The sequence below is a fragment of the Colius striatus genome, chromosome 3 (genome assembly GCF_028858725.1).
Source record: "Colius striatus isolate bColStr4 chromosome 3, bColStr4.1.hap1, whole genome shotgun sequence".
Classification (NCBI taxonomy): domain Eukaryota; kingdom Metazoa; phylum Chordata; class Aves; order Coliiformes; family Coliidae; genus Colius; species Colius striatus.
In genome coordinates, this window is record NC_084761.1 from 52,387,155 (window position 1) to 52,458,758 (window position 71,604).

General features: G+C 43.7%; 1 protein-coding gene across 1 annotated transcript; it reads left to right on the plus strand.

Annotated features, from left to right (window-relative positions):
• Positions 1-3,964: 3,964 nt before the first annotated feature.
• Positions 3,965-36,432, plus strand: FHDC1 (FH2 domain containing 1). The gene is made up of 11 exons (XM_010200910.2): positions 3,965-4,463; positions 11,234-11,295; positions 11,867-11,969; positions 20,205-20,290; positions 20,377-20,477; positions 23,159-23,229; positions 23,332-23,439; positions 24,367-24,437; positions 26,861-26,978; positions 29,192-29,356; positions 32,468-36,432. Exons 1-11 carry the CDS (start codon positions 3,972-3,974, stop codon positions 34,505-34,507), a joined length of 3,417 nt encoding a protein of 1,138 aa, XP_010199212.2. The 5' UTR covers positions 3,965-3,971; the 3' UTR covers positions 34,508-36,432.
• The last annotated feature ends 35,172 nt before the right edge of the window (positions 36,433-71,604 follow it).

Sequence of the window (71,604 nt, forward strand, 5' to 3'; positions counted from 1 at the left end):
ACAACCGCTCCGCATGGAAAACGAGACGGTAAGGCTGAGGGTTGTTCCCCATCCCTGCAGCAGGGTGAGCACAGCGGCTTGGTCTCAAACAAAAAAACCTAGCTGGAATCGACACCCCCCCTCCCGCTGACAAAACCCGTAAGGTCCCTGCCTGGTGCAAGTTGGAGCCCTCCACCCACCTCACATATGAGGTTCCCTGCCCTGCCCTACCTGCCTGGCAGAGAGGTTGTGCCGAGTAAGGGGTTCTGTTGGATGCACTAAGTGGTTAAGTGCTACGTTGCTGTGAGAGCTTGAGCTGTGTCGTCTTTGTAACCCACACGTTTTGGCAAGATTGGGGGCTGATTATATGAAGCAGTGTTTGCAGTTCCTTTATCTGCAGTTAGCAACTGGTTGCTCCATTTACCTTTTTGTATAGCTGTTATTGAGACCTAGACATCCAAATACCGTGGCTGGGCTTTGGTGTCAAAATCAGCGTTCTCGTGAGAATTTGGAGGATGCCTGGTGCAGAAACGTGGGCAGCAGAGAACATAAGGTGTGAGTTAAAGGGAGTAATATCTTGCAGTATGAATTACGAGATGCCCTTCAGCGCATTGTGCATTTCACCTGTTAATTTGTGTATGCAGATCTAATGTATGTCCGCCTCAGTGCAACTGACTTTTTCACAAGAAACGATTGGCTTTTGAGTGTTAAGTCTTCTTACCTGGGAAGAAAGTTGTCCCCACCCTCTACCTTTGATATAGGTTTCCAAGTTAGATTAGATTGTCTAAAACAATGAATGAGACAAAGAAGTGAAATATTTCTTTTATGCCAAATATGGACACAATTAAAATGTGTGGTAAAGGTGTTACTTTATAGCTCTTCCACTTCTTGGGCTGTTTTGGATAACAAACATGCAGTAATGAAGTATAATTGAGACATTTTAAACGTTTGTTCTTGGGCACCTTTCTCTTTGTGCTTTCCCTTTAATCCTTTGAAAAGTACGGAGAGAATCCTTAGGAGTTAAAATTTCGCTTGGGTTTTATTCCCAGTCCTGGTGTGTTTTGGTAATCTGCAGTTCACAGTTGGAATGGCAGCGTTGTTCCTCTCCTCCTCCTGCTGTACTTCCTGCTGTACTTCCTCAGAGACACCTGCTGCTACCAACAAGCAGTCCAGAGCCTGTCCCAGCTGCCACATTCTCTTCTCTCCCACACACGGTAATGGCAGGACACTGGGAACATCCTCCAGCCACGGTCTTCTGAGAGCCAGCAAGAGAAGGGAATTTTGATGGTTTCCTGGTGTCTGGTAACTTTAGACCACTGTCTTCTTACAAGCAAGTGACCTGTGTCACCTGCATCATGCTTATCTGTTAGAAGACAAAGCTGAATGCCAGCCTTTATGCTCTACCTTTCCTTCATGCTGTCCTTCCAAAAGCTGGCTCTTCCCCTTTCCTGATTCTGGGTGACAGTTACCTCATCTGAAGCAGTACAGGGCTCGTTGGCTTGCAAATCTATCTGTCGTTTACATCCAGGTTGGGATATTTTCTTCCCCTAGCATTCTCCATTCTTTTTGCTAGGAGTCTTGTCTAACTCAGAAGCGCTCAGGTCATTTTCCACTCTTGTGTGTTAGCACTGGGACTCTGATGATTCATCGCCTACAACTTTGTTTCATTAGGATTTGATCCCATTTTTCTTAAAGCATCTAGATTTATTGGAAGTTTCAAAATGAGGTTCTTGCATATCACCCAGAGGCATGGTCGGTTGGTCTGTCTGTCTGTCTTTTTTTTAACTCTGTGGGAACCTAAGTTAGAAAATAACAACTGTTGGGTGCTGCTTTATGATGGTGGAAGGCTAGCTAATGCATTTTTCATTTTTAAATAAGTGGTAGGGAGGAAAAGATTTTTTCCTAGTTGAGTATTTCTTTTAATTAATGTAACACTTAATTGCTTTGAGCAGTTAATTTCTTTCCACCACCTTACACCTGTTCTTTTATGCCTCTCTGCTTCTGTGATCATGAACTTGGGAGGAGAGGCATGAACATACAGAGGTCTGTAATACCAACTGGATATTAACGCTGACTTGAATTTGAAACCGTCTGTCCCAATCCACTTTCTTTGTAGCTCTTCCCCTCTTTTACCCTGCCATTAAAGTGTTTTCCATCATCTGTGAGACTTAAACCTCCTACAGGCTTTTATGTATGTTTTCCGTTCTTGCAAATACCTTGAGAATGTGAGGTATAAAGTTAGAAAGTCTGAAGTGGGAAAGAGGAGTTTGTCGCTACCTGTTCAAGCTTTTGAGAGGAATGGTACAGTGGACCTTTGTTGTTCTTGTTTCCGTTGACTTCAGTGAAACTGTGAGTGGCAGAGTCCTTGCAGATCAAGAGAGGATTTGCCCTGAGGCTTGTTTCTGTGACTTGGGTCTGTTTGTTCAAGTGTGCTCTGATGATGGATCTCTGGCAGAAATAGTGAAGGTTTTTCATGGCTATTATACAATGTCAAATTGATCTGCCTTGCTATTAGGTCTATGTGAACCCCGCTGAAGAGGCATACGACTAAATTGGTGCCAGATTTCTGATTTGATATTGTTCTTGTGCCAGTGCGTTACTTCAGCTTTTTCTGTTGAGCTTTCCTGCGACTGATTTTTGCTCAGGGTCTTTCTGTCTTCCATCTAAATTTGTGTTGTGTGATATCTTTGATTTTTTTGATTTTTTTTTTGTAAATGCCCAGTTTTATATTATGTTTAGTAACTTAGAAATCTCCATGAAACCACGCGATTCTTTGTTGGTCTGTATTTGAAACACCTTAATTTCTTTTCTCTGAGACTTGTGAAGTAAATATGTTGTAGTAGATTTGGCTTGTCAAACTTGTGCTTCTTGCAGAAGTTCTTCCTTGAAGACTTACTGTCAGTAACAGCACCTTCATTTAGTCGGTGACAGTATAAGAAAAAATGCTTAAAATTCATGTGTTTCCTCTTAAGCTGCTTCATGAGGTAATCTAGAGGTAAAAGTTTTCTTAAGTATTTAAAGCTTTGCAAATGTACAGTGCTTAGGATGTACAGGCTACTGTTCCTGTCAGCTCCTCTGTCCTTTCTCTTCAATAATTGAACTGGCTAAGTTAACCTGGGTACTGAAGTAAATTTTAAAGATCAGCTTAATCAAACTGCAGTCTTTCTTCTCTTAGTGCATTTTGGGAGGTAGCGTAACCAGACCAGTAATGGTAAAACGCAAATACTATCAAGTTTATGGTCAGTGAACATAGGGAGTTTAGGGACTGCACGCAGGTTTTCCCTTATCAATAACTGTGTGAGAAAATTCAAAAGTAAAAAAGGCAGTACATTAAGCTAGATTGTTAAGTCACCAACCTATTGTTTGTTATTTTAACATAGCTTGGATTTAAGCCGTGAGTTAAAAGGTTTCAAATGGGATTTGTTGGTCCAGTTAATCCAGTACCATATCTAGTACTTATATTTTCTAACTCTTTATAATCACCTTAAAAAAACCCTGAAATTAGGAGTGGAATAATATTTGTTTGTTCTAATAATTTGAGGTAAATATATTCTCTTAGAAAATTGCACTGAAGTGAGATTAATAGGTGGTTTCAGGGTCTACTGTGGGCCGTATAAAAGGTATTCTTATTTTTATATGTGTTCTTCAAATACACGAGACTATTTGAAGTTTTGGTGGAGATAGATTTTATACAATTGTCCTGGGAAACATTTCTGATTCACTACATTTCCCTTCTGGATTAAAATCTTGATAGCTGCTACACTGTAATTGAGTTTCTTTTCTGTGTGAGGCCCAATATCCAGTCTCTCCAATCAGAGTCTCCCTATTGTCCTTTGTTGTAGGTTGCGGAGATGGTACAGTCTCCTCGCGTGTTGCTGCTGCTGACAGACTAGAGTTGAAGGGAGCACGATACGAGTGGCTGCTGCACCCACCATTCAATGTTTCAAACCGACCCAAGGAAGTAACACTCTCCTCTTTGGAGAGGCCGTAAAATGCATGTTATGAATTGTCTCTCCTTGGTCAATGATAAAGAAAATGGGGCTATTCCAGTTGCAATGGGATTAATGAATGAGGATACGACGACAGCATCTCAACTTCCTCAACCTGCAACATCTCCGCCCCCACCACCATGTCCCCTCACAGGGGCACCCCCAGCCCCTCCACTGCCCCCGGGGATTCCGCCCCCACCACCTCCACCACCGCTTCCTCCTCCGCTGCCTGGGCCAAACCTACCTCTGCCTCCGCAGCTGGTAAACGGGCATGACAACCATGGCAAAAAAAAACGGATGCGGAGCTTTTTCTGGAAAACTATCCCTGAAGAACAAGTCCGCGGTAAAAACAATATCTGGACGATTGCTGCAAGACCGCAGTATCAGATTGATACAAAGACAATCGAGGAACTTTTTGGGCAGCAGGAAGAAACCAAGCCCCAGGACCTCCGAAATCGATCTTTAAAGTCTTCATTCAAAGAGAATAAAGAGGAGGTAAGAATTGAAGTAAAACCTCTCTTTTATATAATGCTGTAGGAATCAGTGTGAGTTCTGACTTGCCTTTGTCGCCTTCTCGGTCACATTTCATCCTTTTGGCAAATTTGTCTTGATTTGAAAGAGAAGAGAGGATAAACTCTTTGTTAGTGGCACCCATGTTTTTTTCTTAAAGAGCTAACAGTGGTTTATTATTTTAATTTGATAAGTGATGTGATTTGATCACCTGTTAAATATAAACATGCTGAAGGCATCTGTATTTACTCGTATGGGACAGCCCTTCAGTTTTCAGTGGGAAACATAGGTGTGCTGTAACTTTTCAGCTCTTTCACCGTGTTTGTTGTGCAAACAAATGTTCTACGTGTCTATATGCACCAAGCAGGAGGGAAAAGAATCCTATTGCAAGGGTTAATGCTGCTTTTGATGTCCTAGAGATGTCAGGAACTACCAGTATGACGGTGAGGAAATAAAACATAGTATAGTGATTAAGGAAATTTGTTGTTTAATTGAGATCATTTTAAAGTTTCCAGTTTCATAAGTTGCTTTCCTGCTAGTGGAAGCTTTGTTTCATCTACTCTGCTTTTCCTGGAGCTAAAATAACCTTCCAAGAAGGTCCAAAGCTTGTTACTGGTTTCTGTTCTGGTATTGAGAAGGCATATACCTAGTAATATATCAAGTACTTTCAGGTTCAAACACTCTCTAGTGAACTGATAAGTAGCTTTTCTAGTTCTTAAATCCTGATTTACTGACAGCCTGAAGAGAATTGTCTCAAGTGATCTTTCTGTGCAGTAATTGGAGGGTTGAGATGCAAATTTAATCACTGCTGTTCGGTTAGCTTGTAGACGAAATAGGGAGGGCACAGGGTTAAGAAGTGTAACAATGTGTCAGCTTTTAGCGAGAATTTAGGGACTTGAAGCTGGTGGTGTCTTGCAGGATTCAGGAGATGTCAAAATAAAATCAGCAGGGACAAGTTGAGAAACCCATGTCCTGAGAGCGTGTGTATTGTACATAGGCTAAAATAAGGGATTTAAGACAGGCACATGTGTGGCAGACTCGGACACCCTGACATTTGGAAGGAGTAATTGTCAGAGGCCATTGTCAGAGGTAGTCATCAACCTGTGTGTGCTGTTTTCAGGCTGTGTTCATCTTTGAATCAGGATTGCAGTGAATGGACTTCCTGTACTTCATACAGATGTACACAGCTTCAGCCCTGTGTGTTTCCTCAGAAGCTCCCTTTTTCAGGACTTCAGTGTCGTGAAGATGTAGTTACAGTAAAATGATAAGTTTCATAAACTAAATGTGACCCTTAGTATACAGTAGCCAGAACAGAGAAAAAAAACCCAGCCTGCTCCAGAACTCTCATGTTTTCATGTACAGCTTGAAACTCGAGGTGTCCTGGGGAGGTTAAGAGCAGTGTTAGAGGTTACAATTACAGACTTTCAAAGCAAAGGTTTCTCTAAAATACAGTGCCTTGGAAACGAAGACCTGCCTTGCTTCAAGTTAGGCGTCTTGTGCATCTGACTGGAGGGTGACACAGTGGTCCAGTGCACCTCTACATCTTGATGCAAGTCCTCTTGGTTCAGGCCTCCCACGGTGCCTTTGCACATGTCAGGTAGTGTGGCAACCGGGCTTGCCTCTGAGTTGTGCCACTTAAGTGACAAAATGTTCAACTCCGTTGCTAGGCTCTGTTGAGCGTGCCGCAGTAGCATGTCAGACAGTCGTGAGCAATTTCTCTGCGTTAATTGACTTTGCAGTACTAGCTGCTTAGCACGGAGGGAAGGGGATAATCCTTAAGAGCTGTGTGTTATCAGGAGTGCGGAAGCACAGACACGCAACAGCTCACATGCTTAATGTTACTACAGGCATCATTCAGCAAGAGTATGGAGGCTTGAGCCATAGCAATGTTTGTGATTTCCGTCATCGGTGCTGTCAGCTGCTGCTCGCATACTTTAATGTGTGATGGTTATCCTCAGTAGTACTTCCTAAGGAGACTGAAAGAAGCGGGAGGTAGCCTGAGGTATGCAGCATCCCTATGACCTTGTGGACAGCATGTTAACGTGAGGCTGAGGAAGCTGTAGTTCTGTTCCTGGATGTGTCACTGGCTTGGCAGAGGGAGGCGGGTCAAGACATTTGGTGTTTCAGTACCTCTGTTCTTTTTGTATAACTAAAATTGATTTTACAAAGTGCTTTATGGACTAGCAGTGAAAAATATTATTTTGAGTTTAAGTAGTGAAATTAGTTGGCATGGTATGTCAACAATGAATTTGCAAGAGAACTTCACGTGCATAAATTCAGGTATCACTTAGATCGAAATCTGAAAAAAACCACCAGGTGTCCAGAGTGCTGTACAAAAGTGCATAGCTGGAGGGACTCCTCTTTTGGCTTCCTGCAGTTCTTGGTGCAACATAGCTTCAGTGGAAGCAATGAAGAATGACTCTGCCAGTGCTGAGGGCACTCTGGCAGAGAGTGTGGTGAAGAGATTTCATACCTTGTCCAGAGATCACTGTTGATGATGAAATCATGAGCAGTTTTGGAAAAAGCTCTCTCTTAATGTAGGAGCCTATGACACTTCATATCCTTTTAATTCCTCAGTCACCAATTATTTGGACAAGGAATTTAGGTGCCCAACTCAGATTATTGAACTCCAGTTCTGGAGGCTTAGCACTAAACATCTAAGCATCTAAACATCTGAGCACTAAACATCATAACAGAAGTCTCTTTTGAGGTTTGAGTCAAACTCCTACAGCAAGTGCTTTCCTTTTTTGTAAACAATCCCTCACCAAACCCTTAGGAGATTAATTAACATGTTTCCTTGACTAAAGGCTTAATTTGCCTCATGGTTTCATATAATTTGAGCCTCTGAAAAAATAGAGGGTGTAGAGTTAAGTTTACACACCAATTCACTTTCCCCATCTTTTAGTGGTGTTATAGTGTGGCAAAACACAGACTCATCCGAGCTGTAGCTGGCCGGGCAACAGCAGGCTGAACAGCTTGTTGCCAGTCAAGGGAGATTGTCTTGTTTCTCCTTTGAACTGTCCCTCTGCTCCTGTCCCTCACCTCCCCCCATCTGTGCTCTGGCAGACATTGGACCCTCTGTAAACAGATTTAAGTAAGTAGCTCAGCAGAGTGCTGTTAGGGGTTTTCTTTTTGTTTGTTTGTTTTTGACTGGAGCAGCTTTCTGCTATTTTAAGAGAGTTTTGATGTCTTGCAAAAAAGGTGAACTGCAGAAGGAGCAAACAGGATGTCTCTTTCCCCCTCTCCTGTTTTGCTTCTGCTGGCCCCGGTGCTCAGTCCACCTTCTTGGGAGCTGATTCAGCCTGTTGATCTATCAGAGGACTAATACAGCAAAAACCCCAATGAGATGAGTATCATTGCCTGCCTAAGGGAAAGAGCAGGCTAGGAATGTGACGAGGGAGGGTGCCATGGAGTGGGACAACCCTGTAATAAGCAGCTAGGTTCACTCTGCCGTGCTGTGGAAGTGCACCTTTCCTCAGCCACTCCAGGCAGTGCATGTGGCTCTGAGAATAGAGGCTGAAATATTAAACTTGGCAGTGATGGTTAGTGTCTTGCAAAGTGAAGTGGAATCTTAAGCAGGCAGCTGTTTATATCCTTCCTAACCTCCCACACCAAGCCTGCACCACCAGGCTGTTCCACACTTGCTGCAGTTTGTAAACTGTATCCCACCGTGTGAAACCCCATTGTTCTTACCCAAAGAATATGATGTTTTGCTTTTACTAATCTGTCATAAATCCACTTTGTCATGTTCCTGTTCCTCATGGACAATCTCATGGCAAGAAACTCGCGTTGCATTTCTGCATTCGCTGCAAAGTCAGCGTTGATGTGGGGCTTTTTGTGTCTCCCTCTGAATATTTTGTGTTGATTGGAAATTTGCATCAGTGTTCAGGAATAGATTTCCTCTCCCCATTATCTCAACTTCACCACAGTACTCAAGCTAATTTTCCCCGTCCCGTAGTACATCTGAAACAGAGAATATTTCAGTGGTGAGTTACCATTTGTCAAAGTGATGCTGTTATTGTGCCACAGGATCTGTGCCTGCTGCAGGTTTCAGAAATATCCTGGTGATGAGTGAATCGGCTGTTCTTTCTTCAAAGATTGCAGTGTTTATGAAGGAGAGGTGACAAATGTGTGAGGCAGTAACACTTGCATTGGGTGTTGAAGGGCAGGTGTTGAGATGGTGCAAAGTACCTCAGAGAACTGTAGTATTTCCAGAGCAGGATAAACCGAAGTTTAATAGTTTTCTCTTCAGAAGAGCTAGAGATGAGAATGGAGAAAGCTCTCCTGAATTTAAATAAAGTAAATAATGAGAAACCATATGGACATTTTCTTTGTTACAGAGAATCCCAGTGAGGCTAAAGAAGTCTGTTCTCAATTCTTAATTACAGCCCAGTGTAACTTTGGAGTCGAAAAGTCCAAGAATATTACTGATGGAGGACACTTTAAACTCTTTTTAGGTGGTGAACATGCTGTGCTGGCACCAGTGCTGGAGGTGTATATGAATTAGAAGATAGGAGCAGACTGAGAGAATTTATATAAAAAAGCTGGGGTAATGTTTAAAAGGTAAAAAGCTCTAGCTGGATAGGAAGTCATATGCAGACAGCTTTCTGCAAGGACAAAAATCAAATGAAAGCTCAGTGGGGAAGAAGAGTAGACATTACAAATAGATATCAAGGCTGAGACTGTAAATTTAATATGCATCTGAATGTGAGATGTTTAAACACTTCAGATAGTCTTGAAGTGGACGCTAAGAAAAGAGTGACCAAAACCTGACCCGTGTGTTTTGATTGTGTGCTTGAGTGAGAAATGAGAGAAAAATTAGGGTACAGTCATACGCAGAGCAAGAAGTATGTATACGATTCTTGTATTTAAGAACAGCTATGACATTCTTATGTTGTGCTGATAAGGCAAATAAAGGTCTTTATGTACCAATCTATTGTTTTTTTTGAAGGTGGTTTTTAAAAAAAACCTCTCTAGCTTGTTCTGAGGTCGTACTGTAAAACTGAGTTGTGCCTTGGAAACGAAAAGTTTACCCAGATGATGATCAGTCTTACTGTAACATTTACTGCCTGTGATGGAAAATAATGTGTGCAGAAGGTTAACTGTGAGTACGCTTTTAAAAAACCCCGACAGACCAAAAACCAAATCACGATGGCAAAGCTTTTTGGCTTAAGCTAGTCCAGAGAAACCAGAGAATTAGGAGTGACCAGAGCAATTGGAGGCTAGAGTTGCAGTTCCAGAGGTCAGTGAGAGGTCCCTGCAGTAAAACATTTGAAAAAGATTAGATGCTGCAGGGGGGGAGGTAGTTGAACCTGTCCTATGTTAAGGGGTTTTCCCCTAATGATCTCTTGGGGCCTGTCAACTCCTCAGATAACAGGAGAATAAACCACAATCTGTCCTCTTATCTATGCGTATGCTAAAACTGAAGGGCTTTGGGCTATCAGTCACCTCATTAAAACTAACAGGCTGATATTTCCTGTTTTCTAGTCTTTGCTGGTTTCAGAAGAAATTCCAAAGTTTCAGAAAACTTTTAAATTTTATTTGTTCTTTTTCAGCAGATGAGGAGGCTGTCGTATGGCTGTATTAATAGGTCATTAATCATACCTGTGTTTTCACTGTCACCAGCTGACTGCAGGCTAATAGTATAGTTATTTCATAGTTATAATATTTCATAGTTATAATATTTCATAGTTATAATATTTCATAGTTATGAAATTCATAACTATGCCAGCATTGCATCTCTATATATATTTCTAATTTGTGCAGTGTCACAGAGGTCAAGACACCTTTCCAGTTGTCAAAACCTCAAATATCATGTGAGTCCAACAGCAGTCTTGAACATCTGTCTGTAATTAATTGTTTCATTTTAGTAGCTGGGTGTCACTGTTAATGTGAAGTAATTCTCTCATCCCTGTAAATCTCATGACTTTTGTAGCTGTTATCACTGAAATAGCTGTGGTAAAATTTTAACTTTAAGGACATGATTTACTAAAACAGGGAAACATCCAAGGATTGAACTCAGATGCCATTACAGAAGGAAAAACTAGCATTAAAAAAGAATTCATTGTAAAATAAAACTGTTAAAAAGTTGGGGTTTTTTTTCTGCTTAACCTCCAGAATTGTACACATAAGGTGATATATCAAAACAACTTAAAATCTAAAGCTGGAGAGACTATTATTTTATTATGTGTTTCTGTTTGCTTCCAGATAAAGCATACAGATTTGAGCATTATCTGTCTCAAGTTTTGGTTCAAGATTCACATACTTACCTTCTTGTGGACCAATGTGGCTGTTAGTTTGTGTGAATGAAATGAGTACTGCATCCTGACTTCTGCTTAGAAAACCCATCTTTACTGTTGTTACAAAACCTCTAAAATACATCAATTTTGAAGTGCAGTGCCACATATTACATGATAAGCAGCATTTTGTAGTTGCAATGTTATGAAATAAGCAGGAAGAATTATTTTACTTTGTAGTGAAGTCGAGCTTGCCTTGATTCTATAAATCTTGCTATGGGGTTTTTTTCTGCTTCTCTTGGAAACAGGTGTTGTGGATGTGTTGTGTGTTTCCCTGGTAAAAACTCGTTTGGCCATATGTGATGGTGGTCAATAGGAAATGATGCTGTATATTCATTTGGCTTGTGATTTGGTGGCAAGTGTAAATAATTATATGTAGCAATTGAAGAAATTATGCCTGCATTATGTGCTATTTTCTTAGGTATTGGTAGATTAATCTCTTTTGTTCTTTTTTCTCAGGTTGCCATTTTGGATGCAAAAAGAAGTATGAACATTGGGATAATTCTCAAACAGTTCAAAAAGTAAGCTTTAATTTGTCCATGCAGCCTAGTGCAAGCTATAGATGTATGAAATTCTTTGTAGTCCTCATCAAATGTATATTGTGCTCTGTTCCTGGTGGAGTTTATGGTTTGACACAGGTCTGTAAGAAGTAACTACATTTCGTAATTTGGTTTTCGTTTAACTCTGAGTGCTGTTATGACTTAGCACCAAACATTTAGTTCATTACTGTTAAACATTTGAAGCGAGGTTTTTTTTCCAAGTATAGTTAAGGGAAGTCCTTATATCTCCTGTAATACTGCATGAGAGCTACTGATCTTCTTCTTTATGAAGAATTGATAGGAAAGGGTGAGGTGAGGAATTTGGTTTTGGCTTTTTTTTTTTCAGAGCAAGATGCTTCAGTGCTATCTTTATTCAGTGATAGCCCTTCACTAAAGGCATCACTGAAAGTGGTATCAGAACAATGCTGCTGTGAACACTTACACATAACCTCATTCTAATTCCTTTGAGTAGCCCAGGCATATTTCTTTTAAATGTGTGTAACTATTCAACCTGCAAGTGTTAGAAATGTGTATGCTCAATTGTTTTTTCAAGGCCTGCTGAATCCATCATTGAAGATATTTGTCATGGAAGAAGTGAGCCCTATGGTTCTCAACTGCTGCGTGAATTTCTTAAATTATTACCAGAAGCAGAGGAGGTAAATAATGCTTTTACGTGGAACTTACTTTTTTGTAAAGTTCTGCTGCCTGGGATTCCAACATAAAGGTCCGTAAAAGAGGAATCCCAAAGCCTTCCTGAGGCCACGGGATAGGAAGACACTGAGTGTGAAGATTTTAACCTTCATTTGGCATATGGCATTAAGGTTACTGTGTAGTCATTTACTTCCCATCAAGTAGCTTCCCCTACCTTTAAGGTACTTCTTAATGAAAGTTGTAATCAGGTATTTTTGTTTCTGTTATGTCCCATTTGTCCCATAAACATTTTATCAAGACCTGAAACCCTCCTGTGTGCAGATAACTGCTCTGGAGAGGGATAGAAAACTCAGAATCCAAATATATCCTAATGCAAACAAATGAAGTTTCTCCTCTTTGGCACCTGCCTCATGCTTTCCCATTGCAATGCCTGCAAGTTGAATATTGGTAGCCCTGTGCTGCCGTCTCCTCCTTTCTAGTTTGCTGGCTGCTTGGTGCATCTGGGATCTGCCTGCTCCCGGGCCATTGGGTTCCAACAGGGCAGAAAGGTTGCATCACTGTGAAGCACCTGTTGAGTTTGCTAACTTGGTTTAGTGCTCCAAAGTAGACATGTTAGAAGGCACATTTAGCAGCAGCACCTTCTGTGGTGTTCCTGTGCTCATTATTTGATGAACATGCAAGTGCCACTGTCTCCCCTCCCAGTCCCAACCTTCAAGTGCATTCACAAGATTAAAGAGGTGAAACTTCATCGACTGATTTTGGGAGCCCTGTTTAATGATGCACAGTTCCTTGTCTGCTCATGTGTTTGCTCTGACCCATTTGTATGTACTTGAGAGAAATGTATACCACAAACTTGACAAAATTAGCATTAGAATTGCTTGAGTGCTTCACATCAAAGTGGTGGCTGCAGCCTGGGAAATAGCTAGTTAAAGTCCACATACAGCTCAACCTCAACTAACATGCTTTACCACTTCAAGGTCATACTGTCAAGGTACTTTGTTTCCTCTGTGCAGCAGCAGCAAATCTTAGATCCAGTCAATCAGCAAAACACATTGTATTATTTTTATGTCAAATATATAACCCTAAATTGCACTACTTTTGCAGGGAGTCTTGTAAAAACTGTGTTACATTGTTATATTTTATTCTTATATTTGAGGGACTATTAATAAGTTGAAATGTAATTAGTCTGGAAAAAGAAGGGATGGTAGTTCAGAGAGCTCAAAACTATTCCCCTTGTCTGTTTGAATTTCAGTACATATTCCTGTATCTAAACAGAATTTATCTCCTTCCTCTGGAGGAGTCAGAGGGAAACAGTGAAGTACTAACTTAAAAGAAAGTGGCTCCTAATTACTTTATATATATTCAGTAAATTAGACTGGGAAAAAACGGTATTTTTTCTTCTTTTTCTGGTTTAGATTTTCATTGTTACTTTGTAACAAGTAGAAAACCTTTCAAATAGTGTACGCCTCTGTGGTATCAATATTGTAATTCATGTAGAATTGTAGGTTGTTGAGTTTTTGTCTGCAGTACTCAGCTAGATGCTTTAGATACCCAGTAGATGCTGCTTATAGTGAAAAAGTATATTTATTTCCTAGTAGATTATTTAACAGCAGACTGGACCCAGCCAGAGCACTTAAGAAATGTTTTTAAGGTGCTTGAGAAATCAGTAGAAGGGATTTATGTAGTGCAAAGGAAGATTAGAAGTTAAGGCGCATTAGACATTAGATCTGTTGCTGTTCCCAAGGGAAGGCTTCCACACTTCATACAGTCTTATTGCTTACTATCATTCTTCCCATAATTGTTTATTTTCTTGGGAGTTTTCCCTGGGAGAGCTGGGGTAGGGAGACAAGACAAGGAGAAAATCCTGAGTATGAGGAACTGGTGGTCATGCTGGTATGGGAAAGTGTTTCAGTGCCTTCATGTCCTCACGCTTTAAATGTCCAAAGAATAACTGGGCCCAGTAACTCATTTACTACCGTGGCTTCTAAAATTTTAGTGTAGTCAATTAAAAACATTTGTTTTATTTGGGACCTTCAGGGCTTTTGTTCCTCACCTTTTTTAGCATTTTCCCCCCCTAAATGTATGTTCATTGTTCTCCTTGCATGTCCCCTACTTTTTTTTTTTTTAAGTTTAGTTTCTGTCTCCTGTCTGAATACCTACCTTCTAGAATAGTGATTCACCATTTGCTAAGAGGAAGCTGTCAGAACTATATGGCCCCTCTCCACACACAAATAATCCAAAATCACTAGAGATATCAGATGAAGTGATGTAACTTGTTCTGCTGTTCCCTATTCTATGTAATAGTCCCTAATTTATTTTTATTCTGGTTATTATCATTCGAGATAGCTTTGGCCAGGTGTCATCACACTGGACTGTCCCTGCAGAATGTTGCACCCGTCCTCAGCAAGGGCTCCCTGGGATTACCCTTAGATACTTCCCATTCTCCTAAAGACCTGCTTTGTTGTAGAGGTTGAGAATTACTGAGCAGACACTTAAGCAGTCAGGTGCTAAAAGGTTAGTTGTTACTCTGTTACCAGGGCTAACTGGCTTGATGTTGTCCATGGACTTTCGCAGTTCCTCTTTGGATATTCTTCTTTTCAGCAGCTCTGGCATTTGCAGTCATATGTCCCAGTAGCACAGTTGTCTTGCAGGCTGGAATGAGAGCCAACTATCCCCTGCCAGGCATGTGCTCCACCTGAATAACTGTGTTTGGAGCCATCTTCTACTTTTGCTTCTATGCAGTGTCATAAATGCTTAACCTGTAAAAGAAAAAGGGCAAGAGAGGAACATCATTCCTGCTCATAGCTGGGCAGGAATGGGCATAGAAAGGGCAACTCTGCACTGTCACATTTCTTGATTATTTTTTTTTTATCAACAACGTAGTGTGAAGAAACACTGGCTTTATGCTTCAGTCTATCTGATCTAGAAATATTGTGATACACCGTCGTGTTACCTGAGTGTTCCCTTGATCACCAGTTTGATGTGACACATTTTAAACCATTTCAGTCTGAATTATCTCAGGCACCCCATGGACATTCCATCATCTTTGAGATGGAACAGCTTCTTGAAAACATAGGCTGAGTACTCAGGCTAACAAATACGTTAAACATCTGCTGTATTTTATTCTTTCTTTTTTCAGTGTTGTAGTGTGACAGCACGGTTTACATGCAGAAATAAGTGTCAGTAGTAGTAATTCTCTAGCTGTTTCCTATGAAAAAATCTCAAAGGCTATGAAAGACGTTGGGAGTTTTGTGTATAAGTGACAAATACTCTTTCCTGGATGTTACTGTCAAACTGAATAAGATCATCATTGAAATACTGGCACTGCTGTGAAGTCTCTTGTCAAACTCAAAAAGTTCGGATATTTTCAGATGTTTGATTTGAAAGAACTTGACAAGTTCTTGGAGCTGGCAAACTGGAGCTTTCTGCAAAGTTCCACTCAAGTCTTTTTTGTTCAGGGCTGTGGGTGTGGCACCAGCCCAACCATCAGACCAGGAAAAGGTATAAAAATTCTCAGTAGGTTAACACTTGAGATAAGATCACTGTTTTTGTGTAAGCCTCATTAGAAGTTCTGTTGTTTCTACCTTACTGTGGTTAGCAGTTCTTTAGGAGTAAGAAATGCCTATTTGGAATCTCCTCTGCTTCTTCCCTTTTGCAGCTCATGTTTGGGTTTTTTTTTTTTCCAGAGAGCCTTTGTCTTGACTGAAGCAGTAGCGTTCTCTACTGTATCTCTTCTAAACTAGCTGTTTAATGATATCCTGATAAATAGCCTGACAGCTGTCATTTACTGGCATCCTGACCAAAGCAGCTTTTAGCTGCTTTTATGTGCACATCATTATAGTCTTCAGCAGGCCCAGACTGGTACAAGTTGAGAGAGTCCAGTGTTTTAACAAGCTAGAATAGCCAGAATTTGTACTTTAAATATATACAGAAGAGAGCATATCGTACTGCTGATCAGCTCACCCACACACATGCACACCCAGGTTATCAACGCAATGTCTTAACTTCCTTTATAATGTCTCAAGCCTGGCCTTTGCTCATACATTCTGTTTTAAAACCCCAGTCATCTGTCACTTGCTTTACTGGAATTGTTTCTATCTGTCAGCTCTACCCTTTTCAAACCGTGACTGTCGTTAACTGCCCCCTCCTTTCCTCTGCTAGTGCTGTGTATGGATGACCATCCTTCACAGCTTTCATCTCCTGCTTCCTTTTTGGCTCCTTATGGTAGCTGCAGGTTTTTGTCCTTTTTATCATTTACTGATAGATATTTGCCACTGCCCAAGCAGTGCCCCGTGGTGCCTTCCCAGCTAATAACACATTAGCTTCTTTCCCATGTGCTTTTGTGATGTCTTTTGGGCTTTTGGTACTTTTTTTAACTCTCTTGCTTTAGTGCCCTGAATGTTTGCAATGGTATGGAAATAATAATTATAAAGCTAACCAAACGAACCTAAATAAACAACAACAAAAAACCCTGCACAACTCAAAAAACCCAGAAAAAATATTTACTCTTCTGGACTTATTGCACTTGGCTTTATTTATTTATTTGTAACATAGGGAATATTTAGTTTATTTGATCAGAATGCAGGGAAGTATTTTGTTACAAGCATATATGAGAATGCGTGGTGTGTTGATTTATACTCTTTTTTTTTTTTCAAAGATCTTGCATGGGAGTGCAACGTGCCTGTTTTATACCATCTAGTAAAATCTCACTAATTGTGCCTATTAGTAGCTCAAAAATGACTGAAAATGTGAGTGGCAGGAATGCAGTAGCTTTCATGTGCTTGCAATAGGCAGATCTACTCCAATTGTTCACAAATTGAGTCAAAGATCAGGCTTCCTCTTGTTTCATAACTGTTCTTAAAATGGAGCAAATTACATATGTGAGAACCTTCTGTATCTAAAATCTGATTTAGTGTGCATGGGCGTACATGGGCAGTGCAAATGCATATTCCATATACAAATATAATGAAAAATTAAATTAGCAGCTCTGTGCCCAATTTGAGTAACACATAACTGAGCATACAAGGTAATTGTGCTCTCTTGCATTTACACGTTACACTGCTGTATCTTGGTATGTAGCTGCATATGGTTGTGGAAGGGTTTTGCTATGACTGAAGAGCATAACAAACAGTTCTTGTCAAGGCCAGAACTGGTAGTGTTATTGATTGAGATTTTAAAGTAAACTATATATTTTAGCTCTTTTGTGTTCTCAGACTAATTATAAACCTATCTACTATATCTGTTAACATAATTAATAGCAAACGTTGGCAATCCCCTTAGTTTCTTTGCAGTGCCTGGCTGCATTTGGTATTTGAATTTGACCCCCAGTTCTACAAGCCATCGTATAATCTTGATTCTCTTTGGGAAAACTTGGACAACATGGCTACAGAGAGAAGAGGCTTTTGAGCAACCTCCCTTGGAATGTGTAGAGCAGTCATCTCAAATGTGTTTCAGTAATTTTAGCTTTGGGCATCAGAAGCTGTTCTTTTAGTTATAAGTAGTGTCAGTTAAATAAAATGTACTATTTTTTTCTGCTTCATGATGAGATAACTGATCTTTTTCTATTATGAAATTTATAGTAAAGGAGGAACACACAATAAATTGTTGTCCTATTTTTACCTTAGCTGTGCTTTCAGGCTACTTGCTGTTTTAAGGCCACGTTAAACGAGGATTTAGTCTCCCATGTCAAAAATCTATACCCGTCTGGAAAACCAGGCTATGCTGTACTGGATTCAGGGATTCAAGGACCTTAACTCTCTACTGTTTCTGGTTGTTCTGGTTTTTTGGGTTTTTTTTCCAAATGGATCACTATCTTCCACCTTGCTTCAGTTTTGGGCTTGTTGGGTGAGCTGTTTTGCTGCTTCTTATAAAGGTAGTTTTGGACATCTAAAACAAAGACAGTGGGGGTTAAGATGGCTGATGTGGGCTGTAAAGGTAGCACATCCTTCCTTGGTTTAACGCTGTTCACACAGGCAGTCTTTTGGGTTGCCTACTGACCAAGACTATTTTTATTGTGACATTCACACTGCAACTTACCCATCTGAAGGCAGCTTTGTCAATGTCTTCTCTTGTGTGTGTGTAGGAAAGTTAGTCCTCTGGATGAAATCTAGGATTTAGTACTCCCTTGTACCACTCCAGGCATTTTTCCTTATATAATAGGGTAGGAAAAAGATAATTTCATCAAGAATTTCATCAAAAGTGTGTTTAAACATAGTACAGGTCGCATGAATAAGTTAATATTCCTGTGAGAATCTCATGATCTCTTGTTCACTTTTTGTGCACTTAAATCTTAGAATTGCGTCTTCCCATATTTGCCTGTGGTTTATACAACATAACAAATGAGGTTGGAGAATTTGCCATTTTGTTGTTTAGGTTGTAGACGACTCTTTTTTGGCAGCTAGGTTAAAGAGTACTTGCAAAGATCAACTGAGATGGTAGGTGTCTGCCACCCCCTATTTCATGATTTAGGGAAAAAATGTTTATTTTGGTCTTGTTTCTTGCTCGTTTGACTCCTTACCAATATCAGGAATGTCAAGTCTGGTCTTTCCCGTTTTTCATTGTCAGAGTTCTTGAATGACTCTGTAAATTAGGAGTTTTCTTAGGCCTCAAAATAAAGACAGAGCTTTGTTGAGTATCTTAGGTGTAGTGTGGGAGGTGTTAAGAAATTTAGTTAGCCTGAATAAAAATTGGGGTTTTTATTAGAATCCTCTTTCTCCATCATAAGTTTTGAGGGGTTTTTTTTGTTTGACTGTGGGGTTTTTTTTCTCTCTTTCTTAATCTGCTCTCAACATTTCTTTAATGTGCTCTCAACATTTCTCTCAACATTTTCCACATCATAAAATGTGGAAAAGGAATGGGAAGAAACCAGAACAAAGCCGTTTCTTCTGCTAGTCCACAATTTATTTAAAATCCCCAGTGTAGCATAGCATATGTTGTCTTCTACTACAAATCAGTTACTTTTTTATTGTGAAAGCAGAAAAATAACGTAAATTATTACTTTGGAGCCTGGTGCTTTAAAAAAAAATCTGTGGCAATCTCACTAAAACTTGACAGCCCTGATGTGACTCTCCTCAGGATGGCTTAATATGCTGTCTAAAACTGAAGACTGTCTATGTAAATGTGATTGTGAATGGGCTTTAAGTGCAGTGGTATAAAAAAGAAGGAAGATGGACCGATGTGTAAATCAGTGCAAATATACAACTGATACTTGAATCTGTTGGTTGATGAAGAAACAGTGTAATTGAGAGCGAGCTTTGCTTTTGGACACAGCTTTTGTGCTGGAAGATGTGGATGAAATTCCAGTTACACTTGGACATATGTGCATGTATTTTCTAGGTCTTCTGTTTAAACAAATCGTAGCTATGTGGGCAGATCAGTGGCTTCCAGATCATGCAAATATATGGATTTTGGTGGAGCTGGGAAGGAAGATCGGCAAAATTAATGCAGTGATATTTCCTTTGCATGTAAATGGTGTCTTGAGGTACTGACAACAAATAACTTGAAGTGTAAGATTGCATTTATTTTGAAAATATTTCATATGAATGAAAAAGGAAAAGAAAAGCACCAAAGAGCATGAAGTTTACCCCTTAGCTGAGTTTTTGAGGAAATGGCTGAAGCAATTTTCTGGAAGAAGACCCCATAACTTAAACCTTATCTGCATTGTGCCAGAGAGGTCTAGGCAGTTCTATGCTGGAAATGCTAAATGCAGTTAGCTCAAAGCTCTGCCCAAGTTTATATCACAGTTGTTGAAGAGTTGAGGATCATTTTTCAGATCATTGCTTAAGCAGCTATTTCCTGAGCAAGCAGCTAGAGAACAGCAAATGGACCAGTTGGATAGAACAGAGCCAGTTCCCCAGGGGAAACTGGAACAGCAGTGTCCTGAACATAGTGATGACAACAATCATTGGTCAGAAATCAGAATGGTGAATGAGAAATCAGAAATCATTGGTCAAAAATCATTATTGCCAAGCAGAATGGTGACATCATATTTTTTTCACTGGGCTGTGTACTTAGATATTTGGAAGAAGAGTTACATTTCTAGTTTCTTTTTTTTGTGATTGGGATATGTTCAAATAACAGGAGCTTGGATGGTGAAGCTATTCAGTCAGTCCCTAAGTGGACTCTCTAATACCTCCTGTTAAATTTATTGCTTTCCAAGATGTTTCCTTCCAAAGTCAGGTTAATCTTGAACTTTGTTAAAATTATTTCCTAGTGTGGTTTCTTTTTTTTCTCTTTTGTAGGTAAAGAAATTAAAAGCCTTTGATGGAGATGTATCAAAACTGTCTCAAGCCGATTCCTTCATGTATTCACTAATCCAGGTGCCAAAGTAAGGAGATAGTAGGTTTATTCTGTTCACAATAAATGTTCTCTTTTGAGCTGTCAGTTCTAAACCTGTTTGTTTGTGTGCTCCAGCTATGCTCTTAGGATTGAAGCCATGGTGTTACAGAGGGTGTTCTCACCCTCATGTGCTTCTCTACAGGATGACATGAAAATTATAAGACGAGCAACAAAAGGTAATTAAGCATGTTGGGACATGCATAATACTCTTGTTTTTGTTAGAATGTTAATTAGTCTGCATTATGAAGACTAGAGCTTGAATTTCAGGTACCTTAGCTATTAAAAGGAAGCTAACTCCCCTCTGACAAATGCCATCAGGGTGTGCATGGTGAATCTTCGCTTCCAAAAATCAAAAATCTGGAGACTTTGGACACATTAGCAATGAGTTCATGAACAAAACTTACAAACTGTGTATCGAAAACTGACAGGAACAAAGGTGTCCATGGCCGAATTAGGGTAAATCGTGTTTTGAGTACAGTTTACTCATTCACACATCGCTGTGTCGTTGATGGAATGCGGTTGTTAGACCTTTCTGCACACTCATTCAGAGGTCCATAGAGAAAATCACTGTGGAGTTTTAGAAGTTCTCTACATGCAGTTGCCTTTTGAGGTGGCAGCATTGATGGTCTAAAACCTTTCTTGCAGAGACTTAGTAGTATCACTATTCCTTTTTTTTATGATTTTGTTCTCTGTGTTTCTCTACATTTCTCTTTCGTTCTCTGCATTTCACAAGTTTTGAAATGCTGCAGCTATCTGGTGACTTTTAATACGCAGGAAAATAGTTCGTTTCCTTATTTCAGTTAAACACTAATGCTGACCTTTCAAATGCCTTGAGTGTCCATTTGTCCTGTTCCTCAATTTGAAATTCCTGTTTCATGTTGGCACTGTTTTTTTTACAGGCTACTGGAACACTCTTTAGATTGCTTCTTGTGGTATAAAAAAGCACAGTAGTAAAAATATTCAACTACAGGCATCAACACTTTGGACAGTCATGTTTAGTGAAAAGAAAGGGAGAAAAGCCCAGTGCGTTTTTTTTCCCACCAGTGGGGATTAAACTAGTCCTTCTTGACTTGGGGGGGGAAAAAAAAGGTGCTTTAGCTTAGGCTGAGGTTTGAGTTTGGCCTTTTATTGGGATCTCTTTCAAATCATTATTCTTTGTGTTTTGAGCAACAGACATATGTGAGGGAAGATGTTATGTATAAAAGCAGCCACACCCCATTGTCCTTCACGTCCTTCACCCAGGACATCTGTGAACCGATGAAGTCATTCCCTCCAGAGCAGACGCTTTGGTCTCCAGCTCCTGCACCAAGCTGGTCATGCAAATCAGAATGCCTAAGCTTTTTGTTTTCAGTCCACTCCTGTGTTATGTACTCTTCTCCATTTGGTCTTTTCACTTCAGGGTTTGTTGATAGCCCGAAGTTGTTTTGGAATCATGTCTGCTTTTCTATTCCTATGTTTCTTTCCTTGTAATTAAGCTGAGAGAATATTTACTTAAATTCTAATGCTGATAATCACTTAGGGTTAGAATGGTCTAAATACCCTGATGGATTCTCATGTAGCCTGGAAATGGATGTATCTCCTAGTAGCACTGAGCAGGCTCTTACTATGCAAAGTCTTTAGAGTTGCCTTCTCCTCTTGGCCTTATGAAATTTGGCATTCTCTTTTGTATTCTTTCCCCTTTCTTCCTCCTTGCTTCCTCACCTGTAGCTTGTTAGAACTTACCTTTGATCTATGTTTATAAGCTAATACTGAAATGCAAAGGTACAAGGGCTGTCTGCTTCCAAAATGATAGATTAGTGTATTGTGTTGAGCAGTTAAATGCAGGGTAAATTACAGAATGTGAACATCGAAGCAAAATAGTTTTTAAAAATATTTACATTTCAATCAAAAGGATTCCACCTTCTATTCTGTTTATCAGTGTAAAATATAGTACCTTACATTGAAAACAGCTCTTGTTATTTCTCTTGCCAGATAGGCACTTGCAAATTTGGAGTTGTTTGGTTTGGTGTGCCACTTGTGTAGTGCTAATTCATTAACTCTTTGGAGTTCTAAATTTCTGTATCTTATTTCTAAGTTAATCGCTCTGATGACTTTTAAGCAGGTGTTTTGTGTTCATAAGTGTCTGGGTGAAAAGGTGTATGAATTCAGATGGAGAAGTGCATTTTGAAAAAAAAAAATAATGCAAATAAGTACAAAACAGGCTTCCATGATGGAAAAGCTTTAAAAGACAATTTTATTCTGTGTGACTCTCTGCATCTCACTGAATATAACTTCGTGCAAAATCGTCTTTGATGTGACTGAAGTAAAATAAATGCTGCTCTTAGTTGGAGATCATGCAGAAATAAAATCACAATTCATAGTGGGAATGGGATAAGCAAGTAAAATTTAAACATTACCTGTTACAGTTTCAGGCCTGATAGCTAAGTGTCCCCAAAAAAGAATAATTGTTCAAAAGTGCAGTTCGGCAGATGGCAAATGGATCCTGCAAGGTGCGGAACACTTGCCTCACACTGAGATTAGTAGTGGTGAGGATACTTAGCCACTTGCATGAGACGCTTTGCACATTGGCAAGATTAGGCCCCAAATGTCTTGTTAGCTGCTGGGAGTTGCCTTGGAAATATTATGTTTCCTAAACTAAGATCTGAACATCTACTTGAGGTTTGTCAACTGTGCTTGTGAATTAGAATTATACCGTACCCTTTTTTTTTTTAGCCCCACAGCCTTTTCAGTTTCTTGTAGTTTCCTGTTAAATAAAAATTTTGACCTTTAAAACCTTGAGATGAAGAGGAATTTCTACTGACTGTGTGTATTTGTAAACAAACAATCGTTAGACAGCAATTTTTATTGTTGCTTACAGAGTTAATGACTTGTGAGGAACTGCATTCCATATTGCACTTGGTCCTTCAGGCTGGGAATATTATGAATGCGGTAAGTGACATCCAAAATGGAGATGGCTGATTGACCAAACTTCCTTGTTAGTATTGCAGTCCATTGATGTCATGCCTCAGCTGTTTGCTCATTTCTTTTTAGGGAGGTTATGCTGGCAATGCTGTTGGATTTAAACTGTCTTCACTGCTCAAGCTGGCGGACACTAAAGCAAACAAACCTGGGATGAATCTGCTCCATTTTGTTGCTCTGGTACAGAAAACTATTTTGCTGATATAAGCAACTGCTACAACTGTAGAGCTATAGATAATAGACAATAGAAGGAGCAATGTGCCTCAGAAAAAAAAAAAAGCTTTTTTTGAGAGCTTAGGTCCTAATCTATACCTTTCTTCTCCTGCCACAACAATCATCAGTTTACCTGTGTCTAGTCATCCTATCCAGAAATCCATGGAAAACTCAAGACTTTTTTTATATCATGTAAAACCTTGCCTTTATCTCACCTCCTCATTGTAGCTTTTCTGTTATTATCTTGAATCCTTAAACTGTGGAAGGGGCTTATTTTGATAAAATATTCCTTCAATCTTCCCGTTGAATCTTTTGAGTGACATTTTTGATGGAGTTGCTGAGCTTTTTTCTCCCTTGGTGACTGACAAGTATTTTTAAAGCTTCTGCAGACTTTTTTTTTTCCAAGTTATTTTTCATTCTTTTCAAACTTCTTGATTTTAGAAGGGAGAGAATTGAAACATTTCTGTATGTGACTGATTATCTGCCATACAAGTTGGCTTAACAGATTTCCAGCCAGCTAACAATAGGGCTAGGGTATTACCTGATGTTTGTGTAGGAAACATCGTATCTGCTGGAACAATGGACGTCAGTAAATTGTTCTTTCCCTGACGTTCCCCATTAATATATGTGGCTTGTGTTCACTGGTAGAAACTGCTATTATTGTACACTGCACAATGGAAGCTGTCGTTTAAGGTTTCCAGTTCTGATCTCTGCCTCTCGTTAAGGGGTGTCCTCTGCTCAGTTGTGTTAGGATTGAGCAGGAAGAAGAACAGTGCGGGAGAGAAACCTTTAAGTGCTCTCCCAGAGGCTTTAGAACTAATGGACTTAGGGACCTTGAGATGGTGGTGGAATGTTAATGGATTGTGTGTTTTGGTTTTGCTCTGTTTGTTTCAGGAAGCTCAAAAGAAAGATGCTGCTCTTCTCAACTTTTCAGAAAAAATTAGAGATGTTCACGATGCTTCCAGGTTAGTCAAAACAAAACCAAGAACTTATGGTTAGACTATGACTTGGAATTTTCTTATTTGTGAGGCATTGAGGCTTATTCAGAGAAGTCTTGGCACAAAACCTGAGATCTTTACAAATGTTTACTATAGCTTTGAGGGTTTAATTTCCATTTTCTAGCAGAAGTATGCCTGCAATGTGCCTTCAGCTATGAGCTTTCTTCATGATATGATCTCCATAGGTTTTTGGTAGTTTTGTCTCTTGTCAAGTACATGTACGTGTATGTTACTTTTAAAGGATTGAACTAAAAGCATGTTGCTGTTTTCCCTTAAATCAATTTTTCTCTACCTTTGAGCAGGCTATGATACATTTCCAAATCCGGTACCAGGTACTGGTACTGACTCTGGCTTCTGTTAGATGCTCTTCGAATATTTGTTTCTCTGTTTCTGTCGTGGGTGGAAAATCTGAAGGATATGAGACTTTGTACTGTTTTCACCTTAAAGTCTCTAGCTGCATAATTTTAAACTGAACCTGATTTGTACAACTGTCCTTGTTTTTGTAAGACAATGTGAGCTAAAACCCAAAACTGGAAGCTAGCAATGCTAGAGTCCTGTCCTCAGTTTTGCTACTTCCTTACTCTTCAGCTTTGGGCAATCTCTTTATATTTTTTCTCCTAGCCGTAAAATGGATCCAATCCCTTAGATCTGGTGCAGGGTTAAGTAATGTTTGAAGTCTTCTGAGGAAAGGAGTGGCCATAGAGTTAATCAGAAAATTTTTGAGAGACCACCTGTGTGGCTCTCTGCCATCCAACCCACACACCTTTTTGGCAGTCTGCCATGTGGCCTTCTGGGGAATGTGGCTTCCCTCAGCATCCAAGCCCCTTGGCAAACAGCAGGGGAAAAGGCAGAATCCCAAATTTGGTTGAGGTTTTTTTTTTTCCTTAACCACTTTGTTCTTTGATCACATTTGTTAATGATGAAAATCTTCTGTTGTAAATCATGCTGAAATCTATCCAGGGAATGCACTGTGTACAGGAAAACGAACCAAAGCTAAATATGTGTCTCACCATTGGGCAGGAGGAAGATTTCTTAGAGACGACTGTCACAAGTTGCTCATAAGTCCTCCCAATTAGAGCATGTTAAAATAACTACCATTATCATAGAATCATAGAATGGTAGGGATTGGAAGACACCTTTAGAGATCGTCTAGTCCAACCCCCCTCCAGAAGGAGGTTTCCCTAGATCAGGTCACATATTATGTTCCTTTATTTTTTCTTGTCCTGTCTTCTCTACTTGTCGGCCATTCTCTTTCTCCTTCACAGGCAGAAAAATGTAGTCTGTATCTTCTACTGCTTTTTTTTTTATTTCCAAACACACCCATGATCTGCCCAGAACAGGGAACTAACCTTTGCAGTTGAAGTCAGCAGAAAAGCAGCAGCACACATCACGTTCACCACATGCCGACAAACATGCTGTTGCCATCCACTGCTATGTGCACTTCGATCGGTTTGCCACAAATTCTTCGGTTTTACTGTTTTAAAGTCATGCTGCTGGTGAAATGACCTTACTTAGGAGCACGTGTAGAGTTGTTTTTACCATTTTGGAAAATGTAGTGCTTCAATTCCTAGGCAGAGCTCAGTTCTTTTGTGAAGGGAATGCCATAGGTTTAGAAGCATTTAGCCTCAAAGTGACTGAGTGATCTGGATGGGAGCTCCCATTGTGTGGAATGTGGTGCTCTCAGGATAAAGCTTAAGTTACATCAAATCAGATCTCTTTCCTGTGGTCTTTGATTTTTGAGTTACCTCTTTACAGAAGCAGCTCTGCTGCTGGTATGGGGTAGAAGGATAAATAGTTCTACCAGCTGGGTTGAGACTGTGTAGGCTGCATCACTGTGGCTGCTTAGAATACTGTTAACAACCAATTTTGTGATGCCAAATGCTACTGCCGAAGTGGGTGGGCCTGTCTGACAATCCCTTGTGAGCTCCTTTTTAGTGTCCACTGCTGCACTCAAACAGTCATGTAATCAGCTGCACTGAGCAAATGATCCATCTGGAACCAAATTGGGTTTTTTTCCTTTTCCTAGGGTAATTTTCAACACAGAGATAGGGCTGGGCATCTAGAAAATGAGTGCTAGGTAGCACAGGTGCCAGGGAGAGAAAAGGAACACCTGGTCAGAGGCAGGGCAGTGTTACCCTTTCTCATGGTAAGGTTGGGTAGGACTGACTGGAGTTAATTGTGAAACCACACCCATGAGAGTCTTTTCAGGTTGCAAATAAGAGGAAATATGCTTATCTCTGTCTTAACTTTCTCTGGAAAGATTTCCTGAACAGGCAGGTCATGTGTTGTAGCCAGGTTGTGTTAAATATCCATTTTTGAAGCATAGGGTAGCTAACCTGTGGGCAATTCCTTCCCCCTCAATAAACATTCTCTGTATATGCTGTTTTTAGGTTGTCCATCGATAATATAGAAACAGAGCTCCACTCACTGTCTTTCAAGGCAAGATCTGTTAAAGAAAGCATTCGACGAGACCCAAAACTCTTTCACCAGATGGAAAGCTTTCTCCAGGTTTGTTGGATATCATTTATGTGAATGTGTTACTGTTGCCTGAATGCAGGAGCATTCCTCAGCTGCATGTAATTTGTGTGGACATGTTAATAAACAGAAGTGTTGTTTTAATATGTCTAACCTATCAGTTGTACAAAGGTGTTACAGCTACACACTGTTTATCAAGTAAGACTGTTGGAAGGACTGTGTTTTTACAGGGAGGGATACTGAGTGTACATTGCCCAGGGCTTGTTAAGCAAGCGTGTTTAATGCCTGTGAAATGACTGATGAAGATCAGTAGTTACAATATAAGACAGTTTGGATCAGTCATTGGTTTTGTGCTTCACAGCCGCCCAAAATGCGGAATGTGACAGTTTTATCTGAGGCCATGCTATACATTTGAATCCTGATTGTTGTGTGTCTTGAAGATATATTGTTAGAAGCTGGAAGGTTAAGGAACTGTTTTATTTTCTCTACTGATTTATCTTTAGCAGGCTGTATTATTCTAAACCATACCATTACTTCTGAGTAGGTTCTCCTTTTCTTTTTTAGTACTACAGTGGCTTTATAGATGTTGAATGTGTATAGCGCATAACTTTGAAACTGAGTTCTTGGTATTTTCTGAGTACATGGTGATGCCTGGAGAAATACATATTATACTTCAATTACGTGACTTTTCTGTTTCACACTGTGGATAATTATTAAAAATAAGAAAGCAGGTGTTGATCTGGAACTTAACCCACCCTGATTTTCAACTTGCAAATGTAGTTAATAGTCTCTGCAGTTTTTCAGGAGATGAGAAGTTGAAGAAGGGTGGGTTAAGACTGAAATACCTGTCCTCATTCACTCCGGATTGTTGGCTTTTATCCATTGCACCCAGACTCTTTAATGTTATGTTCTAACATGTTTGGGATTTTTAATTTTTTTTTTAATTTAATAGCTGGTTTTATGTAACACTACAACCTTGTTTAGGCCACATTCCAAAAGAAATGTGGGGAAAAAATCATTTTGCTAATGCATACCTTACATAAACGCTTCCGGTTTTTGTTTCTAAATTACAGGTGATAACCAAGCTGATTTAGAAGTCAGCTTTCATTATCTCATCCTCATGAATAAATTACTGAAATATGTGGGAGGGACTGATTTTCTGTGTATACTTTCATCAGTTGTCCAGTTTATCTTCAATCCAGCTTTTTATTGGGCTGCTTTTTTATTTTTTTAAGACTAACAAGTAAGATTTGTTTCTACCTTACTGGTGTAATTTGCCAAGTAACTTTCTGGCAGCAGAATTGGCTTCAACGGTCAGCAGAGCCTCCAGTTGCCCATTCCCACCCTGGTCCCGCAGTATCAAAAGTACTTACGGGATCATGAGTTAGCCAGTGTCAGAGAACAGATTTGTCTGAAGATTAACTTTTCTCCCCAAGTTACTTTTGCCACATGTGGCCTCAGATCTGAGGTTGTACAAGGATGGGACTGAATGGCTGGTGATGCAGATAGGGGAGACAGAAGAGCAACTGCTGTTAGTGACGTAAGCAGCTCTGCTGCTCAAAGGCTAACCACAGCTTTATTCTTTTCTCCCTGAATCCTTTTTCACTAATCTACTCCAACCCTGACTGTATAACTCTAACCAAAGTGCTAATTTAGGGCAGTTTTCTCAATGTCTTAAAAATGTACATATTTCCAGTGGTTCCTTACCTTTCTGGCACAAAAATCTTTTTTTGTTGGGATCTAGGGTCAACCTAGGAAGTAGCTTATTCTGTGATGTATATTCATGAATGTATCCAGACATTTTTTGGGGAAAAAATGGGGAAGAGGAAATAACCCACTTACACTGACTTCAGAGGTGCAGGAGAAATGGGAAAATAAAGCACGTGAAGCTTTCAAGGGGCTCTCAATTGGTCTGTCAGCATCCTAGTACAGTCTTTGATTTTAATCATCTAAAAATTTAAGTTCAAAGTTTGTTCAGGGGCTTTTGAACTTTTGCCTGATTTCTGTCCTAGTCACTAGAACTTATGTTTTGATTGATCCATTTTCACTGACCTTCCTTACTCACTTTGCTGAAATGACAAGTTTCATTTTGTTAGCAGGAGTTCTCATTCAAAGTGTTAATTTCCTGGGCTCTGTAACAAATCCTAGGTTGGAATGTGAATTTCATAAGTTCTTAATATATACATGACCTGTTGTTTATTTTAATTTGTCTTTCTGGTCCATGTCATATATGTTTTTTGCTACAGTTTGCTGTAAGACATCTGAAGGATCTCGAACACCAGAAACGAGAATTACAAAAGGAAGGAAATGCTCTCATCGACTTTTTCTGTGAAGACAAAGAAACTATGAAATTGGATGAATGCTTCCAGATCTTTAAGGAGTTCTGCATAAAGTTTGACAAGGCTGTTAAGGTAAGAGCAGCGAATGAGATGCTCATGCATTTGAAACAGAGATTGGCTCACATGAATGGAGTTGTTTTTTCTGCTTAAGGAACGTATTATATCATGTGGTCTTTGATGAATGACTACAGCAAACTGCTCTCTTATAGGCATTCCTTACCAGAAACCAGACGGGACGCGGCCAGCCTGCATGGCCTTCTGTGTAGTCCCGCTGCTCTGCATCATCTACTGCAGGCAGACTAGGCCATTCAGATGATAATGGCAGGGTGGACTATTGGCCTGCTTGTAAGTGGGTTCCTTCCTCCCCTTTTGGTGAGGAGGTTGGTGATTGCTGAGCAGTGAGGTGGATTGTACAGACTTCCCGGCTAGTGCTCCCTGTTCAGGCCTCAGAGGGATAATGTTAGATCACTGGAAAGGCCTCAAGATGTGGCATCCTGTTACATGGACGTGCCGGCCTGAATCAGCACTGGCTCAGGCGCTCCACTGCCCTTCTTTACATGACTAGACATACGTGAAGTAAGGACTGTGTATGCTGTCTTGTTGATGGTGGGTGAAAACTCAAGAAATGAAGCATATCTACAGTACCAGGAAGATACCTCATCCCCAGTGTGACCATTCATTTTGCAAATCACCCTGAGTTCATCCCAAATAATTCAAGAAGTATTCTAAGATGAAGGAGCAGTATTGGCGTTGGTTAGAGTTTGCTTTAGCAAAGTCTGCCTATTGTTACAGGTGCTTTTTAGGTCTTTATAAATAGCATGAAGTAGATGCATCCACGCATTTCTTTGTTTTTCTGCCTTACGCAATCTGCATCTGACAGCACTTTGTGTAAGAGCTTTATTTCGGAAAAGAGAACAGTCTTGATTTGCAGCAAGCTGACAGGAGGTTCAGTTAACAGGTCTTGTTGTGCTATTGGCTTACTTAACCTTCACCACTCAAGACAGCATGTAGTTATGCATGCGTATGAACATTACACAAATATATAAAACCAAGAAGTGGTAGCTATTGCAGACATTTTAGTGAGAGGTGACTTCATTCATAGAATCATAGAGTGGTAGGGTTGGAAGAGACCTTTAGAGATCATCTAGTCCACCCCCCCTGCAGAAGCAGGGTCACCTAGATCAGGTCACATAGGAACATGTCCAGGCGGGTCTTGAAGGCCTCCAAAGAAGGAGACTCCACAACCCCCCTGGGCAGCCTGTGCCAGGGCTCCATCACCCTCACAGTGAAATAGTTTTTTCTTATATTTAAGTGGAACTTTTTGTGTTCCAGCTTCATCCCATTACCCCTTGTTCTGTTGCTAGCTACTATAGAAAAGGGATGTCCCAACCTCCTGACACTCACCCTTTAGGTATTTGTAAATGTTAATAAGATCTCCCTTCAGTCTTCTCTTTTCTAGACTAAACAGCCCCAGTTATTTGAGGTTGGGGATTTAATTCATAGTCACAGATTCCAAGTTGCTGTTGGTTAGCTATTGCTTCGAGGTCCAACGAAGATATTACATTCTCCTGAGTAAGCAGTTACACTCTAAAAATTACAAATTCATCTTAAGAGATTAATATTTGCAAATACTGAGAAGGTTAGCTTACTAAGCATTTTGTGGGGATTAACCTCTGTCCCTTCAAAATTAACAGAACAATTCAGAAAAAAGATTGCAGTTCTGACAAATTAATATGATATGTGGACAGCACAGTCAGGACAGTCTAAAAATGCAGCTCATACCACGGTGGCCATAAAATATGGCCATGTGCACATATTTCAAATGTTGAAACAGTTCTTTGCTATTTTTTAACATCTTTGTGCTTAAAGTAGATTTTTCCTTTGAATAAAATTTTGTGAAACATGTCTTGGGTAAGGTTAAAATGTTCTGTAGCTAATATAGAATACGACAATAATATCTACAACTATTTTAACCATTTCTTTTTACGATGAGATGTTTAAAGTTGAACTTCAGCATTTGGCAAAAATGCATTCTGCAATTACACATCTGTGAAAGAAAACTCCCTGCCTCAGACATTTTTCCTGAAATGCAAGGTTTTTTCTTTTCTTAGCTCTTCACCTTTCTTAGGTCTCTAATGCATCTTATCTCTCAGAGCCCAGTGTAGTGTTAAATTCACTTTAAGAGGTGCAGATTAACCCATTCATCAAAAAGAGCTTCAGCATTAGGTTTTTGTTTACTGAAAGCTTTCAGGTGACTTCTAGTTGTGCAGCTCTATTGTTGTCACAATAATGAGAAGATGGAACTAGACAGTGCTTCAGACAAACATAGGTGTGGTTTTCTTTAAACAGCGTGTCATTGCTCAGAATGCATTTAACGACATGCTGGAAAATCGTGTCATTTTTGAATCCTTTGTCAAGACTAGCTTCTCCCTTTCTTCTTTTACTACAGCATTACTGGCTCTAGAAAACCAGGCTTTTAATTTCAGAAAATAACCTGGAAAGTTCAAGTAAAGTTTCAGCTAGATTAAATCTGAAGCCTAGAGGTGACGGTTAAAATGTTGCCACTCACAGAAATAATTATTTTAGTAAAAAGGTGCTACCCTGCATTGTGTAAACTTTTCTGTTTGCTTTCGTATCCGGCTAAGTAATGTCTTTTCACAAAATTTCCAGTCAGGTTGAGTCAGAGGTAAGTAGCACCCTGTAGAAACTGCAGTTGCTGAGGAACAATTGTGACTGTAATAAGGGAGGATGGAAGCAACACATAGGCTGTGTGCTTGTCAGACAAGTTAGTCTTAACAATACGAGTGTAATGATTAGGTAGAGGTTTCCTCACCTGATAGAACTGCCAGCTTTAAACTTAGTAGGGACTTGAAGCTCTCTGCCTTGTAGCAGGAACCCTTTGGCTAGACTTGGCATCTACTTGGGTTTGATAGGTCACGTTCTTGGTCTTTGCAAGGACTTGTGCATTTTTTTTTTTCTTATGCAGACCAGGCTGATGTGTTGGCAGCAGGGGAACTGTGGGCTGGGGTTGCCGTGCTGGTTTCATGGACGTAGGGACTGGCGGAGCGTGAGAACAGTAGGAGCTAACTTTGATGGGAAGAAGGGAAAGATAATGAAGCGTGACTTGTTCTCATGCATCAGACGCTGTCCTCTGAGACATGTATTTATGCTTTTCCTCATCAGGAAAACAGGGAACGAGAGATCCAGGAGCTTCATAGTCTCCAAAGGCAAAAGGAGCTGGAGGAGAAGCGTCGCTCCTGGGCAGCTGGAGAGCTTGGGAGCTTTGGACGGAGCAGTAGTGAAAATGATGTGGAGATGTTGGCCAAGAAAGGACTTGAAGAATTTCTTCCCTTCTTGCAGCAGAGACCTCAAAGCCCTTCATACAGAAACCCCAATTCTAGACGCTCTCGACTTTCTTTGGGGATAACTGCAGGCAGGGAGTTGCAGAGTTTCCTGGAAATCTCAAAAGATGAGGATCCAAACAAGTTTAACAGCCTTCCTCGTGCAAACACCAGACAAGCAAGACCAAATGTAGCCTGGCCTGAATCCAAAGAAACAAGAGATGTCAACCTAAATACCTTGCACTTAAACCAACAGTCTGAAACCAAAGTGAAAAGTGGTGGCCTGCTGCAGGTGCCTCCACCTCAACCTAGCCACCTCAGTGGCTCAACAGGTCCTGATACTCTTTACTCACAGAGGAGCACCGACTACAACACACACACTTCCAATGTGTCCTGTGAGGAGTCCACAGATATAAATGCCCTGGCCCTTGCAATTGAGGAGCGTGAGCTTGTTAAAGGGCTACGTAAGTTTGACATTCAAGGAGCAAAGCCTGCAGAGAACGCACCTTTAATATATTTAGAGGATGCTGGTGGAACAGACTTGGAGACTCTAGATGATCTAAGCTTTCATTCCCTTAGCACTGCCGATGATGACCTGCCTCCGACTTGCAGAAGTTCCAGAGAGGCACACGACCATAAAGCCAAGGCAGTGAGTTGCAAGAGTGAAGCTTCAGAGCCCAGCAGCAGCAGCCCCGTGTCTATGGATACGAGTGTTTCGGGAAGTAGGGAAGATGGGGCAATGTTTTTTGTGTCAGATACAACGACCGACTGTTCTTTGACTTTGGACTCTGAAGAGGGAACTGATTTTAAATCGACAGGCAAGGAAATAAGAAGTGAGCCTGGCAAAGCACACTCTTCTGGGAATGATGCACAGCACAGGGATAGAACATTCTTCTCAAACCTGAATTCTGCTTCTGCCAAGGATCTCCATGCTTCTGCGAATGACAAGGATGATGCCAATAGCAAGCAGGCCCATCTGAAAGAGAAGCCTACGAAAAATAAAGACCCGGTAGGGCCAAAGAGAAACTCTCTAAAAGATAGATCTCCAAGCTCCTCAAAATCCAGTGGCACTCGCCCTAGCTACACAGCTCCTTCCAGACCTGTAAGAACTTTGAATGCCTCTGAGAATGAAAGTATGAGGAAGGTGGTGCCTATTTCTCGGTCAAGCAGAGCACCAAGCAGCGTCAAAAAGCCAGAAGCCAAGCCGGTGCTTCGTGACTCTAGCACAGTGGAAAGTCGGCTGTCTCGTCGCAGCTCCGTCCGAGGCACAACAGACACACTGCCAAGAAGTCCTTACAGGCATAGCATGTCAGTAGAAGAGCCGAAGTTTCAAAGGGGCACTGTTACCTCGAGCAGTGCCCATTTTGAGAGGGATAGAGTCTCTCTCAAGAAGCCAAACTCCAAACCTGTCAGGAGTAGCATGAAGTCAAAGACAGACGAATTGAAGATATGTCGCTCCAGTGGAAAACCCCAGACCCCTACAGATGACACCAAAGTTGCCACAATCAGTGTGCCCAAAACGCCATCCGCTGTCCCAAACTTTGCGAGGAATACAGTGGCTTCTTCTTCAAAGCGTGCAAAAGTGGATCTGTCCAGCTCGTCCAGGCCTCCAACCATCACACGGTCAGTGTCCCAGAGGCTGCCTAAAGTGAAGCCAGCAGTGACCTCTGATGATCCAAGCCCAAAGGAGAACAACATGAGTACCTTAAAGAGAGCGAGTAGTGCCAGGGTGGTAGGAAGAAGCGTCCTGCAGGGAGAAGCTGTCAGCATTAAAGGAGAGCCTGCACCGAAGGAGCAGGGAACAATGGAAAAGGCCTCTCTTAAACTGAAAGATCCAAACCGGACCACGATTGGTAAAATACTGAAGCCGTTACTGAAGTAAGAGAGAGGGGGTTTTTTGAATCTTGGAATGTGAACACTTGTTCAAGCACTGGATGTCGGTGTTGTGAAATTCCTTAAAACAGTTAACATTGCTGATAAGCAACATCACGTGCCCATTGAAGTGCGGCACACTGTTGGAAAAGGGCAAGTAATTGCATTCTGGTCTAAATCCCTTTTTATTAATTTGAATGTATTTGAAGCTACTGTGATGGAACGTGAGCGTAACAGCAGATCTTTGCGTGTTTATGATACAGGTCACCAAAAGCCAAAAAAGCCTGAAGTTAAAACTACAAGAGGGAACTCTTTGTAACAGAAAACACAGATAACGGCCAGTTTTTGTGTACATGAGATTCTTCCTAAGACTCGAGCCTTTGTACTGGTTGGTTCCTTATTCAGCGTCGAAGTGAACCCTGTGGAACAGTACTAAGAACGAACCTGGGTGATTGTGCTTTCCATTGCTTTCAATTCCTTGGATTCAGGAACTCTTTTGCCTCTTGCAAAGTCCGTTGCTGGCAATCGGACAGGCTGGGAACTGCTGGCCAACAAATAGTATGAGGAGACGTTTGCTCTTTGTGGCTGTCTTTAACCTCACTGAAGAATTTCTAGCATGTTTTAGGAATGTGTATGTGTGTCTGGAGAAGGCTTTCTGCTGGGCAGGAGGCTTGTTCTCCGGGAACGTGGCAGCATTGTCTTGCATGCACAAGTAGATATGGCTGTGGTACTGCATTGAGTAGCACGGCTGGAGGCTGTGCCTGTTGGAAGGGCCATCAGTAACTGTTGGGTTGACAACTGCTCCTGACTCGTCTCAGTCACAAGCAAACGTTGGGTCAGCTTTTGGTCATACAGAAGTGCCATATATTTATGAAACATACCAAGGATGTTTGCAGTTCAACTCTTGAAGGCTGCGACGTGGTGCTGAGCACTTTCTTACCATTCCATGTTTCCACTGGTTTATCTACTACCAAATTACTTGAATGTTGCAATGGCTCTGATTGAGCCATTAGTTTCCCTGCCTCTTCTTCCTCTCCCTCTCCTTGTCAACATGAATATTTAGCATGAAACATGGAGCTTACGCATGACAATGTTTTTGTAGACTTTCTTGGTTGCTTCGAATGTGGCTTTTAATGCATAAGGACTCTAAAGGATTAATTAAACTAGTATTTTATAAGCTTTTTACAAAAGAAAAACACCACTTTTTTTTCTGCAGATACAAATTTTAACTCCTATCAGACTAAGGTACAGAGAATGAGGGAAAACTTGTTCAGCATGCTGTGCATCTTCCCAAGAGAAATGTATGTAGGTGGGGAAAAACTGATCACTGTTCTACTAAGCATCTTATTTAAAGAGCTGCCTTTTTATTCACTTACGTAAGAGCAAAGCCTCCTTTAAGAATAAAATAAAAACATAGAGGAAAATGTCTTCGGGCAAATGGCATTGATGTACTAGTGGTGGAGATCTGTTTGTCTGATCTGTCCCTGAGTGCTGGGAGAGAGTAATTCAATAAGGACGAGCCATTAAATTGCTCAGATGCTTCTCATGGGCTAGTATCAGGGACAGCTAGCTTTGTGGTTTGGATCTGGCAAGGGGCCTTTAGCTCTTCCCACATACCAGCAAATCTGGGTGCAGATGTCATACCCAGACACCATAAAGTGTTGCACAGGGCCTCTTGTTTAAGTCTGACCCGCAGGGAGAATTTCTACAGCCCGCTTTTCGGCAAGGCCCAATCTTTGATTGAAACCCTATCAGCTTTTTGGATACTGCCTCCCTTGTGGGTTAGATACAAAAGCATCTCCCTCCTTGTTTGTATCTGTGCGTATGGATGCACATCTGCAAGAGCAGATGACTGACTTCTTTCATTTTTTTTTTTAAAAAAAGAAAACAGAAAAAAAAATTGTTGGTAGCAAGCTTGAAAAATAATTTAAATGTGTTTGGAATATGTAAATAAATTTCTATAAATCTGTGTAAAAGAAAACTGAATGTATTTAATGGAACATTTATACATTTCGGAGTAACTCGGTAGTTTAATAAAGTTCCCATTTACTGGGTATGAAGTTTGTACTTTTTCCTTCCTGTTAACACTCTTGGCTTTGGTCTTGGAGATCTCAAGCAACTGGAGTCTGGGTGTAGGTGGCCGTGAGAAAGTCCCAAAGGGAAGGAGGACTTTACAGCAGAAGTGCTGGCGTTTAAAATGCTAGCTTTGTTTTTATAGTAAGACACACAATTTAACTTTGCTTCCAAAGGTTTCTGAGGCGGGACTTTCTGCACGGGTCTGGGTACAACGTAGAAGGCGTTGGATGGTAGATGCAGCACTCTGTGTACACACGGTATGTTATGGCCAAGAAAAATGTTCGTGGCACTAACAAGTCTGGATCTGTCGCTATCTTCGTGCCTTTTAGCTTAGCACACTTGATTGAGAAATCACGGTTTACAACTCCCAGGACTTTAGAAATAAAGAGTAGCCTGTTTTGCAGGAGCAGGTGGTGACTTTTACACTGCAATTCTGAATTTTTCAGCTTTGTCCCATTCTCCCAGTATTTTTTCCTTCTGTACCGCATACAAAAGAACATCTATTCAGCAGAAAAAAAGTGAAAGCCAGCTAGCCTCCTTGTCCTCAGGGAGCACTTCCTCCCCTCTGCTATGGAAATGATTTTTGGACTGGAACTGCTGCTATTTGCAAACTTGTCTCACCCCTGACTTTTCTCGTTTGGCGAGTGTGTCTCTCCCCATGTGGAGCGGCAGGCACCTGCTGTCTGCCTGTGCTGAGCGATGGCTGCTGCAGGGGGAATCTTACGTGGGAAAGCCCTTCACCATCAAAAGGTGTGTCTCAAAAGGTTATGTTTTTTAAGCTTCATTTTTATTTCAAAAGGGTTTATAATTACCAATTCATTATTTAAACTACCAGCTGTCAGAGACGGTGATGCCCTGTAGGTTTCATTTCCCATGTCATGTGGTTTTCCCTGCTGCTAACAGGCCATAGGGACAGCCCCGTTGCAATCGGCTCTCCAGCAAGAAGTGAGACCTTTCCTCCAAAGGGGCCAGTGCCTTGGAGGCTGACCAGGGGCACACCTCTCTCCTCTGGTGGCAGTGAAGTGGGAGAGCCCAGGGGGACCATGGGGGGAATCTGGAGCCGTGGAGCTTGAGAGATGGGGGATAGAGCTGTGGGAGGAAGAGGTGCTGATTCATACTTGGAGGAATTTAATATTCACATCTCATGTGGGAACTGCATACAAATGAGGGGCTCAGTGCATCCCTCGTTACAACAGCTCATTAAATTATCAAGACAGACAGAAGAGTTCCCATCACACCTCCCACAGTGTGCAAGTCCGGACTATGTCATTCAAAATAACCCATCAGTATCTTTCTAATCTTAGGCTATGTCTGCGTGGATGGATGCAGACAGCCCCACATTGGCTCCGACCAGAGCAGACCCAGGCTGGAGGCGTACGGCGTATGAGCTGAGTGCCGGCCCCGAGCTCGGATGCTGCGGCTGTAACCACACACCCTGGGCTGGGCTGGCTGCCCCCAGGAACTCCTCTGCCCTCTGAGAGCTGCTGCTGCTACACGTGAGAACGTAATCCCTGTGAGAGAGGCCCAGCTAAACACGGCTCCTCTCAGATTTGGCTGCTCAGTGTTTTCCATTAACTTGATACATGCTGTTTACATCCTACTGCCGCCAGCGCCAGAGGTAACCGCCTTGGGAACAGCTCCCTACAGGTATCGTTAACAGCTGCTGAAAACAAAAAGAGTTTGTTTTAGCCACGTCACTATCTAAATAGCCAGGAATACATGACTTTTTTATTACTCATGAGCCAATATTCAAAAATCCATCTTGCTCTCCTGGCTGAAAGATGCGTTCTGGAAGTCTTGCATGCTGTTGAAGCTGGCGGCTGAGCAAATATCCCAACAACAAAGTGATGCTGAGGCGAAGGACGTGTAAGGGTTCTTCTTGGAAGAAAACACGTTTTTCTTCCCAGTGTGTGATCAACACCACCAGCATCAACTACTTGCACTTAGAAAAGGTTGCTGCTAGCCAGCAGTTGTCCTTTGCCGGATCATTGGTTTCTGTGTTTCAGTCTGCGGAATAGGTCCCTGCCTCAGCCACTTCTGCCAATTCAAAAAACAAACAGCAAAGAAAAATCCTCAGTAGCCTCCAGCTGCTACTGCCCTCCCTTTTAGCCCCGGACCACTGAGCAGCGTGGAGGGGATGTCAGCATATTGACATGAGCAGTGGTGTTTAGGGTGAGGCTTGCGGTGCCCGAGCAGATACTCCGCAGCGGTGGCCTTGTCTACACCGAGGGGAAACAGTTGCACACATTTCTGAGACCGTTTGCCCTGTCTGAAGCAGGAGCTCTGGACTGGCTCCCTTTGAACAGAGATGTGTCTCTTCTGCTTTTGATCAGGTCTGAACAATAGCTTCTTTTTGTCCTATTCCATCCTTATTTATTGAGGAGGCAAAAAAAAAAAGCGAAAACCTTTGATGCCTCCCCTCGTGCCAAGCGAAGGAAAGATATGAGCTCTACCTCCTTTTTTTCTTTAAACAACAGGACTTTGATGAATAGAGCTGGTATCTTCAAATAACACTCTGCTGCACAGGGGCACCAGGTATTTTTAGTGGCTGCAGGGATTCAGCAATAAGACAAGTGTAAAGACAAGAACTCTGGTGCCAGAGCATGCCCAAGTGACTGTTTCCTCTGAAATACAAATCTTAGCAACTGGACACAGTGTTCAGTCGGGCACCCAAAAGAGCTGGATAAAAAATACTCTACTTCTAAACAACTGTTTACAATTACTTTTATTTCCCATTACTCTTCAATTGAGCATCATTAGAAGTGAAAAAGGCACCTTCAGCAGAGAGCAGTGGAGCAGGGCTGGTGAGTGCAGACCCACTGCCCCAGCGGCATCGTTTCCCTGCTCTCACTCCTCACCATCCTTTTCTGCAGGGTTAAGGAAACAAATGAAGAGACTATCTACATGCACTTTTGATAGCTTCTTCAAAAGAGTAAGATTTCATGTCTTTCCAATGGGTTAGCGTAAGTTCTGGGAAGGAATTGAACGTGTTTCTAAGATGGATGCATAAGCAATAGACGTTAGGAATTACTGAGGCCCAGTAACTGATGTGCTGCCTGTGGGAAGGAGGAAAAATGTGGTGACAACAAACAGATGAGCACAACTGGGGGCATCTTCTCAAAACCCGTATTGGTCCTTTTCTCTCCATCATTAGCATCCTCATGCTTCCCCGAGTGTCTGCTGTTTCTAGCAAGTCCAGGTGTAGCCCTCATTCCCTGGGAGAAACAGGGACTCCCCTATGCCTGGCTCCACTGAATCACTGCAGAAAACATTTTGACTGAGAACTGTTGAAGTTGCTTGAGTTCTGGGGCTGAAAATATGACATGTTGCTAGCTTTGTGGTTTAGTTTCTGCTGTTTCTTACACAGCATTTTGAACTGATTCAGACATATTCCCTATGCAAATCTTTTAATCTCCTTTTTTAGGATGAAAAATGGGTGTAAATGTATTTTTATTTTTCCCCACCCTTTTACAGCTGTATTTGCCACTTTACGTCCCATGGCTGCTTCCTCCCACTCCTATTTCCTCTGTTCTAATTTTCCATCCCTCCTCTATTACATTTTCCAAACTCTGCTAATAACTCATCCTTCTTCTTTATCTTCTTTTCCCATGGCTGGCTTTCTGTACTCTTCCATTTGCTTCATCCTCCTTCCTCTGTTTCTCAGTTCCATGGGCCGTTCTGCTCCGTGGCTTGCTTTCTTCTTTCTGCCAATATGTGTCTTTCCCCAAAGATCTATCTGCAAAATCTGCAAGTTGAGCCTTTTCACTGCCAGCTTCCAGTAAGATGTGGGAATAGAGCAATAAAATGGACTCAATTTTTGAAGCTGACATGTCTGGATGTTGCAGCTTTGCCTTGTCACTGGGAGCCAGTAGCTGGAGGAGGCTCTTATCGAGTAGAAGCACACTTTTGCATCTTTTCTATATGAATGTCGCTCACCCCCTAAGCTGAGCAGCCTACGGGAGAGGACAAGATGGGGAGCTGAGGAGCCGAGTGCATGGGGTGATTTTGCAGAGGTGGGTGAGGAAAATCTGTTCAAATAAAGGTGTGCGTAATTTAGCTTTGCGGTTCGAGTCTGAAAAGTCCTAATGAAAGAATGTCGACGACAGCTTGAAAAGCCTTTGGCAAACTGCTTCCTAACCCCGCCCCTAATCTTGGTACCAGGAGCAGAGAGATTTGGGCAGTCACTGTGGTGCTGTTTCCCTGTGCATCAGAGCAAAATAAGTGTATGCTTATTTCTGAAATTAGTACATAGCTTTTCGTGGTGTGGGTTAAGGCTCTGGTAGATTTTCAGCTTTTCTCATAGGGTAAAGAGTAAGACATTTTTAGAACAAGAGGTAGCCCGCAGAAGCCCAAAGGTGGCTCTTGGAGAATACACACTCGGTTTTCCTTCTGCTGGAAGCGCCTAATCACTGCATAAAACAGCGAGCAGTTGGATCACATGCATAGTGTATTGATGTAGGGCAGGCAGTGTTTATTGCTGAGAGTACTTGGTATTTGCACTTGTTCTTTCTAAGAAGAACTGAATCCATTTTAATATTGTATTTCCTCCCAGGAGATTCTGGCCTAAGCTATGGAGCAGTTGAGCTGAGGAGACACCTTTGGAGGTCACCCAGCCCACCCTCCTACTCCAGGCAAGGCTAACTTCACACATAGGTCACTGAGCCGAGGGCTGTAGGGTATTGTTCTAAGCATAAAGTGGTTATAAGAGGAAAGGATATGATTTTGCTACTGAAATAAAGTGCTGAAGATGGTCTAATGAGAAGGAAAAGATGCTGGTCTCTTCTAGGCTATGACTTGGAAAATGTTTGCTACCTATTCCAAGGAATAGATTGTGATTTTTAATTTAGATGGCTAATGGTGATGTGAAGTCAGCAAAGCAAGTAAAGGCAAGAGTCAGGAAAGAAATTTGAGGGAAACCTCCTAAGTGGAAGAGAGTCTACTAGATGCAAGAAAAGAAGTTTATGACTTAAGAGAAACGAGAGATGAAAAAGAAAGCCACAGAAAGGCTTGTGAGAAACGGCAGATATTTGCAGTTCGGATGAGGAGAGAGGAAGAGAGGTGAGAGATGTTCAGTAGCCAGGCTGTGAATCGGTCCAGCACTGTTAACCCCAGCACAGGCAAACATGGGCAGCTGCTTGCAGGGCCACAGTGCACCTGTGGGGAGTGGAGGAATGACCCTTGTGAGTTCAACAGCTCAACCCTTCCTGACAGGTGTTTGCTTTCCCTCTTCTTAGAGGGATTAAGAGTCAAACAGAATAGTAAGTTACAGTAAATATTTCTGATGACTAGCTTGCGTCCTGCAGAATGGGATGCCTGTTTATGCATATACAGCTAAGCAGCAACTGTCCTGATAGCTTTGATACTTCTGATGCATGTCCTTTCATGCAACGTGACTTTACTGATAAAATCACACCCTCATACTTACAGCAGAGCTGTTGTGGTCATCCCAAGCAATACAAACACTCAGACTGAGTGTGTAAAGCAGCAGCTTACTGGTAAGCCTATAAATATAGCAAATGTGTTTTTATTGCAGCAAAATACTGCCTGGGCTGCTTGGAGGATTCAATGTCATCTGTTGCCAGAGTCTTGTAACTCAGCGAGATGGAGTGTGGGCTGGATCATGTGGCAGCTCCTGCTGGTGCGTTTCAGTGGCCTCAGCAATACGTCAGAGTGGCTCTTACCCCAGTGGAGATGATTCCAGGCCAGAGCTCATGCTCTGAAGGACCTCGTATTGAGAGAGACAGCAAGGAGATGACTGTGGGAAAACGTGAATGCTCAAGCCAAATCTTAACCCCTGCCCTCCCTTCATGTACCTTGCAGTACACAGAAGCGTTCTTACTGACTACTTGGACACTAAGCAAAGTAATCAGCCAAACCAGACCTTTGCAAAACAACTTAGAGATGAGCTTCCAACTCAAGGTACAGGACAGAGGCAGGGATGATGGCAGAGAGCAGGGTGTTAGCAGAGGGAGCTCTCTAAACTATCGTGAGAAACATTCCAGAAATCACGGGTTGTTCTCCATCTGGCCCGTGAGCGGAGGAGCGAGGCCATCGGGCACAGCCGCCACCGTGCCCCCAGCCCCCGGAGACTCTGTCGGAAATAATGTGAAACGTGGCACGAGCAGCCCATGGGAGAAGGGCATGTGGAAATGCAGCAGGAAACATTTTGTAATTGTAGAAGCACTCGACAGTATTATAAGAGACTATTAAGCAGAGATTTGTGAGAATGTGTAGCTTGAAAATTCAGCATGAATTGACAAAGTGGGTCCGTGACTAATCACAGAGGTCCATTGTACGATCGAGCCTAACCTCTTAATGAAAATACTTCTCTGAATAAGTCTCATTTAAACTACAATAAATATCTCTGAATAAAATGTCCAGCCTTAATAGACAACATTTTAAATGACAGACAAGTCACCCCAGCCTTTGGTAAATAGTTTGAACAGATAACCAAGCTCTCTGTTTAAAACTGTCATAGTATTTCTAGCACAAATTAATCGGGGTGGAGTGTCTAATTGCTAGTAACTGGATCTGTTACAATTCTGCGTGCCAAATTGGCAGGCTCTTATTGCTGGATTTTGCTTCTGGGATTAAGCCATTGCAGAAAAGGAGTTGTGATTTCCACCCAGCGAAGACCCACGGTGTCTCTGGGTCCAGCCCGTGCTCTGGGGGCAGCAGGCAGCGTGGAAATACACAGAAGAGGGTGTCCCAATGTGCTTCTACTGTCAGGCTGGGGGAGGGGAACCTTGTTCTCAGTGGGACATGGTTGCCTTTTGGCATTGGGGGTGGTTTGGCTCACAGGCACTGACTCTGGGCCTCTGGCAGGGTCCTCCCACAGCTGTGTGCAGCCGGAGGCTGCCCTAGGAGAGTGACTGTGGCCAGTGGGCTGCTGCCTGCCTACTGGTCTTGGGACAGACCCACAGAAACTGCTTAGAAACCCGTCCAGAGTTTATTTTGACACACAGTGGAAGCTCTGGAAGGTCAGACCTATATTCCCACAGTGGTTTCCCAAACCCACTCTTGGTAATCCAAGTTTAGTCTCTGTCACATAAAGACGTGACTAACAAAAGGGACTCCTCTCTGAACTACAAGATGGTTGTGTTTAAGTGTTTATTTTTAACTGGGCACCGACTATCTGGCTAATTACAGAGCCCAAATGCTGCTAGAAATCACCAAGAATGGCCTTGGTTAGACCTGTTGCACTGGCTGTTCCTTTCTCCTGGATGGCATCAATGTAGACACTGATAAACCATATTGACTCGCCCCTTTGTCTTCTACAGCTGGCCTGCAGCTCTTATGCCTTGTCCTGCTCTCCCTTAACCTAGGAATACACTTTTTTTAGTAAACCTCTCTCCCTCCCCACTTGGAATGGTGTTGAGCATTCTGTAATTGCAGAGACAGCAGTAATATTTAATCTTTCATTCACTAACATCCTTTAGAAAGGGAGTTCTGACTCTGTCCCCTCTTCTGCATTTCCTTTCCTCCTTCCTTCCCTTACACTAAGACTGACTGAGAGCCTGGAGGTATTCCACAGATTAAACGGTGGCTATGCCTCCTGCTCCTCAGTTGACCATTTTTTGACCTTGTTGATCATTTTTATCTATTTTAAGCCAGCCTTTTAGAAAGAGGGGTCTCTCGTTTCTTCTCCTTTTTTTTTCCCCCCAATTTTTTTCCTTTTTTTGAGCTCATGTGAGCTGTGCTGTTCCCTGGACACGCCTGTTCCTTGTGTCACAGAAGCAAAACATCTCTCAGTTGAGTGCAACACCTGGGCTGCTGCACCTTGAGGGGACTGTAAAACTGACGGCCTCATCCCAGGTCATTTTTCTTTATTGATGTTATTGTGGAGCCCTGTGCTATAGCAACCAAAGGAGTTGTACTGTTTGGAGGGAGGAAGGAGCCTGAGGTTGGTGTTTGGGAGCAGCCCTGCTCCAGCAGCCACAGCTCGGCCGGCACGGGGCCAGCTCGCTGCGGTGCGGGTGTTTATCCAGCGCAGCGGTGGTGACTCACAGGTGCCATGCTCCACCAAAGGCACCTCCGGCTGCTTGCCCGTGAGTCACTGCAGCCTAAGAAGACTTGCAGCAATTCCTGGGCCACCAGATGGATGATCTCATTGCCTGCTGAGGGAAATAAGGACAGAATCACGTGGAGCTCTGCTCTCGGAGAGAGGGAAAATGACATCCAGCAAAGGAGCTTGCAGGTGACCTGGCCAGGCGTGTGATTCAGTGTTATGGGACCAAACAGAGCAAAGATCCTTCCTGTAGGGAAGAAGAGACTGCAAGATACCTACAATGTGAGGTGGCTTTTGGAACAAAACCTATAAGGCAAGGGGGAATGATACGGCACAGGGTCTGCAGAGAACCTAGTTTTAAGTATTTCTCTTTGCATCACCTGTTTCCATCCACTTTTGTGATTCTCCAAGCAGTCCTGCCTGTCCTGGTGATCACAGCGTGAAGTCTGATGATGTAACCTCCTTCTTTGGAGATTTTCAAAACTTGCCTGGACACGTTCCTGTGTGACCTGATCAAGGTGAACCTGCTTTAGCAGGGGGCTTGGACTGGATGATTTCTAGAGATCCCTTCCAATCCCTATCATTCTATGATCCTGTAATCTTCACATACCCCATCCAGCCCATGGAGATGAGTTACTAGAATACTGCTTCAAGCTCACTTGCCAAACCCAGCTGAAGGATTTACTCAAGTTTGATTTACTGAAGGATTTACTCAAGCGTCTTTGCCTCTTCTAAAAAAAAGAGATTCACAGCAGTTATCCATTTCCATTGGATTTGCCATTTTCAGGCATCAAGTGGTCTTTTCTGATTTCAAATATTAGAAAAATATCCGTCTTCCCCTAAGAAAAATATTGAAATGCTACGGAAAGTGCTAGTGATTTATTCTAAGTGTGTGGACTTACAAAATCAAGACCAGCGCAGAAAATTGGTAGATTTTTTTAATCATCTTGAAAGTGTACAAGGCTGAGAATTTCATAGAAATTAAAAATCATCTCCTGTTTTGTTAAGTAAGGCTGATGGGGTGGATTCAATGAAGATGGAATTAGCATCTGTGACAGTATAGCGGCTCAAAGCTGCTCTTTGCTTCTGTTGCTGGCAGCCAGAGCTCAGAACTCAGGAGGAAGAGAAGGAAACTTCATCCAGGAGATCTCTGGAGCTTCAAGTGCCGCATATGCTGGCACTGAAACATGAGCCCAGGCTGCAGTGAGGGACCAGCTCCCGCGTGTGCTCACTCCTTCAGCTGTGCGCGTGATGGCCATCATCCCTCTTCCCAGGCAAGGTGCTAATTGGATAGTGCCGACAGTCCCCACAGTACTATTTTGTCAGCTGCTTTCCGTTTCTTGACTCTGTTAGGTGGATGTTGGTGGCTCACCACATTACACAGCGAGAGTTAGATAATGAAATCATTGGGTTAACTGCTGATAGGACTGAAGAAACTCATCCCAGATGAGATTTTCTCACTGTAGACCATCAGACCATACCACCACAGAATCACAGAATGCTAGGGATTGGAAGGGACCTCTAAAGATCATCTAGCCCAACCCTCCTGCTAAAGCAGGTCTGCCTAGATCAGGTCACACAGGAACATTTCCAGGTGGGTTTTGAAAACCTCCAGAGAAGGAGACTCCACACCTTCCCTGGGCAGCCTGTGCCAGGGCTCCCTCACAAGAAAGAAGTTTTTCCTTAAGTGGAACTTTTGGGTTCCAGCTTATGTCCATTACCCCTAGTCCTGTCACTAGACACTACAGAAAAAAAAGTATTGCCCCATCCTCTTTACATACACCTTTTAGATACTTATAAGTGCCAATGAGATCTCCCCTCAGCCTCTTTTTCTCCAGGCTGAACAGCTCCAGTTCCTGCAGCCTTTCCTCATAAGGAAAATGGTCCAGTCCCCTGATCATCTTGGTGGCCCTGCACTGAACTCTCTCCAGAAGTTCCTGTCTCTCTTGAGCTGGGAAGCCCAAAACTGGACACAGTACTCCAGATGAGGCCTTACCAGGGCAGAGTAGGGGGGGAGCAGAACCTACCTTGACCTGCTGGACGCACTCTTCTTGATGCATCCCAGGATGCCATTGGCCTTCCAGCCCACTCCAGCTCACATCTGTTTATTTTCCCTTCCTTGGACCTACTGTTGGTATGTGTCATGTAAAAGCCTTGTGAAAATCTTGTCTCAGGATGAATGTGGTGGTTCTTGGTAGCAGGCTAGTCCAAATGTATCAAGCACTGCCTTTGAATTACTTGTGAAAATTGTCCTGTTATATTTTCCTCCTTCCTTTTCAGCTTCCCTATCTGGTTTTAACACTTGTCCATCTCAGGCCAGACCTGGTAAAAGGGATGGGCTGCTAAACTGGGGCAAAGATTCCCTCTGCATATGTGGGATGCACTGCCTGACCTGGGAAACTCTCTAATGATTTTGCAGGCAAGATGGAAACTATCAGATAAAAGGCCCTTTGCTTTTCCAGGGCCGCTACAGATGCATGTGTGCATCTGGGCATTGCCTGAGCCACAGCCAGGGCACCAAAGGCACTCTCTGCACAACCTCCATGAATCCCAGCTCTGTTCTGGCTTGCAGGGTTTAAGGAAGTGAGCTGCAATCGCAATGACGTCAGGCAGCTAACACTGAGCTCGGGCTCAGTGAACTCTGAACATTCCCACTCCTTGGAGGTGAATCTGGAACTTTTTGAAAGGACTTTCCTTAAGCTGCTGCACTAGCTCTTTGAGTCATAACCGCAGCGTGCATGGTGCTGCCCAAACGCAGCAAATGACACACGGCTTGCTCCTTCACAGGAGTGTCTCAACAGCTTTCTGTGTGGCGTGTTGGGTAATCTTAGAAATGCTGCTATTCTACTGAGCAGGTTTTAAAGAGTCAGAGCATGTGCGCATGGGAAGGGGCATGGGGCAGTTGCTGCTCTCCAGGTCTCAATCCTATGGGAGATGGAAGTACAGTACTTGCAGCTGGTTCTTGAGGTGGCCCTCACTCTCTGAAAGCTTTAGAGACAAGGAGCTAAAACCTTTGAATCATGGTTATAAATGGAAAAGGGGTTTTGAGATGTTCTTCAGTGAAGTGAGTGAAAAGCAAATGCGTTTGGAAATGTTCTGAGTGCAGAGGAAACGAGTTGTTTATTATCCTGCAGCTCTCTCGGGCCTGCTTTATGCACAAATATGGCCAAAAATTATTTTTGAAGGGCTACGTCTTGTCAGGGAAGGACAAAGAAGCAAGATTTGTTGGTCGATTGCCTTGTTTGCAGGAGGGAAAAGGAGCCCTGGGACCTTGTGCTGGGCCGGGGTTGCTCCTTAGGTGGGGGGTTGTAGGTGGATGTGAAGCAGAGCTCCTTATCTCAGATATTCACTGTAACACAGCCAAAGGAGCCTGCTCTTTGTCCTTCACTGAGGCCAGTGGTGCCACAGGGCGTTGGAGTGGCTGCAATCCTCCTATGCACCCACCCCTGTCTGTTTTCCACAGAGGAGACCAGTGAGCACAGTGGAGCCTCCTCAGGAACCTTGGTCCCTGTGCCCCTTATCTAAGTGCTGAGCCTGCCAACTGGGCCTGGGCACCTTCTGTTGGTGAACGGGAAAGCGCGGTGTGCCTCAGTTCTGGGTTTTTTTTCCTTCCTTGTCTTTTATCAGTTTATTTGTCATAATAGGATTATGTTAATGTTCATCTTGGCCTGATCCCAGGGGTGTCTTGCATCCGCTAGGAAGAGCCAACAGCCACAGCCAAGCCTTTGCCTTTCAGGGTAGATATCTGGGGCCACGCAGATTGTGCGCCCTGAAATTAACCATGTGGGTCCAGGGCTCCTTACTGTCTGTGTGATGGCAGAATCGCTCCGACTTCATCACAGGCTGGCGTCAGAACTGAGGGCTGCCCTGGGTCACACGCCTAGGTTGGACTAGGGAAACGGGCCACCAGGCATCCCAAAGACGGACTGGAGGGCCACACAAAACCCTTCAGGGGGCATTTGGATGAAGGAAACACACTGTATGGATATGGTATCTAAGAGAAAATACATTTTACAGATCACTTCCTTTCTTTAGACTCTTTTGCATCACCTGCTCTACATGGAGCTGTGCTGCTTCTCCAGCAATTTTTGATATTCTGAGTCTCTGAGAAGTAGGATGCTGATGTTTTCTAGCGAAGAAGCTGGCTCTACTGCCGCCCATGGAAAACAAAGCTTTGCTCTTTGCCTTTTTTTTTTTTAAGAAAGAAAGGAGGAGGGACCCAGAGGGAAGAGCATGGCGTGTGAGGCAAATGAGGCAAGCAGAGCCAAAGGCATTGGTGGGTAGTGACCAAGAGGTGTGAAATGTCAGCGGTTAGGAGCAGGTGCCCGATGTAATTCCTTGCAGAGGAAGCTGCTCCAGAAGCAGTCGGGTTGAGGCACGCACTATGTAAGCGGTGAGCTGTTCGTCATTACTCAGGGGAGTAAGACAAATGAGAAATCAATTGAACATCAAACCATTGTTGCTGATTGCCTATGTTGAAAATAAATGATTCATTGAGTGCTTTAACTGATTCATATACGTGGCAAGGAGTTACAGTCTTGATTTACAGACCTCCCCACCAGTCGGGCAGGAAAGTCTTGCTCCAATTCACTTTATTTGTGCAACAAACATCCTTTTCTCTTGGCATGGATTAAGCCAACCCATTTATAACTTTTTTTTTTCTCTCTCTCTGATTGTTTACTTTGCCTTTAAGTGACTGTTAATTCCTCTCACTTACATGGTGCTTTTTTTTCATTTTTATTTTATAGTGGAGGAGCCTGGAAGGGCTGGGGATGGCCGTGTGCAAAGTGCTGGGCTCTGTGCCCAGCAGGGCACACAGATGACCCCATCCTCAGAGAACTGCGGCCTGTGGTGGATTTACAGTGTCATCTGCCAGACCAGTGGGAAAGGGGATGTTTGCTGACTTACAGCCTTTTGTAACTCCTTGCCCTATGTGCTGTGGAGTACCTTGTGTGTGGTGTGCCCTCTGTAGATATCAGCAGCTGCTTGCAGGGTTTGAAGAAGGCTGTGCCTCCTCCCTGCTGCTGTGTCCCTCTATCCACCAGACTGAGGAGGAGGTGTTGGAGATCTGCCTCTACTTTTCCATAGCAGCTCTATAGGGTCGTCAAAACAGAAGAGAAACAAGGAGGTGTTTTCTGTAGGTGAGGGGAAGGGACGGGAGGGAGGGAAGGAGGTGTATCCTGGTTTTCGTAACCAGTGGGTGGTACCTGGTGGGGAGAGGGCTGAGGAGAGCTGCTCCAAGAGGGAGGTTCCCCCCAGCTGAATTGGGAGGGCAGGTCTATGGCAGTGCTGGCCAAGGGGAACACAAGCAGAAAAAGAATTTTGACAGTTGTCTGAGAGTTTATCAGGCAGCTAAAGCAGAAGCAGCCTCTGGCTAGCCCTGTGTGCCCCCAGCCATGCAAAGGGGAAGTGACATGCCAGCCCCTTCACTGCCTGAAGGGCAGCATATGGTGCCTGCTGTTGCTGTTGAGTTTGCCTGAGTTTCTCCACGTGCCCTGAGGCCAGGCTGCAGGGAAGCAGCACAAGTTACTGGGAAGAGCCTTCTCCAGTTGAGAATACCACAGTACCATCGAACTGCTCACTCTGCCGCAGCCGCAAGAGAGATGGTGACCAGCAAACTGGACCTGAAACAGCAAGAGAAAAAAACCCACAACAGCATCAGAACATCAGTCTCTTACAACTATTCACCACCAAGTAGAAGAGTCATAACTCAATTGCCCAGGGGCCAATTAAGGCTCATGAGAGTTCAATCTTTCAGTTGATAAAAGCCACAGGTAATGCTCTAGGATGAACTGGATTGCAGAATTTATCTGGCTGAGAAAGAATACGTTTCACCAGGTGATTTTTCATCTGGATCATTTCTTTCACCCAGTTCTTTGCAGCAGTGCTGGGGCTGGCAGAGCAGGGGAGGCAGCATGAGCGTAGCAAGGTGGGCAGGAGATGCTGGTTTTTTCTGTAACTCCACACCATGGCTACCGGGGCTTTGGCTGAGAGTACCTACCTCAGCCTGGCCTGAAGTGTCTCTCTACAGCCTCTGTACACACAGGACTCCTTTGTGATGTGATCAACTGATCTGGCTTAATCTGTTTGGCAGTGAAAAGGCCAACAGTGGCAGCATGTACATTTGTCTTTTTTGGGGGGGTGACATATTCGTGCATTTTACTGGAAACAGTTCACATTCTGTGTCAGTCTCCTTAAGGGAGCCCGCACAAATGACAATGAACCTAGAAATACCTCCTAGTTTGTGCCCAAGCTCGCTCTGGTGCTTGTGAGCCTAAGCCTCAAAAAGTGTAGCACAAGCCTTTCTGTTTCTGTAATGAAATCCTGAGCTCTTCAATATTTTGAAAATTTGAAACCCTTTAAAGGAAGGGCCTGAGTCCTTTGCCTCTTGCCCCTGCCCAGAGAAGCCATGCAGGCGAGTGCTGGCAGGACAGCCCCTGTGCCACACTCTGGCCACAGGAGCTAAGATGACAGCCAGCTCTGTTGAAGCTAGGTCTAGTTCTTCCTCTCTTTGTTGTGCAGCTTTGCTCACTCAGTGGCGTTTCAGTGAAGACAGCATGAATTTGCTATAGCGAGGGAGAACAAGGAAGGCTGATGATTGGGAACTTTGGCTTTAAAATAGGGGGGAGGGGGTTGTGGGGAAGATAGCTTGGGAGTTCAGAAAGAGCAGTCAGTGGTGAAAAGGAGAAATGTAGAGTAGAGTATGGTGCTGGGCAGACAGACATTGCGATTATATAGCCACGGACATGGACCAAAAGCTGGAAGGATGCTGGTGTGCTTGTGCTGCTTGTTATTTTTTTTCTCATTGCCAGTTAAAAGGCAGCCGTGTGAATCCTGTGAGGATTCAGCATTCCCCATCCATACATTAGCAGGGAAGTGGCTCTGTAAGCATTGCTTCAGCACTGGTTCTGCAAAGAGGTTGCAGGAACTCATTATTCATGGTTTTATCTCTCTACCTGAAATACATAAATAGCCCAAAGGTTCTTCTGATGGACTTCTTCCAGCTCTTTGATGTGCCAAAGATAATTTCTCTACATACTCCCTCAACCTGTCCCCACTCCCTGCCTAAGGTTTAATGTTTCTACTTGTTATGTTTACCTGTCTGTACTAGACTGTAGGCTCTCTGAGGCAGGGACCTTGCCATCTTTCATGCTGAAGAACCTTCAAGGAGCTGTAACAACAGCTATAAAACGTGATATAAATTATCAAAGCAACATCATCTAACACAACTCCACTCTTGGGCCTCTCCTGCACCAGGCGAGCTTTCCACAGGGCTGCCAGCTGCTCCTGACAACAGCTTGGCATGGTCTCTGCCAGCAGCCCAGCCCTGACGGGCAGCTGCTGGCAGGAGAGCGTGTGCTACCCTGCCTGCCAGTCCCACAGCCGTTACGATGAGTGGGATGATAGAGCCTGTGCCCGCCTGCAGCCGGGCTCCTCATGAGGTGCTGGCAGCAGTGAGGCTCTTTAGAAAGCTGCGAGAAGGCTCTCCTTGCCGCCTGCCCCGGGACACTAGCAGCACAGCCCTTGCTGTCAGTGCTGTGGCTGCTGACTCCCAGGGGGGCTTTCCACACGTTGCTGCCTGCCCGCCGGAGAGAAATCACATTGCCAGCAGCAGGACCTCGTGTCCCCCTTGGTCTAAAAACCCAGCACACTGGATTCAAGTTCCCTTGTGTGAGGTCAAACAGTGGAAGCAAATGGCTGCATCCGTCCTCCCGGAGCTAAGGCGAGGAATGGGCAGAGCCGAGCGAGGCACACTGTCTTGCCTCAGCTCTTGAAAGGCTCCGGCACAGCCCCAGGCCAGAGCCACAGGCCTGCAGCCCTTCTGGGAGACTGCCACAGAGCCCTTGCAGCCAGGTCCCTCTCGCCTTCCCTTCTTTGGAGTTGGTTTCGTTGTGCAGTCTGGGATGTGTCAGGGAGAGACCTTGTTTTTATAACCTCCTGTTATGGCTGGAGGTGATGCCTCTGCTGTGACAGCTGGGGAACAGACTTTGATCTCGTGCATCCGTGCCTCTTCTGAGAATGCAGGCCTCTTAGTCTTATTTGCCCTGGGCAATATTCAAGAGGATTTCCCCTAAGTAAAAAGCCATCAAACCTTATCAGCTGTCTTGCTATTCTTGTGTCTCCACCCCTTAAAGACAGCATCTGCCACAGAGAGGTCAGGCACCAGCATCTCTAGGTAAAAGCCCAGTGTGCTGCACAAAGCAGTACAGAACTGGAGGGAACATGTCCTGGGACTGGCTCAGCTCCGTGGCACCCTCAGCAGCTCAAGGACTAGCAGCCGTCAGGCCAAGAGCCCAAGCCCCAGCTAACTCTCTGCCAAGCAGAGTCCTCTCTTGAGTTTGTGTTGTGTGTGGGGTCTCAACAGCTTCATGAGGATCTCCTACATCCAGGAAATAAAGCAAAGCACAAGGAGCCCTGGCTGATGGTGGAGGGGACAAGATAGGATGGGACTGCAGGCAGGTGGGCACTGAGTCCTGCATGGGGCACCCACCAGTGACAGCCCCAGGCTGGGCTGTGCTGCTGTGGCATCAGCTTTTGGGTTTTGTAGCTCTCCTCACTGCAGCATCGTAGAAATCTGAGCAGCGGGGGCTGGTGGAGGAAGAGAGTCGGGATTAGGGATGGGAAACTGGGACATCCAAATTCTGCTCCTGGCTTTACTACATACCCTTAATTTTCGTACCTGTCAAAATGCTATTAATACCTTCATGTTTTTCATTTGATTCAGACGGGCAGACTATGATATTTGGAGGTAAACAAAGCTGAGCTATAATGCTGTTGTGCATACAGGTTGCTTTTCTTTTCCAGTGAAGCTTATTTCCAAAGACAAAGGAGTGGTGTGCCGTTCCAGGCCCCATAAACTGGTTCACCTGGAAAGCTGCAGTCCTCCTGCCCAGCCAGGCTCCAGCCTTGCCCAGCGCTGCCTCTACATCAAACCTCAGAAGGGCCTGCAGTTTTGGTTACTTCTTTTGCACATCTGTTCCTGCAGATTGCTGAAGCCTCTTCCATAATTCTTTCCAATGGAGCTATTCTTTCACTGACCCAGCCCTGCTATTTACTGATGAATTAGATGCTGTTTGCTGCAGCTTGAAATACTATTTTGCTACTCTTAATGCTTCCTATTCATTTTCCGTGGCGATTGGATTCATGAGAGCAGATATGCAGCTTTCATTGATACTTGATGCAGCAGCAGCACCCTCAGCAAAGGCTTTTTTGTAAGTAGGGCTCCCAACCTTTCAACCACACTACCATGGAAAGCCATAATGTCCCTTTTCTGCAATGCCCCAAGCCACCTGCAGCCGCTGAAAGAGCGTATTGTCTCCCCCGTTAAAGAAACAACACGGGCAGTGTCTGTGCTGCTTACAGGGGAGGGCTCTGGGTAATCTTTTTTTTTGCCCTGCCCCCATCCTTCACATAGACCACACCCCCTCAATCCTGTTCGAAGCTGAGTTGTGGCCCATCAGTCATTTAAGTCTAAATGGGAGGATGTTTGCAGAGCAGGTTATTTTAGCTGCCAGGTGAACCTCCTGAGGTCATGCTGCCAGGTGGGGCGAACTCTCCTGGGGTGGCAATCCTGCTGGGAGCCATCTCTGGTTGATGGGGTTTTATGGGTACAGGGAGAGTTTTCTTCCCCTTGCTATCTCTGAAAAACCATTTGCTTCTAAGTGACCAGAAAGAAGTGGGGGTGTCTTACATTTTTCCTGTTCTTTTTTATTTTCCAAAAATAGCACTTGAGTGGGGAGAAGATGCTGCTCTACCCTTTTGCTCAGAAAAAAAGAGTCTGACAGCTTAGCACTGTTCAGAGACAGAAAAATTACTTTGTCTAGTGAATATTCCAAAGAGATAAAATAACAGGGCACAATCAAAATCCTCTGTTTAAGAGAAGAGCTGTCTCACTCCAGCTAAGAACAATTTCATTGTTTTGCCCATCTTTTGCAGGATAACCTTAGAGAAGTAACGGTGTAGAGGTCTGTAAATGCTTTTTGCTACAGAAAAGGAAGACTCAGACTGTAATCTGTGTTGGCAACCAGAGAAAAAAATCTCTGCCCCAACAGATAAGTGCTGGTTTATTACAGGTATATCCTCCCTGACTCTTGCCTGTTTCACTGCCTGGAAAAAGGAGTTGTCACCCGCAGGTTGGTGCTGTCAGGTGCCACCCAGCAGCAAGGCAGGTTGCCATTTGGCATGGGGTGATACCAACCCCTGCTTGTTTGCAATAAACAGAGCTATGCTTCAAAAGGAATGGTAGCATTGTAGAAGAAAAACAGTACTTAGAAATGGATTGTAGGCCGAGCTAGGAAAGCACCAGACATGGCGAAGATAATCATCTCCAAGCTGGCACCCCCGAGTTTTGTGGCACCTGGAGAAGTGGTTGGTGGGTTGTTATCCCACAGCTGAGGGATACAGGGAGCTGGATGCAGTGCTTTGAATCATGGCTTTGTCTCTGCCCTACATTTTATCTTCCTTCCTTGTGGCTATCTCAAAGGGGATGTAAAGCTCTGGGGAAGCGGGGTCAGGTGGCATCAGCCTGCAGCCTGCCGCAGGGCTGCTGCAAGAAGGCAGCACAGAGGTCACCCCCCCCCCAGGCTCCCTGGCACAGCTCCTGCTGAAGCCCTGAAAAAAAACCTGGCCCACGAGTAGCTCTCTGGGATTCCCCTTCACAGCTATTCCCCTCAAGGGCAGAGCCACTTGTTTATCTTGTGGGAGAAGTCACAAGTTAGCTTTGTGTATTTGATCCTGTCTGAGGTAATTTCTTTTCCTATCTGCAATATTTCTATTTCAAGTGGCTGTAGTTGTTTTATTAAGGTAACACTTAAAATTGCTTAATGAACATATTACCTCCATTGTCCCCATGATCTCAAATACAAAGGTTGTGTCAGCCACCTATTGTGGCACTGCAGGGCCCATGGCTGGCACTGCAAGGGCTATGGCTGGCACACTGCAGAGCCTGAGGCTGGCACTGCAGGTCTCATGGCTGCAGAGCTAATGCGTGCAGAAGCTCTGGAACCAGGCACAGTCCTGCCACCCATCCACCAAAGACTGGGTTAGCACCCAACACCTCCAGGACATCTGCTGAGGTGGCTGCTGTCAGCTTTGGTGCACAACCCACAGCAGCAAATTTGGACGCAGTACCCAGTGGCTTTGGTTCCTTCTGAATAACTCAGGGTTGTGGTTGTGTGGCACTCCTGAAATTCCGGCTGTACTTGAATGGGAAAAGGCAGACAGACATGTGATGGGAATGATCAGAGCTGCCCAATGCTGTCTGTATGAGGCCAGACTAAACCAGTAAACTTCAGCCTAGAAAAGAGAGAACAGTGGGCTACAGCAGAGGTCTACAGTGTGACAAGTAGCAGGAGGAATAGCATCAGTTGCTCAGAAGACCAGAGCTGAGGGATGTTAAATGAAATCATCAGACAGGTATTTTTTAAGGCATAGAGGAGGAAGACTTTTTTTTACACAACCATAATTAATTGGTGCAGCTCATAGCTATGGGATGCTTCAGGTGCCAAAACCATACATTGGTTCAAAAAGCAATTAGGCAAATTAATGGGACAACAGTCTATGGAGGCCTGTTAGAGCTGCTGCTGCAGATGCAGCCTGTGGCTTGGGAAGTCCCTGGGCTGCGAGTGCTGGAGTTTGCAGGGTTGCTCCAGGCTTGCCCCATTCCTCTCTCTGTAACCTCTATGAGCAAGAGTGGCAGAATGGCGCTAGCATGTTTTCTCTTCCCAGGGCTCACTGTGCCAGGCTGGAAATACTCCCTCTGTAAGGATTTTTCTCAAATGTAAAAAATCAAAGGACTTCTGAATATCACAGTGAGGTACTTGGGAGGGAGGAGAGCTTGGCAGCTCACACTTCTCTGAGGTACATTACTGTGGGAGAACAAATTGGCCCTGTTTAGTGAGCTGTGTTTTTGCCTTCCTCCTGCTCCTTGACTTCATACTGGCAGCAGTGCTGCCTGACCAAGGGAAGCCAAGCCACTAGGAAAGCCAAAGGTGTGGGGGGGCGACACATGGCATGAGAGGCCGTGGGAGCCAAAAACACAAAAAGGGGAGACAGGATCACATCAGCTGCCTTTGCTGCACCCTCAGCCTCACAGCCTTACACCTTGTCCTTCTCTCCGGCATGCTTTGTTTCATTGTGGGATGTGAAAGTACCACTTGATGCAGGTGTAATGTCAAGAAATTGCAAGGAAACAGCCCCCATATATGTACAGATGTAGAAAGAGAGTGGGGTAGTCTGCAGGCTGTGATTAAAGCTCAGTGCATTTACATTTTAAATGCTTCAGTACTCAGTCTGTTCAGATAGCCTAATCTTTGAGAATTAGATAGCTTAATCAGACAGGAATAGAAGCTGCACAAAGAAGGCTGTGTGAAACCCCAGGGCTCTGGGTACGGGAACCCCAGGCTCGACTTCATTTTTGTTTAATGCAGCAGTTTGCTGAGCAGTTTTTAGGCAATTAAAAAGAAAAAGTGCCGGAAACAGATTTCATGTGCAGAGTTATGTAAAACAAGATCTGTGATTTGTTTATTTTATTAAAGAAAAGAGACAGAGCTTTAGGATAAAAGGGCATAAAATAAATGGCATGGGAACCTAAATGGCAACATTTTCTGCCTGGCAAAGAGAGTGGTAGGACGTGGGTTGTGTCAGGTGGCCTCTTTTGCACCTGCCTGGGGTTAAAGCAATACTAACATTGGCCCTAGGGCTGCCATACCTTAATATCTCCTGGTGCTTTGCAAGGAGCACAGTTTTGGGGTGGGCTTTTGTATGTGGCTATCCAGACTCACTATGCTGCATGCAGGGCATGGGAAAACTGATAGGATGTTTTCTGTGGCTGTAGGCTGTAGGCTTGGGGTCATAAGGACAACAGCAGTCCTGAAAATGGGATAGTCAATGGATGTGGTCTACAGAGAGTAAATCCAGAGAGACTCTAAGGCTGTTTACTGCAAACCAAAAATTACCCGTGGAAATCATTCGTGGAAAATGAGAGAGGTGACAGCAGTGCTTACCTATGACACAGCACTCCTGGGCTTCCATGGAAATTCATGAGCCCTGCCGTATAATCTGGTCTTTTGCTCCTGGTTAACCTATCTCAATCACTTGGAAAAAAACTACTGTCCCTGGGAAAAATGTACCAGCCCCATGGTGTGCCGGCATGGGACTCTTCAGCGGTGCTCCAGTGGGCAGTACCTGCCCTGTGAGGACCCCTGTGCAGGCTGTGGGCAGACACCATCCTCTACCATCCCACCACTGGGCAGCAGGCACTTGTTTCACAGAACTGAGAGGTCCTGGTAAGGCGATACTGGAAGGACCTGCTAGCTGCAGAAGCATCTCCTAGGCCCTTCATTCATCTCTTGGGTTTTTTTTAGTTTAAACTCTCCATCCAGTTAGTAACATATTTCTTCCTTCGTTATTTCTTTCTGTTTTGGTTTGGTTTTTTCTGCCTTTTTCCTATAGTGATGCCTGAGAAACATCCGCTTCAGGCAGTCTCTTCCCCCTTGTCCTTCCTTGCTCAGTCCAGGGGCACTCAGTGAGGCTCCCTTGCCTGCTTTGCCTGTTTTCTGCTCTGAAGGTTTGTCTCTAGAAACAGGCCACCCCTAGCAGGGTGATGAAAGCTCCCCAGATAGACAGCGCAAGGCAGCAGGGAGGGAGAGGCTAACCTATCCAGGTCATTAAGACATGGGCAGAACTCAGCCTGTCCTAATGATCCCCTTTGAAATCCTATATGTATATAATTCATCTTGTGCTCCAGCAGATCCTGCCTGAAACTGGTATTGCAGTTCTTTTTCTACGCATCTGCTTTTGTATTCAGTACTTTGAGATACTTTGCGTAAATGAGTGGCTTTACTTTGCGTTCCCATTGTCACTGCCTTGCAGCTGTGTGGGGCTGGGCCAGTCCCCCTCCACCCAATTTTTGGCAGGGGCTGAGTTACTGAGGGAGTAAGCACAACCCTCTGGGAGATAGCAGCAAGTGGTGCTCTGTGGCAGGGGTGGACAGCCCTGGGTGCTGCCTGCCCTTGACCCCCGGCCCTCCCTGCTGCTCAGAGGGCTCTGGACCACCCTCACCCTGCAGAGCAGAGCTGCAGAGGTGACAATAGTCTGCATCAGCCTGTGAGGGACACTGAGATTTGGCTGGAAGTGCTTTCCAAGCCAACTGGCTCTATTTGTACAAGGGTTTGTTTGGTTTCCTTTGTGAGTGATTTTGAAGAATCAGATTGTTCCCAGCGCATGCTTTCCAGGCTGATCAGATGGCCATTAGCCACGACCTTGCCCACAGGTGGTTGTTGGCTCCCCTGGCCTGTTCCACATCAGAGTGGAAATTGTTTGTGGCAGGGGGTGGGAATTCCTGCATCAACATATTGCCCTGCAGCATCTGCCACAGCCCTTCTTCGATCTTCATTTGGGGTCTTTGGATGTGGGCACAGGCAGGCCACTTCTAGGCATTAGTGTTTCTGCTATTGAGAGGCATCAGTTGTATTTTGGCCAAACAAACAGAGCTCTCATGTACTGAAGCTGGACAGCAAGAGGCTTTCCTGACAGTTGGGCTTTCATTGTTACTCAGCAAATGGGTCCTAGGAAAAATACAGTACCCTACTGCCTGTGAGGTATTTCACATTACTCTAACCACCTTTAATTTTAGCAACTTGGCATAACTCTCTGTGTGTATGTGTGTGTAGGTGTCTCCCTTTGCGGATGGACTCTGGAGGCCTTGCTAGTGTTTGTGGCCTGGAGCATGAGCACACAGCATAGAATCATAGAATCATTATGGTTGGAAAAGACCTTGAAGATCATTGAGTCCAACCACTAACCTCATACTGCCAGGCCCATCACAAAACTAAATCATATCCCTCAGCACCTCATCTATGTGTCAACAAATGACAGGAAGATTTGTGATAACTGAACACTTTCTCCAAAACTCAAAGCAATTGCATTGATCTGGGCTCAAAGCTGAAGCTTTTGCCGTAAACAATAAATAACAGGTACTGGACTTAAAAACAATCTCTCCTCTGTCCTGAGAGGACACACAACTCCTTTGTAAGTGCAGGAACCAGCCCTGAGGGTTACAAAGCAGAGAAGGAGAGGAGGGAGAGAAGAAAGAACAGCATTACCATGTTTAGGGCTGAACCTGTGGTGAACAGTGTCAATAGGCAGACACATACAGAGAAAAGACACCTCACTTCACAGCTTTCCTGGCTAGATGTTAAAATTGCTGTTAGAACTGTCTGAAAAACTGATTTTGGAGTTTGGCAGCCAAAGAGAAAACCTGAGAGACAAAATGTTGTTTCTGGCAGACCTAAACAGTAAGAGGTCGTTCTATTTCTAGGTTTCTCAGCACTCCTCAGTGTCACCTGTAAGCTGAGCAGTACAACTAAAACAATCCTTTGCCATTTCATCCAGGTGACCGTCCTCAAGTGCTGGCATTTTTTGGCCAAGGTTTTCCTCTCCTCCAGGCAGATAGCAGCACTTTTCCCAGCTGAGCCCTGGTAACCAACAGCACTGGCCCAGCGGCAGCCTGGCAGCAGCACAGCTACTCCTGTGCCTGGCTGGGCTCACAGTTTTGACAAGTGTCTACCATGGGACAGAGGCTGCTTTTCCATCTCCTAATCCAGCCACCTGTACTGGGAAGCCATGTGTAGGCCGTGGTTGTAGGGTCACTGTTCCCTGGTTATCCTCATTGTCATGTATATTCTTGAGAGATGCTGCCTGAGTCCAGTCATCAGTTTGGACTAGTTTAAACCTGTCAGGGAATAAGGGAGTTATTAGTCTCTCTTCCCCCCACATCCAGCCAGTGTGCAAATCCATTCTGCTCTTTAGTGAGGAAGAGTCATTTGCCCAGTTCCCAAACTAACAGGAAGATACTGCAAACTATGGCCACACAAGAGAGATTTGGGAGCACAAGAAGACTTTTCCTTGCTGAAAGAGCCTCCCTTCCTCCTGCCCCCAGTACAAACCACTGCCTTTCAGCAAAAAAAGTACCTTTCCTTCAGCTTATTGTAGGGGATATGCCCTTTACTCAGCTGTACTGTGTCAGTGAGGGTCTCTGGGTGGAAACAGAGACACCAGCTGCCCTTGGTGCCTCTCCCCACATGATGTGACTCACTCACCAGCTCTCTTTTTCACTCCCTTCCAGGAGTGCAAGGTGAAATCCTGAACACCAAAACTGTTTATGCTTGCTTTTTTTATTCAAAATCACAGTAAAGTGTTACAGCTCACAGGCAGGATTGCCTTTTACATGAAAGATGATCTGAAACCGGCTGTCAGGAAACCTCCAGTCGCCCCCTGCCATGTCCCTTGTGCAGGTGCCAACTCCTTCCTTGTCCTTTTTTATCTTTCTCTCCCCCTTCTTCTTCCATTTCTTGCACGAGGTCCTTGGCTGCGCCACACTGTGTGAACTTATAGTCGGACTGATGCAAGTTGAAGCCTGAGACTGTATTCAGCTCAGATTTATGTCAAAAGGCCCGGGGTCCATAGAGTGGGAAAGCAGGCAGGACAGCAGCAGCTGAAAGCACTCATTGTTGGTGCTGCAGCACAGATATGCAGGAGATAACATCAGGCTTGGGAGGCTGACAGATGGGAGTCCCCTGGACAGAACATTCATGTCGTTCTTCCTCTAGGTCAGTGCTATGCTGCCACCATCCCCTCACACCAATGAGGATGAGGGAGAGGTCTTCTTCATAGGCACCATGAACAGAGATCAAACTGAGCTTTGGGTCAGGGGGGCTCTGTATGCTGGCTGCTCTGAGCCCCTGTGAAATTGGGCAGTGCAGGAGCCAGAGAGGGCCCTCAAAAGCACAAGGACACTCTGTGCTTCTCACAGGGGGGAGGTAAAGCTCACAAACCCCCTTGGGCCACATCTGCATGCAGGGCAGGCTTTGGCACGCATAGCCCCATGACCTGCACACTCTCACAGAGAGTCATCTGGGCTACTAGCTGCCCAGCTGGGGCACGTGGAGCTCACTGATGGGCCAGGTTTGCATGAGTTTTCCCTCCCCAAAGGGTGCCATGAGGGAGCTGGAAATCCTGCCTGGAGGCTGGTGTGTGAGCACATGTAGGACTGATGAGTCTCAGCAGGTCTAGAGGCAAACATCCTTGGTGGCATGCATCCGGGAAATGGAGCAGCTCTGCACCTCTGAGAGGATGGCTAAGGAGGCTTTAGCATGATACTGCCACATCAGCATTCCCATTTGCCTAAATCAGGTAGCACAGCTGAAGTCAAAGGCTGAATTGCCTTTGCCTAAGGATGACTACCTTAAGCCCAATAGGAGAAAAAAGAGTTTTAATTTGCAGCTTCACAACATCAAATTTCAAATACAGCAGATAATAATTTACTGTCCAAAGACAAAATGAATAATCAAATTTGATTAGAAATTATGAAAAAGCTATTTCTGTTCATTACAGTGGGGTAATAGTTGGATAGACTCTTAAAAGTTGCCAATCTCGTAAAAATTGTTCACCAGGCACAGAGGACCCAGTTCTTCCCAGGCTGTAATCCTACAGCTGCAGTCCTGTGTGCCCCTTGAAGCTTTCTGTAAGGTGTTGGATGTCACACTCTGCTGCCCACATGTAGCAGGGCTCACGCATGCTTCTGTTTATCAGTAATAATGTGGCTACCAAATGTCACCTGTCACAGGCAGCTGAGCAGCGTGACACTGGTGACTCACCCCACCTTCCCAGGAACATCTTGGCCACTGACACACTTCTGTGAGCCTACCACACCCTTTCCTGCAGGCTTTAACACATCTCAACTGAAATGCATCTTAGTGCAGTGGGCTCAAGAGAAGTGGTCCCTCTGACAGGTTAGCTACTTGGCTACCATTGCAGAAACCTACTACTGTAAGACCCATTCTGCATCATGTACCATTTGAACTTCTTGATGGTGTTTGCCTGTAGACTTTTGCCACTTAAAGAGTTTTTGTTATTAATTTTGTTATTAAACACTTAAAGCATTTGTGTTATAATAATCTTAAGTTACGACAAAATGACACACAGGTGGAATAAAGAAAGCGAGAGATGATACAGTGTCTCTGTAGATACATCCACTTGATTAGCTACATGTAAAAAGAGGCTTGTTTTGTATAATACATGTCTGCTCAGACATAGCCAGTGTGTTTGCAGTTTCATTCAATGATTTTTTTAATGATTTTCTCACAGGAACATGTAATTTGTATGAGTGCATTGCAAAGTTTAAGATCTGAGTCTCTTTTCACACTAGTTCCCCTGAAGGTTAGATTGGACTCACTGTAGCTACTCCCTATTCCCGTTTCAACACATAACCTAAATAATGTGAAATGTTACAAGCTCTGGTTGCACTTACATTTCTGCTCCCAGCTCACTGCAGTCCATGATGTTTGTCCACAGATACAACTCCAATTTAGCCTAACAATCTGCACCCCAAAACATTTTTAGACATCGCCATCACCTGATTTGCTAACACCTTCTGTTTTTAGCTTTCCCTCCTTTTGTTTCCACATCTGTTTATCTTCTCTGCTTATGATGTCTATAAGAAGCCCTAAGTAGCTTTCCTGCCACCATACTTGTTTAGATATGTAGCGTTTATACCCAAACTAGCTTACAAAACAAATGAGATGGTTTTAACCACCTTTATGGTGGGATAATTCTTCCCACTGTAGGAAGCCAAGCACACTTCATTCTGCCTACCTCCAAAGAGATAGAGACAGATCCCTGCCAATGCTCTGTGTAAACAAGACCTGGCAATGCCACTTCTCTCAGGTGGGGCGTCCCAGGCAGGACTGCGTGTCTCCATAGTGCCAGTGTTCAACCTCTTGGCACCGCTGCCTGTGCAAGATGAGAGTGATGGTCTTTTTGCTGCAAGATGTGCCTGCATTTTGATCATTTCCCTGAAATTTCTGCTCTGTTCAGGCCACGTGTCTGGGTTTTTATTTTACTACTGCTTTTCCCCATATTTCTCTCTGCTTCTGTTGCAGTAGCCCTCACCAAGAGAGACAGGTGGTTTCATGTCCAGTTTGTTCTCACTGGATCATTTGAAAGGCTGGAGAAGGAATCTCGAGGAAGCAGGGTTGCTTCCCACCTGTCTCCCAGGCTCTCGGGGAGGGCTCTAAACAAGCAGAAGTGTTTCACTTAAGGGCCAAGAGCTTCCAGATCTCCTGTTCCCTAGATAACCAAAAGAAGCTATTACCGAGGAGGCTTTTCCACCCTGTAAACCTCCTTTCATTTCCTAAACTCATTTCTGGCTGCCAAATCTGCTCGGATTGACATCATCCTGCACTAAGGGTGAATCAGCGCAGTTGGGGAGTAGGCTTTTGCAATCTCTTAATGACAATTCGCCACGACTTGTCCCTGTATCAACTGGCCAGGGAAACAACATTAGTGCCCAGTAAGCAAGAAACACGTTTAAACCTGTGGCTTAGGCGATGCCGCTCATGCTGCAGCTGCGCGAGGGGCCTGGGAGGAATTCTGTTCCTCAGCTCCACCTGGTGGCATCGTCTTTGGAAAGCTGTCCGTGGCCGTGGGAAGGCACACAGCCCGTGGGGATGCTGGGCGTCCATCAGGCCTATTTAATGATAGTTTTTCTCCTTTAGGATAGGTGCATGCATGAGCATGCATATTGGCATAGATCTCTATATACATACACAAAATGGTGCAGAAGCGTTGAAATGACGCAAAGCCATAAAAACTAGAATCACAGAATCACAGAATGGTGGGAGTTGGAGGGAACCTCTAGAGACCATCCAGTCCAAACCCCATACTAAAGCATGTCCACCAAGATCAGGTTTCACAGGAACATTTCCAGGTGGGTTTTGAAAACCTCCAGAGAAGGAGACTCCACAACCGCCCTGAGCAGCCTGTGCCAGAGCTCCCTCACCCTCACAGGACAGAGGTTTTTCCTTAAGTTTAAGTGGAACTCTTTGTGTTCCATCTTATGTCCATTATCTCTAGCCCTGTTACTGGACACTACGGAAAAAAGCATTGCCCCATCCTCTGACATGCTTTTTAGGTACTTATAAGTGTCAATGAGACCTCCCCTCAGTCTCCTCCAGGCTGAACAGCCCCAGGTCCCATAGCCTTTCCTCATAAGGAAGATTCTCCAGTCCCCTGATCACCTTTGGTGGCACTCAGCTGGACTGTCTCCAGAAGTTTCCTGTCTCTCTTAAGCTGGGGAGCCCAGAACTGGGCACAGTAATCCAGGCTCCCCCCAAAAATTAGGCCCAAAGCTGCTCAATACAGTCCCTTGTTCTCCCATAATGCTTCGACTTTCTTTAGGGGATGTTTTGCTCAGTTGCTACATCTCATATCAGTCAGGAGATGAGCTCTGGGGCTGCTGCTGGGTGTGCCTGGGCAGCGCTTCATGGGGCAGGCCCATCTTCCTGAGCCAGAGTGCTCCATGCTCCTGAAATAACTTAAAAGAGGCGATGAGGTCTGAGAGCAAGTAAAGCAAGCACGTTCCTAAGTAGCCTTTTGGGTCTAGAATCTGCCTGTGGAGCACTTGGGCTGGGTCTCAGCTCTTGCCCTAGAAAAGACCTGGCCAAGAAGCCTGGATATGGAGTCACAAAGTGCTCTTTACTCCTGGCCAGGGACCAGCTGGACTTCAGTGAACCTCAGAAAGTCAGTTCAGCTCCAGGAGCCAGAATGGATAAGATTCATGTCAACCTGTTGGCAGCTTTTAACACTTTTGCTTTGAATTTTTTTATTTCCCATGGCAACCTAATGTAGGAAAACCAGAAAGCAAGAGTGATTCAAAGCAATGAGACGAGATAATGCCAAAATCAGCAGGATTGTGAAAAGCCTATTTGCATTTTTCCCCAGGGATGCTCATTTTTAATATTGAGAGGTGCTAAAAGTAAGGATATTTGCTTATAATGACATGAGATTTATTAATGACATCCTCGAACAGGAATTTCTTGGACATACAATTCCATTTGGAGATCTGAGTGCGTATCAGGGATTTGCACTTTGCACTTTGCTGAGTAGAGGCACGTTTTGAGAGGCTTCATGAGTCTTCAAGATCAACAAACCCATATGAAAGTAACACTCAGCTTTTACATGCTGCAGAACCTTTCAACTTCAAAGTGCTTTGCACACATTAACTCATCCGAGATGCGTTCCATCATGAAACTGTTATGCCTTTGTTTTTTTGCACCACACTGTTATTATATATATTAACCTGGTGCCTAGAGGCCCGGCTGAGCTCAGGGCTCTGCCGTGTGTAGATGGAAAAAGAAAACAGCTTCTCTCCAGATGAGTTCACGATCTACAAAAGTAGCAATGGGTGGGAAAGGAGAGAGAGGGGCACAGGGAAGCAAAGGATGACTTGTGCCACTCGGCTGGCAGGTTGTGTAGGGTGCAGACTTTCTGAGGCTGGCATGCAGTCCTTTGGTTTTCTGGCCTCCTGATCACAGTAAAGTTGGCAAGAAAGCCTGATGGTCATTTTGTCTCTAGCTCACAACAGACTAATATAGACAAAATTGCATGCAACACCCTTTTACTATTCTTTTGCTTCACTTATTTCTTTAATCCCTTAATCAAAACTAAGGATTATTCTTATTGAGATCACTCTTTACACATCATATATAAAAACATCCTCTGCAGTCCCAGTGTCCACTGACTGTGACATCAGCTGGACGGCTCACGCACATAACTCACGGAGCTATGTGTATATACATGTGAGCTCAAGTGGAGGTGATGTCGAGTCTGACATTTCTCTGCAACAGATTACTTTTGCACATGCACTGTGGTGTCTTGAGAGCTTGGGCACAGAGCAAATGGGCGGGTTTGTGAATTCTGAAATGCTGCTAGAAAAGGTTTTCTAGCAACTTAGATAGTTAATTTGTTCAATGCTTTGAAGATACAAAAGAACTGAAGAGTAACAACTGTTATAACTAGCTATACTTAGCATAAAGAATTTCCATGCAAGCGATGTGCAGTGCCATATATCCACAGTAAACTCGGAAACGCGCATGTAAAGTGTTAGAGGGCTGTGCAACCTGGGGTGACTAGGGGGGAGGGGGGCTGACATCTAAAAAACCCCAAGGAAGCTGCAAATAAGTTGTTTGAAACCTGTGTGTTGCAAAAAATATCTCAGGAGACATTAGGTACAAGAACATATGTCCAGATATCACGTATTAAACTGCATGCCACGTTTGGAGACTCACTACCAGGGCACTTGAAGAAGGGGGACCATTAGCTTCCCAGGAGTCATCCTGTGGAAAATTAGCCCTCAGGATCAGGTAGGTCCTAGGAGTTTACTACAAACTGGCAACCTTCCTGTGGGATTTGACACTGACTTCTAGTTCTGTAGCAGATCTCTGGAGGCTGGCTCTGGGGCAGTATGGAAAGGCTGGCATTTCAAACTACCTAGGTAGACAATTTCCTCTTAGAATAATTTCCAGTGTGTTTTAGAGTATTATCTTAACCTCACTTATGCAGCTATTTGGTTCAGCCTACGTTTTATCCTCTTCTCTCCTAACTTGTACAAGGAGGCTATAAGTCTTTTTGGGGCATAGTCTAGTTCTGTTTTTATGTGCCTAACATAATAAGGCCCCACCTCGAGGGGCCATAGGCACTGTCCTAAAAGAGGCTGAATTAACTGCATGATATTTCCTCTAACTGTGTGGGAGGAATAACAATAGTGGACCTTTTTCTTCTGTTGTCCATTCTCCAAAATTTGCTGTGGACATTCATGGAAGTTCAGACACATGTCATACAACTTGCCCATGCAGTTTGTCTTGGTGAAGAGCCCCACTTTTATGGCGTGTCTCTTTTCTGGGGCCTGACACCATTTTTAAAAAGTAATCTTCCACTTTGGTGACTCAGTTCCTTCTGGTGGCTCTCTGTCCCTCTGACCAGTTTGACATTGCCTTGTCAATGGCAATCAGGAACAGACAAACAGCAAAGCCAAAATCCTCTAAATTGTGGAGAAGCAAATAAATACTTGCAAAGATTTTGCTTCATTTGCACTTTGCCTCTATGTAATTTATCATCTTTCAACATCTTGCCTGCACTTTTTAATTACTGCAAGCCTTCCATCATTTTTGTAATTTTAAAAAAGCCAATTATATGACAATCTTGATTGCTTAATAGTTGTAGTAAAATGTGCACATGTATAAGTAAGGATGATTGTTCTTTCTTGTTTGTTTTTGTACTAGTCGCCTTTCAGATCTCTAGGTTATATAATTGTTCCCTTTGGCTTGTGATCAAGTTTTCAGATTAACGATGGCTCTGCTGTAGCACACTGGGGAGTTGACATATGGCTAATCCACCTGACAGGCTCCGGCTCTTCATTCCTTAAAAGCATGTGGATGGAGGATTTTGCTGTTAAAACGGCACTGTCAGTCATGTATTAAGTGAAATCAAGGTCCCGATCTCTATCTCTACACCAGTGCTAAGAACAAGAAGTTCTGGAATACGGTGCAACTACTCCTCTTGCAGACAGGCTTGCAGATATGTAGGACTCTCAGCTCCCTTTAGCTACTTGGGTAGATGATAGATGTTTAGCAATTCTGAAAATCAGACACATATAAAACCCAAACCCACCTTTGTTTACCTCATAAATGAAAAACATCCTTTCAAGCCTTTCTCTTCTGTAGGTAAGATACATAATATTTTGTGTCCTACCTCCAGAAAAAAACTTACCGGTGAGGTTTAAAAAGCCTTCTTATTACTTGCCATTTCTTACATATATTGGCAGAATATCTGGCAGACCTTCCAGCAGGCTGTGACACCAAAGTGGCAAGCACTGAACAAGCAGAGATGGCAAGATGATCTGTACTCTTTAAGAAGTGTAAAATTGAGACCAAAAAAAAAAAAACAAAAAAACTGCCCACTTATCTTAAATATATCTTAAGACAACTCTTAGGTCTGAGGACATGACTGGGTTGTGCCCACAAGTACTTGCAGGAATGCAAGCCCTGGTCCACCCACACAGCCCACCAAGCAAGGTTTTGTGTGGGTATAAGGTATGTGTGCCGTTAACAGCAATTTGCAAGGGAAAGACCTGTTAACAAGCTCCTTTGCTGGCTGTTGTTGGATCATTAGCACAACAAGCTAATAGAAAAATGGCTTTTTAAAAAAATGCTTCTTATCTACCCCGGGTGGTGCCCTTTCAGATGAGAAGGGCAGGCTCTTCTGGAACATGTATTTGCATTCCCCTCTTCAGAGAGAAGATGTTTGCAGAGTTCAAAAGACAAGCATTAAACAGCAATACTAAGAAAAAAAAATGCTGTTTTCAGGATTTGGAAAGAGGATTATAAAAAACAAAAGGCTTTTAGAAGGCCTGGGAAATCAAAGAATACAATTCTGTTATAAGACCACTTTGCAAATAACCAAAAAAAGCCCCAAAACCAAGAAGCACTAAACAACTGGGAAACACCAAAATGCTATCTTCCCTGTGATCAATGATCAGCTTGTTGCTATAAAAAAAGACATACACAAAACTATGCCAAAATGATTCTGTAGCATAAGAAGATAGAATATACATGGTGGGAAGAACTAAGGAGAGGAAGGAAGGGTTTTGCTTGTTGGTGCTGCAAGTAGGGACTGAGGATACTTCAAGAAGAGATGGGGGAAGGGATGCACTTCTCCAGCGGAAAAGACTGAGAACAGGAGTGAATTCAGATGAAGTCTGAAGTCTGCAGGTTAGCCAACTATAGCTTAGTTCCTGCAGATATTGCAAGTCAAGATAAGGGGTTGAGATGTTGCATTAAAAATTAGTTCACCTACTGTAAGCAGCAGTTCTGCAATACAAAAAAACCACCAAACCAAGAAAACCCAGCTACAAACCTATATGCTTTCATTTAGTTCATTATATCAGTTAAGCAATTGAAGGAACCAATGCATCCAAAGACATCTGAAGACATTATTGTATCTCTTTGTTGCACTCACTTCAGTGTGGTCCTACCGCTAAGCTTTGGCAGCAATTCTTAGAATAAAATTGCTTGCTTTTTTTAATTATATAGTGATTTTGCAGGCCTAGATCTCACAGCTAGGGGCAGAGGAGGAGCTACCTTTGACTTTTTTTCTGAAAGCCAGGTTGGGTTATAAAGCTAAAAACATTTGCCCTGAATGGACTGCTTTGGCAGAAGAGGAAAAACTGAGGAAACACAGGTTGGTCACTTTATATTTAGCAAGAGGAAAATTTTGAAACTTGCATCCTTCTTAAATACAGCTCTGCATAAATACAAGCAGTTTTTTCTTATGCAAAAAATCCCCCACCCTATAAACCTCAAAACTATAAAAATGTGCACTATCCATACACATTATTATTTGCCCCTTCTCTGCACAGGTCACTGAAAGCTAGGAAGGACCTCCAGCCCAATGCAGTCATGGGCTGTGCAGCAGACTCTGCTCCTAATGGAGCAGAGTATTGCTTAGTAGTAGTAATGTACATTACTATTTTTGCTGGTTTGGGATGTGTCAGCGTGGGGAGGCCCTGACACAGCCATGCTAATTGCTGCCCTGGCACTGAAACCCTGAAGAAGTTGTGACCACCAAACTGTAGCTTTATTAATGAGAAAGATCACTAAAAGTCAGCAGTGGTGGCCATTTTACGTCACTTTGCATTAGCAGATGGCATTTATGGTGCTCTTTAGAGAGCACTTGAAAGCTCTTTCTCCTACCGCTAGTTAATGGGAGAGGAAAGCCTGGCCAAGCTTTCATTAACAAAGGGTGTGGGTGGCAATGGTCTGCAAGGCTGCAGCCAAGCTCCATCCATGCTGGTCCTGGATAGCAAGTGGGGATTTGCTCTGATGGTATAAATCTCCCTAAGGGGATCTTGTTTGCTCTTTGGGGAGATGCTGCTCTGCGAAGAAAAGACTGTTTACTGCGGGGGGCGGGGAGGTAGCAGTGGCTCCTCTGTCAGTAAACCCGACTTCATAATTTCCTCAGAGTCTCAGGGAGAAGATGAAGGATTTAATCCTTCCCGGGTCTCTGTCCCGCTCTCAGCGCTCTCCCCTCACGCCCGGGGCAGCGGCCACTGGATGGCGCCAGAGGCCTCACGGCGGGCGCGCCGCGCCCCCTGCCAAGGGCCGCGAGGGTCCCTGAGGGGACCGGTCGCCATTTTCCAAGCGCTGCGCGGCGGCAGCGGCGGCAGGGCGCATTGGGGTTGTATGCGGTAACGCGTGAGTGAGCACACTGCGCTACGTTTTGCCGTCGTGTACAGCGCAGGGCCTGTCCTTGATGGGTGTGGAGGGGTTGCACCCGTGAATGGCAATGTAATCCTGCGGCTGTGTCACAAAGGGCGAAAGGCAGGGCGGAGGCTGCACGTTTTGACACAGCGTGGGGAGGGTACGTCGTGAGGCACGTTTTGGCCTTAGGTTTTGAAATCAGCACAAGCTGCTTTATAGGAAGAAAACTAACTGTAGATGAAGGATTTGCAGGGTGTCTTTCTAAAGGCTTTCTTGCCCACTGTCCAAGTTACAGGGGAGGCTGGATCTAATAAATTTAACACTTTGTTTTAGTGTGATCCTGGGATTTCTCTTCAGATTTTTTTTTTAAACAACAGTGATGTCATCTGTTTCACTGCTTTTATTTCAGAGGCAGGGAGCATGGAACACATGTTTTGGCCTGGCACAAGCTGTGTATCTTCTAGTAGCAGAGGAAGAGATGAGGTCAGGATTGAGAGCAGTTAAAAGTCTGTGTTACGGAGGTGTTACGGCTATTCATCATGTGCATAAGGGTGATGTGTATTTTCCCTCGATTTTTAAATACCTGCTTTAAAAATGATAACTTTTTCTTGTGTTATACACATTAAAAATTGGTAATGCCTACTCATCAACCTGTTTAAAGATATGTGGAGTGTGTATCATAAACCTGACACTTGGTAGTGCGAGAAGGTTGAACCTTACCTGAGTGTTGATGACTGATAAAAGACTTCAATCTCAGCACAGTGAGAGAGATAGTGCAGCTTCTGAAATAGACTGTGAGCAAGCACCATAGGCTGAAAACTGGTGCTTTTGGCAGAGTTTCAGTTTTGTTTTCTCCTTGATCTGAAGAGTCAGGCTAAAGCTTCTGATGTCCATGAAGACATCCAGTCTTGGTGTGGAAACACCAAG

Excerpts from the sequence above, each read along its gene's own strand:
- FHDC1 (XM_010200910.2), top strand. The coding sequence starts at position 3,972 with ATGCATGTTATGAATTGTCTCTCCTTGGTCAATGATAAAGAAAATGGG. Across the intron at positions 24,438-26,860 it reads GATGTTCACGATGCTTCCAG|GTTGTCCATCGATAATATAG; the intron begins GTTAGTCAAAAC and ends TGCTGTTTTTAG. Across the intron at positions 29,357-32,467 it reads AGTTTGACAAGGCTGTTAAG|GAAAACAGGGAACGAGAGAT; the intron begins GTAAGAGCAGCG and ends TTTCCTCATCAG.